This window comes from Gnatocerus cornutus, chromosome 4 (genome assembly GCF_029298725.1).
Source record: "Gnatocerus cornutus isolate USDA-ARS CGAHR chromosome 4, icGnaCorn1.1, whole genome shotgun sequence".
NCBI lineage: Eukaryota > Metazoa > Arthropoda > Insecta > Coleoptera > Tenebrionidae > Gnatocerus > Gnatocerus cornutus.
The window spans coordinates 19,200,057-19,270,842 of NC_142236.1; the positions used below are offsets into that span (position 1 = coordinate 19,200,057).

The 70,786-nt window shown below is 33.2% G+C and overlaps 8 protein-coding genes across 11 annotated transcripts in view; 5 read left to right on the forward strand and 3 right to left on the reverse strand.

Annotated features, from left to right (window-relative positions):
* The first annotated feature begins 31 nt into the window (after positions 1–31).
* On the forward strand, positions 32–4,689 carry LOC148176578 (cytochrome P450 4g1-like). The gene is made up of 9 exons (XM_088033961.1): positions 32–144; positions 187–381; positions 427–609; positions 658–727; positions 3,667–3,793; positions 3,837–4,031; positions 4,080–4,239; positions 4,291–4,470; positions 4,517–4,689. The coding sequence occupies exons 1-9, from the start codon at positions 99–101 to the stop codon at positions 4,678–4,680; spliced, it is 1,320 nt and encodes a 439-aa protein (XP_087890087.1). The 5' UTR covers positions 32–98; the 3' UTR covers positions 4,681–4,689.
* A 3,443-nt stretch (positions 4,690–8,132) lies between these two features.
* LOC148176579 (uncharacterized) lies at positions 8,133–14,231 on the reverse strand. 4 transcript variants are annotated; one of them, XR_015769901.1, is made up of 4 exons: positions 12,916–14,231; positions 12,792–12,861; positions 8,371–10,070; positions 8,133–8,324 (listed from the first exon to the last, which is right to left on the reverse strand). XR_015769901.1 is itself a non-coding variant. In XM_088033986.1 (4 exons), the coding sequence occupies exons 1-3, from the start codon at positions 13,010–13,012 to the stop codon at positions 8,821–8,823; spliced, it is 342 nt and encodes a 113-aa protein (XP_087890112.1). In that variant the 5' UTR covers positions 13,013–14,231; the 3' UTR covers positions 8,133–8,752; positions 8,801–8,820. The 4 variants fall into 4 exon arrangements, 3 of the variants coding, with proteins under 3 accessions (XP_087890112.1, XP_087890111.1, XP_087890113.1); XM_088033986.1 differs by having other exon boundaries at positions 8,133–8,752; positions 8,801–8,995; XM_088033985.1 differs by having other exon boundaries at positions 8,133–8,995.
* Positions 14,232–17,604: 3,373 nt separating this feature from the next.
* LOC148176580 (uncharacterized) lies at positions 17,605–20,024 on the reverse strand. Its single transcript, XM_088033967.1, has one exon. It carries the CDS (start codon positions 20,022–20,024, stop codon positions 19,062–19,064), a length of 963 nt encoding a protein of 320 aa, XP_087890093.1. The 3' UTR covers positions 17,605–19,061.
* A 42-nt stretch (positions 20,025–20,066) lies between these two features.
* LOC148176581 (uncharacterized) lies at positions 20,067–40,104 on the reverse strand. The gene is made up of 7 exons (XM_088033945.1): positions 39,942–40,104; positions 31,655–31,828; positions 30,256–30,321; positions 29,554–29,592; positions 25,445–29,377; positions 24,685–24,765; positions 20,067–24,449 (listed from the first exon to the last, which is right to left on the reverse strand). The coding sequence occupies exons 1-7, from the start codon at positions 39,948–39,950 to the stop codon at positions 20,067–20,069; spliced, it is 8,685 nt and encodes a 2,894-aa protein (XP_087890071.1). The 5' UTR covers positions 39,951–40,104.
* A 5,125-nt stretch (positions 40,105–45,229) lies between these two features.
* LOC148176582 (cytochrome P450 4g1-like) lies at positions 45,230–47,152 on the forward strand. Its single transcript, XM_088035143.1, has 6 exons — positions 45,230–45,401; positions 45,445–45,639; positions 46,331–46,503; positions 46,552–46,714; positions 46,763–46,942; positions 46,989–47,152. Exons 1-6 carry the CDS (start codon positions 45,230–45,232, stop codon positions 47,150–47,152), a joined length of 1,047 nt encoding a protein of 348 aa, XP_087891269.1.
* A 43-nt stretch (positions 47,153–47,195) lies between these two features.
* Positions 47,196–54,098, forward strand: LOC148176583 (cytochrome P450 4g1-like). The gene is made up of 11 exons (XM_088035144.1): positions 47,196–47,319; positions 47,368–47,616; positions 47,682–47,777; positions 52,763–52,831; positions 52,879–52,948; positions 53,010–53,136; positions 53,182–53,212; positions 53,261–53,433; positions 53,480–53,642; positions 53,691–53,870; positions 53,917–54,098. Exons 1-11 carry the CDS (start codon positions 47,196–47,198, stop codon positions 54,081–54,083), a joined length of 1,449 nt encoding a protein of 482 aa, XP_087891270.1. The 3' UTR covers positions 54,084–54,098.
* Positions 54,099–65,563: 11,465 nt separating this feature from the next.
* Positions 65,564–67,004, forward strand: LOC148176584 (uncharacterized). Its single transcript, XM_088035145.1, has 7 exons — positions 65,564–65,603; positions 65,648–65,835; positions 65,878–66,386; positions 66,433–66,532; positions 66,574–66,681; positions 66,729–66,884; positions 66,929–67,004. Exons 1-7 carry the CDS (start codon positions 65,564–65,566, stop codon positions 66,986–66,988), a joined length of 1,161 nt encoding a protein of 386 aa, XP_087891271.1. The 3' UTR covers positions 66,989–67,004.
* A 3,571-nt stretch (positions 67,005–70,575) lies between these two features.
* Positions 70,576–70,786, forward strand: part of LOC148176585 (cytochrome P450 4C1-like) — a 4,620-nt gene continuing 4,409 nt past the window's right edge. The window contains exon 1 of the mRNA XM_088035146.1: positions 70,576–70,769. Coding sequence (XP_087891272.1) covers positions 70,607–70,769 — 163 coding nt within the window. The 5' untranslated portion in view covers positions 70,576–70,606. The remainder of the gene's footprint in view (positions 70,770–70,786) is intronic.

Below are 70,786 nucleotides of genomic sequence, written 5' to 3' on the forward strand. Positions count from 1 at the left end.
ACGTCATCATAATTTTGTGTCTACTTCTTTTCGTAAACGTTCTTTGGAAACGTCGATGGCTTTATTACTATTCATGGAAGTTACCAGGACCCTTCTCAATGCCCTTGATTGGAAATCCTTTTCTTCTATTGGCCGGACAAAAAGGTAATTTACTTTTACTATTACTTAAAACAATATCATTTCCAGAACTTGTAAAAACGGGGTTAAAACTGATCGAAAACTCACCTGCAGTATTCAGAGCCTGGGCAGGACCCATAATGTTCATTTTCACTTCAAAAGCCAATCAAGTGGAATTTATCCTGAATCAATCTGTACATAAAGACGGTGTTATAACCTATAGACTTTTCGATCAATGGTGTACTTCATTATTAACAACAAATTGTAATTATAAGCTTATTTCAGACAAATTCTGATGGTAATTTTTAGTCGATAAATGGCAACCACGTAGAAAAAGCTTGAATAAAAGTTTTAACAACAAAATATTAAATTCATTCCTTGATATTCAGGTAAAAATGGCAAATAGAATGACGAAAAACATGGAACTTTACTGTGGTAAATCAACTGATTTAATACCCGCTCTTTGGAACAACACTCTGGATACAATTTTTGGTGATATTTTTTAATATTGAATGCAGTTTAGTAACTTTTTCTCCTTAGAAACGATCGGAGGTGTGGATGTGACTACAATGCCTGAAAAAAATTCAAAGTTTATTCCAATGTTTATCAGGTAATTTTTTTTAATATTATGAATTTTATTTCATTTTTTTATATAATTATTATAATAAAAGGAAAAAGGGTAACGACTACTTATGTGGGGTACTGTTTTTTGGTTTATCAGCAAAATAAGAATTTCCAAAAGTTTAGTTTCTTGCTGATAAATTTTGGAATTCAGCACAAATGTTAAACAAGTCAATTGGAATTAAACTTCCATTTTTTACTCTCTTAAGATTAAAACTGCCAAAGTTAAGGTATTTATTATAAAGCGGTGGAAATTTTTGGTTTGTCTTGTAAATAAAAATTTCTGAAAATTTTGTTTTCGTTTTAAAGTTTTAAAATTTAGCACGTTTTCTAAACAGATTATAGACAGTAAACTCCCAAATTTTACTAATTTTAGATAAAAACTCCCAAAGTTGTGGGTTTTGACAAAAAGTTGTGGAACATTTTGGTTTATCTTCAAAATAACCACTATCAAAAATTACGTTGTTTGCTGAAAAAATTTGTAATTTAGCACAGTTGTTAAACAGGTCAAAAGTAACCAAACCTCTAAATTTTACTGTTTTACGATTACGGTATTATTTACGGTATTTATTAAAGTAGTAGACATTTTTAATTTGTCGTAAAAAGTTTTTTTTATGTTTTTTATTGTTTTATGTCCTAAAATTTTAAAGTTTAGCACATTTGATGAACAGATCGTAAGCAGTACAACCCCCAAATTTTACTGTGTTTAGATGAAAATTCTCAACGTTGTGGAGTTGCCGTAAGTAGTAACACTAAGCAGATGCTAGACCGGAAGTCGCAATATCAACGGCTCGCCCGGCGATGTATGTATTTTTGGTCATTTTGACAGACATCGGTAGGAAATTTGAATTTGACATATGGCAAGAGCCGAAATTTTGAATTTGACAGTTGTTAGTAACTGTTGACAGATCACGATGGCGTTGGAAATTTGCCAGCTGGTAGATAGCGGCAGAAATTTTGAATTTGACAAATGGCGCAAAATTTGAATTGACAGATGGTTTTAAAATTGACATTTTGTAGTTTAAGATGGCGTCGTGACAGCTGAGCAAAAAGATAGACAATAATGTATTCCAGTATTCATAGAGCTGAAACCAAAGGAATTTGGGCGTGGTCATCCGTTTTGATTTCTGCGTGATTTGTTTCTCGGACAAACCGGAAACATTGATAACAGGCTAGACTAGATGCTTTTAAAATCAAGACCAAAATATAAAATGGTTCGTAAGGTATAAATATGGTGTTTGACATTTTCAGTTTCTACTTGGAGGCCTTATGAGGCTCGTGAATTGTATTAGGTACAGTTTTCTGTGGCGGGAGATTTAAAAATGGCGTCTGGTGTGGTAGGAAACTGTATTGTCGATTAAAAGATTCGATTAAAAGAATGCAAAATGTTGGTCCATAAGTTAAATTAGTACCAACTTTGGCGAAAACCCTAACTTGCTAGATACACTCAGCTCTCCGCCACTAAAATTGGAACTTTTTGTAGGTAATAAATAAGGTTTAATTATTGGTTTTAAAAGCAACATTTTCAAAAGTGCCTGTTGCAAAAAATTAATTTGTTTGAAATAAATTGGATCTCCAAAAAAGCCAATTTTTATATTTTTACATCAATTGGTGGTAAGGTGACTTTTCCCGACTGGCTTTGTGGATCAAACTGAAATTTTAATTAGAGACTAAATAAAAAAAGTTACCTGAAGTTATTACGAAAAATGAACAAATGCCCTTTACTGGACAATTCACACTGATATAACGCGTATAAATTTAGTTTCACCAGTAAACAAAACACTTTTTATAAACTCTAGGTTTATGACAACGCTTTTGAAGAAATCATTAGCAATCAATACAAAAATCTAACTCAAAATAATCCACATTCGAACACTTTGGCACTGTAAAACCTATGTACATTTCTTTACCACGACTATAAACTGACGCACAATCAGTGTCGCATTTCAAAGTTTAATAATTTTTTTCTCGAAAACGGTGACGTTTCGGAACGCGAAATCCGGCTAATATGTCAAACTGTGTTGTCTGAAATTAGGGTCAAAATCTTTGCACTTTATTCGGGTTCACCCTGTATACAACTTTTTTTTCATTACGCAGTAAGTATACTTCTTTTCAATTCATAGCGAGGCCCCCATTTTAATGTCAACTAGTATACATGAGTGACCAGTATATTGTATTATGTTAGTGAAATGCATGAAAGTTGGTACTAATTGGGATGTTTTGAAGAAGAGGGGGATATCGTGTCATACGTCAATTTGTCAAAATAGATTTGTTTACTCTAACCTACAAACTTAAATTTTTAAACTTTTCTGGCTCTTAAAAAGTGCACTGTAAGTTGAAAGTACGTATTAAAACACTAAAAAGTAAGATACCGGCCATTTCTTTAACTGGACCGATGCGTAAGCTGCCATTGAAGACTTCGCAATGATAGGTTACGTCCAGTACAAAAAGGTACCCCTAACTTATACAAAGGCAATTTGGGGCAAGATTATATCAAAATATATCAAAATTCTTCAATCCTTTAATTAAGTAAGCCTTCCTGTTTCAAAAAGTCAGCGAGATTTTATTACATCACTGTTAATAACCAACAAAGAAACCACTTATTTAAAAACCATCTCAATTTGTAAGACAATAACTTCATATTTTCGGAAGAATTCAACAGTTTTTGATGTTATTCCAACGCGAAATGTAAATGTCTCATCAATGTTTACAATTATGACGTTCCTGTCAAAATGCATGTCGGCAACTTTTGGTGTTTAAAAATGTCCCTAAAAAGTACATTCCTCGACACAGTTTTTGGGTACAGTCCCAAATTTCGGGCCAGGTTCGACCTTTGGACCTCGCTAAGAACTGAAATCTAGTATACATTAAAGCCTCGAGAAACTTAAATTTGCATTAGTCGTTTGATTTTTCTTCTTCTTGTTGTAGATTGGAAGAAGAAATGGTCAATCAGACGTTGAATCCCTTGTACCATATAGAGTGGTTTTGGAAATTAACTCCTCAATACAAAAACCTGGCAGTCCTAAAAGAACTTTACATGCAGCAGATAAGAGAAGTATGTCACTCAAACGAAGAAAGTCACTTATGTTCTTTTTTAGACAATTCGCCGTCACCAAAATTTTTCTTCTAAAGCCAAAGACGAGAACGACTTCATTAGCCGCATTGTTAATGGAGATTACTCAACGAAAGAACTCGAAGAGGAACTTGCATTTCTCTTTCTTGCAGGAAGTGAAACTTCAGCTGTTGTTGTAGGAAATGTTCTTTTAGCAATGAGCATTTATCCAGACGTTCAGGTGATGTAGTTTATTGTGGCAGCAATTAGCTCTTCATTTTGACCATAGACAAAACTTTACAATGAACAAACAAGTCTTCTTAACAAAGAATTAACTCTCGAGGACCTCAACAATTTAGACTACTTAGAACGAGTGATTAAAGAAACCATGAGAGTTCTTCCTGCAATTCCTCTTGTAGTACGCAATGTCGATACAACTTTCGAAATTGGTTAACTCATTAGATTGATCTACAGACATGTTTATCCAAATGTTATTTCAGATGGTCAAGTTTTTCCAAAAGGATGTAATATTATCATTCCAATCCAACTTATTCACAGAAGTCCAGAGTACTGGTCCGAGCCTTTAAAGTTTGATCCAAACAGGTTTTTACCTGAAGAAGTTGAAAAGAGACCACGATGCTCATATCTGCCGTTTAGTTTCGGATCTAGAAACTGCATCGGTAATAACATTACATCTAAAAAAAATCGCTGACTGTGTAGTTGCAGGTTTGAAATACGCCATGATGAATATGAAAATTCTATTATCTAAAATAATCCAAAATTTTGAAGTTCTCCCTGGACCATACAAATCGTTTATCGAAATTGAAATGGTTTATCATATTGTTCAGAAACCTGCAAATGGGGCTGACGTTTTATTAAGAAAAAGATGAAGTACCAAGAGATTAAATAAAATCGGGATGAGGATGATGATCTTGTTTATTTCAACGCCCAGTACAGTCTCAAGCAAAACTTCATATAAGTTTATTAAGGAAGATGATGGCACTAAAGATTCCATTATGTTAAAATCACCATGCACCTAGATTTTATTAACTTTTATTGCTTATTTTTTTTTCAATTTCGATAATTTTTTTTTAAATATTTTTGGTTAAAAGTAGAACATATAACACATTTCTGAATCAAGAAAATTAATATCTTGCAAATTATGAAAAAAAAAATGGGTTCCAATTTAAACTAAGAAAGTTGAGTATCGTCCAAAAGATACTAAAACATTCAGAAAAATTTTAAAATCATCAGTTTATAGTAAATTAAAAACCATTTAATTTGTTTTTTAATTTTTTTAAATCGGTTCATAAATAAAAATTCTACAACGCCTGCCGTTCTTAAAAAAATTACCCTGTATATGAAGAAAATCAGTCACAATTCGCTTGCTGTTAAGTGTTAAGCTGTTTGAATGACAAGAGACACACCTGGAGGACAACTGACACAGTGAAAATCCAAGTGGAGTGTGAAACGGCTTTTCTTTTGGTTTCCCTTGCTTGCTGATTTCCTAGTTGGTGTTTGGTGGTAACAAATATCCTAAAACGGTTCAGGAGTACTCGGCGGCAGAATGCCTCGAAATGCGTCTTATTTTTGAAGAGTGCTATCGAAATTAGTATTAGCAGCAAGAACGTACCGAGGACGTTTTCCAGATCGTGATTATTATCCGGACAACAAAACGATTCTTAGTGTTGTTTCTCGGGCTGGACACACTGATCAGTTATTAACAGATCGGCGCGAAGTTGGTGGAGCACCAAGACAAGCCAGAACTGTTGCAAATGAAGAAGCCGTTTTGGAAGCGGTTGATGAACACTCCACGCAAAGTATCTGAACTGTGGCACGCCAGTTAGAAATCGGAAAATCTTCTGTACAAAAAATTCTCGCGACAGATCACCGGCACCCGTGCCATGTCAAAGTTTGGTTAGAAGAGCTCATCTGTGTGTCCAAAATAATGGTGGTTTGTTCAAGCATTTGATTTAAACATTACATCATGTGCCTTGTTCTGTTTCTTGTTGTAATAAAAGGGTTCTTTTTAGAACCGTCATTGTGTGGTTTTTATCTGTCAAATTGACATTAGATGTCAGTTATAAAAATGTAGTGGACCAAATCAATTTTCCTTTTTAGGATTTAATTATGAAACCTAGCAACGTTAATATTATTTGTGCTTGAGCGTCTGGGATTGGTCAGTTTCGTTAAGCAATTTCTCAATTTTAATGCACATCAGGACAAAACAAATTGCATTTTTGGCGTCCTGATTGCTGTCGGCATCCGCCCTTTTTCGGCTAGGCGTGAGTTCTGGGACACCTGTATAGTTATGTTTCAATTTAATCCTACCCACCAAAATTTAAACCAAAATCCGTCTGTCAAGTGTCAGATGCGATAGTATGGATCAATCACAGACATGCAATTCAATTGCTTAATCTTCCAGTAGTCTGCTAGTTCAGCCGGACGGTATAAGTCTGGTGGGGTCTGCTAGACCCCAGTCAATTTTTAGGCCTAAAATAAAATTCAATACTGCAATTTGCTTGAAAATGATTTAAAACATTGTAAATTAGAAGATTGTATTCAGTAGATTAAAAAACATATTTAATTACAACGTGAAAATATGATAAACTTCCAAATCAATAAACATCAATTTAAAAGTGAACAAACACACAAAATGATGGATTCTATGGATTATATGCAAATATATTCACTGTATAAGTCATTATCACTTAGATAATCAATTTTCCTTTCATCATTCAAAAAAAATTCTTTTTTTGAAACGGCACTTTTTTCCGAAAACGAAAAAGTACATTTTTCATGTTCAAAGTCAATTTTTTTTTATGGTTACAATTTATAAAAAATCCACGAGTTAAAAATACGCATGTGACTCAAAAAAATAATACATTTAAAGTTAGAAAACAATATAGACAACTTTTGAAATCAGGAAGAAATAATATCGCGTCTTCAGTCTGGTGGGGTCTGAGAGGCCCGGTAAATATATTTTATTACATATTTTAGATTTTTGCACCGACAATGCCGGAATAAAAAAGATGGTAGTTAGAATGAGTCAAAATAAGCAGCTATAAGAGATTTAGTTTAGATAGTGCAACGCTTTTTTTCCACCTCTGGGTCTGTCAGACCCCAGCAGACTGCTGGAAGGTTAAGCCAGAAAAGTTTCTTCTCTCTCAAGTTATTAGCATACAGAGTGTCCGGAAAGTCGCGCACCACCGTGAAACTGTATCATCGGACAATGTCATAGATCACCAGAAAAATGTTAAAAAAAATCCATGCCTTCTATTTTTCGATTTGATGGATTGAAGAGGCAAAGTTTGATACGAAAATTAACGATTTCTGGGAAATAATTTTACGTTCAAATGAATTTGTTACCTAAAGGACATTTTGCGCAAAGACATGATGCAAAGAAAATCGGAAAAATCTTGTAAGAAATGTCTGAAAACTGTTATCAAGATTTTTGAATCAACAATGTCCATCAGTGTGGCATCGTTCACGTGAAACCATAGTTACATTACTCGGTTATGAGCCGACCTGACTAACGCCAACAATACAACAGCAACGTTACTATAGCTTTGAATACTTCTCCTAAAGGAGGAGACTTTTCAGTACCCACGAACGTACGACAGGTTCGACAGTTTGTAGGATTGGCGAGTTACTTTCGGAAGTTCATTAAGGACAAAACCCTTGACGACGTTGGCCAAGAAGGACGTACCATGGCGTTGGGGCGTTGAGCAGCAGGATGCGTTTGAACAGCTCAAGCAAAAATTGACGAATAAACCGGTGTTAGCACTCTTCAACAGTAAGGCAGACATAGAAGTGCACACAGACGCAAGCAAACTAGGTATGAGCGGAATTCTAATGCAGAAACAAGCAGACGGTGGCTAGAAACCTGTTTTCTAATTTAGTAGGGCGACAACTTAATTAGAGCAGATCTACCACAGCTACAAATTCGAGACGTTGGAGGTTGTGGAATCTCTTAAGCGTTTCAGGGTGTATATTCTTGGCCGACTTTTCAAGGTGGTAACCGATTGTGCTGCGATGAGAGCTACGACTCAGTCGAAATCCGATTAAGTCTTTGACGCATGGCGATAGGGGTGAAGCCTCAAACGATGACTAGGCGGTGATGTTGCAATTGGGGACGAAGGCGCGAGTCCTAGAGATGATTTGAATATGAGATTGTTGGTGGGTGATGACTGGTTTCACACGGTGCAACTGCAAGATCCAAAGGCGCAAAACGTCATGGCGGCACTAAAAAAAGGAGTGCCAAACAAACAACTAAAAAGCAAGTTCGTGGTAAAAAATCATCGACTCTACAGACGAACAACCTTAGGCAAAAAAAAGTGCAAACTTTTGAACATCTTTATTTTATAGAATTAGATCATCTTTTGCGTAAAAACACTGGAAAACCATCCTTTCTGAACAAGGTAAAACGCCGTCTTTACTTCGTCTAAAGACTTGTATTGTCCCGGAAGAATTTCAAAATTCCGTATTATCTTAGATAATAAAATTTTGACGATCATCATTCCATATTTAAAACCTGAAATGAAATCTTCAAGACAAATATCAAACCTTCTTAATTTTACCTAACTCCGAAACTAAACGGTATATATGAACAACGAGGTCTCTTTTGAACTTCTTCGGGTAAAAACCTGTCTGGATCAAATTTTAAAGGAACGGACCAGTACTCAGGATTTCTGTGAAGAAATTGGATTAAGATCCAAACGTTACATCCTTCGGGATAAACTTGGCCATCTAAAATAATGGTTCTAAAATCGTCTCTGTTGATTAATCCAAAAAGAAATAGAGTTTATTCCACGGTTTTATCCACGTGACGTCCAACAATCGGACCTGGAAGAAGAAGTCTCATTGTTTCTTTAATCACTCGTTTTAAGTAGTCTAAATTGTTGAGGTCCTCGAGAGTTAATTCTTCATTGAGAGACCCATCTGCTCTTCATAGAGTCTAGTCTATGGTCACAATGAAGAACTAATTGGTGTCGAAATAAACCATACAACCTGAACTTCCGGATAAATGCTCATTGCCAAAAGAACACTTCCCTCAACAATAGATGAAGTTTCACTTCCTGCAATAAAAAGAGCTGCAATTTCTTCATCCAGCTCCTTTGTTGAATAATCTCTTGCAAAAACCCGACTAATAAAATGATTTTCATCTCGCGCTTCAAAGGAAGAATTTTGATAACGACGAATTGTCTAAAAAAAAGAACATAATTGATCAAGTCTCAGGTTCTAGAGATATACTTCTCTTATCTGGCGCAAATAAAGTTCTTTTATGACTGTCAGGTCTTTGTACTTCGAGCTTAATTTCCAAATCCAGTCGACATGGTGAAGAGGATTGAGTGCCTGCTCCACAACTATACTGTTCCAATTCTTCTAACGTTTTTATGGCACACAGTCCTCATTACCGCAAAGATTATGAGGGTTCTCAAAAGTGCAAGCAACCCCATTGTAAATCATTTTCAGGTACCCGAAAGTGATCAAGAACGAATTTGGGACAGGGCCGGGTTTAGAATAAGAATTAAATCGGAATTAAAGTAAACACAATTACATGTTTGTTCTTTTTAATTAATTAGAATGAAATCAATCGCTGTCGCTTTTAGTGAGATTTTCATCGCCGCCGCTTTCTTCCAAATTAATCACAAATTTGGGAAAACTAGGCGATACATAACTGTCCTCAACTTGTTAAAGATGTTTAATACAGTTTCTCCACAAATCGGGTCCAATTTTGGCGGCTTCTGTTCGAATCATATCCACCACGTTCGAGCTTAAAGGAAACTTGTTCATCTTCCGAATCGATCTCTTCAAAGAGCTCCAAATTAATTCGATGGGGTTCAGAACACAGTAATAAGGAGGCAGTCGAAGCATTATGTAGCTTTGTTCCTATGCCCATTCGTCATTTTAAAAATTTTTTGGAACATCCAACAAATCTTTAATTTACTACTCAGTAAGAATCAAAAGTGTAAATGTAGGTATAAATCAATCATATATGTGCCTATTTAATTATGATATCATCGCCCGTAAAATGAATCACAAAAAAAATTAATCGGAAAATCAAAAATAAATTTGTTGCATATTATTACTGTTTGGTCTGCAACAGAATTGAACAGAATTTGTCGATGCAATATTTTTATGCATCCGGTCCTGTTAAAACCTTTCTGGACGGTCGAAACCGCAATTTATGAGGGGTATTGTGTGGGTTATTAGCTTTTCTAAGGGTGGTACTGCCATAAAAACGTTAGAAGAATTGGAACAGTATAGCTTCTCATATCTACGACAAATAAGTAAATTGGATAAAAAAGCTATTAGCGCACAAGTTAGATAATGAAAATGATTTAACTTACTAACGTTGACTTATGTGGCCGTTAGTACTACATGAAAAATAGTTTATCAATAGGTGTTACGATCTTATTAATGAACGATATTTTAGACCATTAGTGATCCGTTTTAACGAATGATCGATAAAAATAGTTATGACTTTTATTAGAAATTTAAAGACTAGTGGGCCAACGCACTCATGATTCTAAATAATTTTCCTACGACCCCATATGAAAGTGACGTTTTTCACACGGTTAAATGACTCCGAAAGTTGAAGTTTTCGTACATCTATTTCCGAAAGTAAAAGTCACTAGTGTGATATGAATATATCCGCACAGACCTGTCAAAACTGACAGTTATTTTGAAATACAAATGTAATTCTTGAATTTTTGTCTTAAATATCTAAACGATTCACTGTAAAACAACATGCATAATGGTAAAAATGAATTGGTTAGGTCGTTTTTGATAAGACAATTTTGACAGGTCTGTGCGGATATATTCATATCACACTAGTGATTTTTACTTTCGTAAATTGATGTACGAAAACATCAACCATCTAACAATGTGGAATACGTCACTTTTATTCATATAAAACCTCATGGTCGTAAAAAATGATATGTAGAAAAGATAAGAAATGAACTATTGTCAAGACTTATGGTTTCTTCCTGATAATGGAAGGTCGTAGGAAAAATAGTGTACACAACTCGTCGGAAAGTGTCTTTCTTGCACTCGTGTAACATCTGCACTCGGCTGGCGCCTCGTGCATCTACATTTACACTCGTGCGAAATTGCTCACTTTCCGCACTTGTTATGTAAATATCTATTTCATTCGCTAATATTACGTTTCTCTCACTTATAATATAAATAACTATTGATAAGTCGAATGTCAGTTAGACGAGATAAATCTAATTCTATTACAGCACTAGGTGAGTAATGAGGACATTACACAACGCATTTTTTTTATTACGGAAGCTATGATTCAATAGAGTTCGTTATATGTATGTATAACAAAAACTCACACGACCTCAGTCAAACGGGCGTGCGGGAAAATAGCTTTTTTCTCATTGTCCAAATAAAAAGCATTTATTTTGCTAACCGAGTTAAAGTTTAAAGACAATTTAAAAAGAAACGTGACTTTTCCGTGAAATCGTGAATTTTTTGATACATTTGAAGTTGAAAACTTGACTAAAAGATGGCGCCACATTTAAAAATTAAAATTATCGTTGATTTTTCTTTAAAAGCCAGTAATTTTGAACCTTTGAAGTTGCAAATTCGACACTCAGAAGACGCTTCATAAGAAAATAAAAATTTTATTTATTTATAATATAAAATCAGCTTTCAAATGCGCATAGAAATGGGGACACTTTTAAAAGCGCAATTTTCTCAAAAATTCAAAAAAAAATGTTTATTTTTAATTAAAAACAGTTAATTTTGCCCACGGCCTCCTCCATAAAAAGCTAGACTTTCGTCTATCCGGCCTCGCGCGTGGGAGTGATTTTGACGCTAGGGGCGCTGACATACGGTGCATGTGCAGTTGCATAACTTGGTTAAAATTTAAACTTTTAAACAAAGAAAATATTCCTTAGTCCGTGCTTTTAATCCAAATAAATGGTAAGCTCAAGTAAGTACGTAACTGATCAAAAGAACGGATGGGTGATCCCATTAAGCACTAAGATTTTAATTTTTTATTTAAGCCCAATAGATGACTCTGCCCTACTCCCGGATATCTGTCATGTGTCAAACACAAAGATTGGCCCCACGCGCGAGGCCGGATAGACGAAAGTCTAGCTTTTTATGGGGGAGGCCGTGATTTTGCCATTTGCAGTTTAAAATTGGGACCAGAGATGACGCTTCTTTTAGAAAAAAAAAAAACTTTTATTTTTCTTTATAATCCTGTAATTTTTGACGCTTAGGATTCTAAATTTACACAAAGATGGCGCCACTTTTAAGTTAAAACTTGAAAACAAAAATTAAGAAATTTTGTATTTAACTAAATTCCAGTCAATATTAAAATATTTGAAGTTCAAGATTGAACCTAAAGAAGCCATAACGTTTGAAAATTTGCGAAAAATTTTAAAATTATCGTTGATTTTTGACCAAACCGGTAACCTTTGACGGTTGAGGTTCCAAACTCTACACATAGATAGCGCCACTTTTAAAAGTCAAAATTTTTGTAAAAACAAATGTAATTTTTCCGTAATCATCTAATCTTTGACATATTTGAAGTTACAAATTTGACCCAAAGCTGGCTCAACGTTTCAAAATCCAAATTTAAGGAAAATTAAAAAATTATCCAGTAATTCTTTACGTTTAGGTTTCCAAATTCGACATAAAGTTGGCGCCTCTTTAAACATCAAAGTTTTTGAAAAAAACGTATTTGTTTCTTAAAATCATGTCATTTTTTAGACAGTATTTAAAATTCAAAACTTGACCAGTCGTTTAAAATTGCAAATTTGAGATGCAAAAATGCAAAAATTATCAATGCTTTTTCGTTAAAACCCCTTAATTTTGATCGTTTGAAGTCCTAAACTTGACAGAAATAGAGCCGCTATAAATGTCAAAGTTTTCGAAAAAAAAACGTGTCATTTTTGACATTTTTGTTCAAAACTTGCCGAAGAGTTGGCGCCACATTATAAAATCAACCAACTTAAAAATAAGTAATTAAACATTTTACCTGACGAACATGGGAATAAACTTTGAATTTGTTTCTGGCATTGTTGTCACATCCACAGCTCCGATCGTTTCTACATAAAAATAGTAACGTAATGTTAATATGTAATAATGTTTTAAAATCTTACCAAAAATTGTGTTTAGTGTTGTGGTCCAGAGAGTGAAAAGAAAATTATTTGATTTTCCACAATAATGTTCTAATTCCTTCGTCATTTTATTAGCCATTTTTACTTGAATATTAAAGAACGAATTTAGGATTTTTTGATTGAAGCTTTTATTCCAGTTTTTTCTTCGTGGTTGCCATTTATGGACTAAAAATCACAGTAAGAATGTTCACTAAAAAAATAATAATTACAGCTTTTTGTCACTATTGAACTGAAAACTTGGTCGACCAATGAATAAGTAAAAATATTGTCTTTATGTAGGCAATTAGTGAGTAAATATTCCTCATGATTGGCTTTTAATGTGATGATGAACAAATTGGGACCCAACCAGATTCTGAAGACTGAAGGATAACTTTCGACCAATTTTTGTACCGTTTCAAGAAGTCCTAGAAATGAGGAAAATTTTATATAAAAGTGAAGAAAAGTTACCTTTCTGTCCAGCCACCAGAAGAATGGGACTTCCAATGAAAGGCAATGAAAAGGGTCCTGGTAAAACCCACGAGCCATCGACGTTTCCAGAAAAAGGTTGAGAAAAAGAAGAGACACAAAAATATGGCGAATCATATCAAATTAGAATTGATTTCAGTCATTGTAAAAACACAGAAATTGGTAGTTACACAGGCATGCAACTACCCTCACTGTTGGTTGCCTAACCATTTCACCCCACCCGTTTATAGTTTACTTATTGTGTCTATAGTATGTAAATAAACCAGTCTTAAGCAGAACCTAGAGTAGTAAGTCACCCCCAATTTTCACCGACAATTCTCAACCAGAGACAAAAAAAGGTGTTGTGACGACACAGTCACACACGCGCAACCAGAAATTAAAAGAGAATTATTTGAATAAATTACAATAAAAACAAGTGTTTTGTATCGACAAGTCTACTCTATCGTTTCACGGGAATTTACACACGTAAATTTGAAATTGTACAATTAATGGCATATCAGTCAGCGTTCAGTGTTTTCGCATCTCACATTGTACCTCACATCGTAGAGATTTGATGTAAGGTTAGAATAAATAAATATAATACCATTTGTGTTGAGAAATAAGTAACATTAGATGTTGCCACGACAATACCTTATTATAAATTCTTAAAGTACAAGAAAATTTTGAAAAAAAATGCATTTCGAGTGATTAAGAATTGTTTTGAAGGCCATCATATCGTATTGTTGCAGAAACAAAATCCTACCCAATAAATAAAAAAAGTCTCAATTCGCTCTAGATCGTTTTAGATTCGCGAAATTGATGTCAAATTTAGGAAGAAATGACACTATTTTTTAAAGAATAGGGAGAATGCAAAAAATGTAACCTATATGTTTTTGTACCAAATTTTGTAGAATATTGTTCAAATAACAAAGTGGTGCAAAAATTTTTGAAAAATACATGACGGTTTTGCCAAAATTGGCTAAAGAAATTTAAATATTCAGGCGGGAGCTAAAACACTTTTTCATTGGTTTGACGTCACATTTCAGCTACACGCTCCGCCTACTGATGAAATTCCGTATGCAGAACATTTGTTTAACAGCAGCGTTGCAATTTATGGTTGTTTTTGCAAAAGAATTTATACACAATGGAAACGGGATTTCAAAAAGCCGACACACAAAATTTTAGACACGTAGATGTGCGAATGATATGGGATTTTTTATCAAGAAATCCTAACTTTGCGGCGAAAGTGTCGCGGTAACTACATCTTTCTTTAACTTGATATGTCAGTTTACAATGAATGGTTGGATTTTTATTATCCAAGAGAAATACAATTATAATTATTATGTTGATGTTTCTTATTCAACCGGTATACTTTCAAACGTTTATTCACATTTTTCCTTTGTATCATTCTCGGTCGGCGGGCGCATTTATCGCATTTACCGCATTTAACGATAATGTCTACGAATACACAGTCAGATTTATTATTTCTTTCTCTCTCTTAACATCTTTGTAGAAAAAATATGGTTTTTACATTTTGATCTATTCTGATTTGCTTGAATTTTATTTATGTACGATATATTAACCATCTATTTTTTTCTATATTCGCAAATGATTCGTATGAAGAATACGCTCTCCGTATTTGCAAGAAAATTTATAATTCAATAATTTGGTAGAAATTAAATAGGTGGTTTTTTACTATATTGGATTTTTTAAAATCAGACCAAATTAATAACAATAACTGATCCAAAGCTTTTGTTGTTTTTTTAATTTTTAATTTCTATACAATCCACTATACAGTATGTCCCCGGATTGAGTTCACAAGAGAGAAAAAAAAAGTTATTTTACATTTTACAAAAAAATGACAACGGAATAACATTTTTGCTTAATTCAAAACAGATAAATCTGCAATTGAAATTTCAACATTATTAGTTTGTACTCTTAAAATCAATTTTTTTATATTTTTATTTATTGAATTTTCTAATCGTAAGTACTTAATAGTAGGCTGTGAATTCAAAATATCAAATAGTGCATTAAAGATTAAACGAAAATTTACTCAATAATGGGTAAGTATTTAAAACTCGGATAATAAATGCAGTTGCATCCGATAAAATTCGAAACAGTCGAATTACGAGTTAGAATTATTGAACTATGTGCTGAAAGAGGTGTGGGTTAATCAAATATTGGTTTAAATTAAGGAATAAACTTTATTCTTTTGGCATTTGTTGCATAATTAAAAATAAAAAAGTTCTTTGTTAGTTTTTGGTTTTTACGATTTTAGAAACACATTCTGATAAGTTTTAATTTAAGCAAAAACTATTTATTCCGTGATTTATGCGTAAAATTAAAAATAAAGTTTTTTTCCTTTTGCAAATTCGATCCAAGGACATACTAGATAGACTACTCTATAGAATAAAAGTCGCAACTAAATTGCTAAAATTCTTCGAATAGTTTTTTCGTTAGACCAAAGGATTTTTTTATTAAAACCCCCAACACTTCAAGTCTTTGAGAAAATGTACAATTGGCAGTTGTTTCGGATATATCAAAAGTCTTCAGTTTTACCAAAAAATTCATTGTTTTTAAGTTTGTATAAAGCACTTTAATAAATAAAGTCAGTTCAGTCAATCAAAAAATGTAATACCTGCATGTATCATGAGTAATAACATAATTAATTTCAATAAATTTAAAATATTACACTTTATAGAAACATCAGACATCGAACATCTCGCGGCCGAAAAGCATTTTTTTTCTTCTTATTGTCTTAAGGAATTGTTATAAATATTTTTTCGGGTGCATTAATACTAGCACTTTTACATCCTTGCACAAAACACCACTGTTTTGACCCCATTTTCAATTATAAAGACGGCAATCGAATTCTAGTAATACAAACGCACGGCTCTGCTAAGAGCGAAGCTGAGATGTGACGTCACAAAGCTAGCCTCGCTGATAGGTATGTTTTCCAATCTCGCTCGAATCGGACTTTTAAAAACGCTTAAAAAATTATAAACAATTTTTTTGCAATTTTTCTATTAGCAACATCATATTACACGACATGAAAACTATCGATTTTCATCAAAATTTTTCAAAAATGTGCATTCTCCCCATTGTCCAAAAAATTCTGATCCGTCTCTGTTTCGATAGTTTGAACTTTACTTTTCAAAATATTGAAGTTCAAAGTTTAGTTCTCATCGACTTCTAAAATTTAAGCTTCGAAATTTCAGTGTATAGTAAAAATTAATTTTTTAAAAACTCAAAATTTTCGTTCACTTTTTCATGTGACAGATTTTCACGGCATCTTGGACTTTTTCTTTGAAATTCGGTGTAGTTAGTAACCTTGTTCCGTTTATAAACTGAGTGAACTTTCAAAATAATCGGTCTAAAAAAATCGTATATTTTAGAAAATTTAAATTTTTAAAGAACGCAAAATTTCCGTTTACTGTGTGATCTCCAAGTCTTCATTTTTAAAACTTCTGATACACTACTAATCTTTATCCGACTGAAAAATAGGCCAAAACTTTAAAATTTTGATTTAAATCTTTAAAAAATAAATTATTTAAAAAAAAATATATAATTTTTAAAGAATACAAAATCTCAATCGAGAAGTTGTGGAATGCCAGCGTTTTCCGATTTTAATTTTCGAAATTTCCCACACTTAATAAGCTTGATCTGTCTACAAAGTGGGCAAAAATTTGAAGCCACAAACCCAAATTTGCGGATTTTAGAAAATTTCAATAAAAAAATCTGAGATCTGGGTTTAGTTCAACGCATTTTTGCAACAAAAAGTAATGCCAATGATCTTATCGAATTCTAAATGAATAACAACCGGGAGAGTTCCACCCTCTTCCCTATGGCTGGTTAGCGCCTCGGACTACTGGCAAAGACCTCTTTTCTAATTGCTTCTCGGTATCTTTCTTTTTTTTTTCGATTAGGTATTCCCATGAATACTGAAAATTATCCTCATCCAGAGACATAAAATTGTGCTCATCTAGGAAATGAAGCTAATCCAGAACGAATTAAACACTACTTTCATCACTGGTCAACACACATTCTGGCGTCGTTCATCTTAATGAGAACATTTTGTTGAATCTCAGTTAGGTTATCATTTTTATTTTTATTACAATTTTATTGTCTTATACATACATTTACAGTTAATAAAATAAAAATTAAACCAAAAATAATTTGAAGAAAATTATAATTTTTTGATAGACTAAACATTACAATAGGACTAATACTAGAAACTAGCAAACCTAACATCAAATGCCAGGAAATGGAATTTTCTCTATCTTTTACTAATCAAAGCAATGGTTTTGTTCAAAATTATTGGTTGCAGAATTGATACAACTTTTGTATTAATTACACTGAAAAACCTAGTTTTCCAGAATATTAAGATCAAAACATGTTTTCATTTGATAAGAAGAACCTACTACAAAATCCTTCAATAAGCTATCAGATATATACAGAGTTATTACCATAAAATCACAAACCCGCCGAGACCGAAATGAAACCCTAAATACTCCTACAATTTAAACGGCTGCCCGTATACTTTATTGTGATCAACGATGACAGTTATCTGATGTTTTTTGACAATACTTGTCGTTACATTTTTCAGGGAACACATTTGGATTCAATTTTGATAATTTTTTTAAAGATATTTTTGGTAAAAGTAGAACATATTACACATTTCTGAATCAAGAAAATTAATATCTTCCAAATTATGGAAAAAAAATGGGTTCCAATTTAAAATAAGAAAGTTGAGTATCGCCCAAAAGATACTAAGACATTTAGAAAAATTCTAAAATCATCAGTTTATAGTAAATTAAAAACCATTTAATTTGTTTTTTAACTTTTGAAATCGGTTCATAAATAAAAATTCTACAACGCCTGCCGTTTTAAAAAATCACCCTGTATATTAAAATAGTCAACAGTACTAGGGAGGTAGCTGCAACTGAAATCTCAAAGTATTTTTTGGCGTTTTGAACTGCGAAGGTAACTTTTTCAGTTGTATCCAAAGCGACGGTAATCTTTCAGTTACACTCACAATACATAAAAAATCCTATCAAATTTGCCCTGCAGCTACACAATTTTCACAAATTATGAACTTAAATTAAATGTGGTATTCAAAATAAATGAGATATAGAATGAAAGCAATCTTTACTATAACGAAGATTAGCCACCAAAGTATTATTTACACAAGCAATTTTGCTAATGAATATGATATTTCTTTAAAAAAAACATTTTTGACACTGGCGCCATCTATTACAAGATGACAAAAATTCTCATGAATTTGGAAAAGCGCAATTATTTTATTAATTCAATGTTTTTCGACCAAAAACCTGACACAAAACTCGCACTGTAACAACTTTACAGCACTCTAGCAAAATGCCATTTTCGCCCGCTTAGGCGGCAAATAATGCTATCAAACTGTAAAATCCTAGTTACAGTAACTCGAAAGTAAAAAGCTGTTTTTGTGCAGCGCTTTAACAGTAACCGATCACGTCTTATGTTAGAAATTTGTAAAATTAAAAAACTTTGTGAAACTAAAAGTCACATATGTCACACCTGTAATTTTGTGACATAGCCATAGAGTGTCAGAGCTCGCAAAAGATTCATTACCAAATTCTGCCTAGCATTGAGTTGTGAAGATCTGCTGCAATATCGTGTCACGAATGAATCAACAATCGTTACATTTATTTTTTCGCACCCAATTTAACTAACAACTCCACCACTTTCTCGTGTCCTTTCAGGGAAGCAATCATCATCGCCGTCCAACCGTCCTTGTTCACTGCATTGAAATCTCCACCCGATTTAATCAACAATCCCACCACTTTCTCGTGTCCGATCAGAGAAGCAAACATCATCGCCGTCGAACCGTTCTTGTTTACTGCATTGATATCTCCACCCGATTTAACCAACAACTCCACCACTTTCTCATGTCCGTTCTGAGAAGCAAGCATCATCGCCGTCTTACCGTCCTTGTCCACTGTATTGACATCTCCACCCGATTTAACCAACAACCCCACCACTTTCTCGTGTCCGCTGTGAGATGCAACCATCATCGCCGTCCAACCGTTCTTGTTCACTGCATTGACATCTCCACCCAATTTAACTAACAACTCCACCACTTTCTCGTGTCCCTTCAAGGAAGCAATCATCATCGCCGTCAAACCGTCCTTGTTCACTCCACTGAAATCTCCACTCGATTTAACCAACAACTCCACCACTTTCTCATGTCCGTTCTGAGAAGCAAGCATCATCGCCGTCTTACCGTCCTTGTCCACTGAATTGACATCTCCACCCGATTTAACCAACAACCCCACCACTTTCTCGTGTCCGCTATGAGATGCAATCATCATCGCCGTCCAACCGTCCTTGTTCACGGCATTGACATCTCCACCCGATTTAACCAACAACCCCACCACTTTCTCGTGTCCGCTGTGAGATGCAAACATCATCGCCGTCCAACCGTCCTTGTCCACTGCATTGACATCTCCACCCGATTTAACCAACAACTCCACCACTTTCTCGAGTCCGTTTTGAGAAGCAATTATCATCGCCGTCCAACCGTCCTTGTTCACTGCATTGACATCTCCACCCGATTTAACCAACAACCCCACCACTTTCTCGTGTCCTTTCTGAGGAGCAACCATCATCGCCGTCCAACCGTCCTTGTCCACTGCATTTACATCTCCACCCTATTTAACCAACAACTGCACCACTTTCGCGTGTCCCTTCAGGGAAGCAATCCACATCGCCGTCCAACCGTCCTTGTTTACTGCATTGACATCTCCACCCGATTTAACCAACAACTCCACCACTTTCTCGTGTCCGTTCTGAGAAGCATTCATCATCGCCGTCCAACCGTCCTTGTTCACTGCATTGACATCTCCACCCGATTTAAACAACAACTCCACCACTTTCGCGTGTGCGTTATGAGAAGCAACAATCATCGCCGTCGAACCGTTCTTGTTCACTGCATTGACATCTCCACCCGATTTTACCAACAACTTCACCACTTTCTCGTGTCCGTTCTGAGAAGCAACAATCATCGCCGTCGAACCGTTCTTGTTCACTGCATTGACATCTCCACCCAATTTAACTAACAACTCCACCACTTTCGCGTGTCCGTTCAGAGAAGCAACCATCATCGCCGACCAACCGTCCTTGTTCACTGCATTGACATCTCCACCCAATTTAAACAACAACTCCACCACTTTCTCGTGTGCGTTATGAGAAGCAACAATCATCGCCGTCGAACCGTTCTTGTTCACTGCATTGACATCTCCACCCAATTTAACTAACAACTCCACCACTTTCGCGTGTCCGTTCTGAGAAGCATTCATCATCGCCGTCCAACCGTCCTTGTTCACTGCATTGACATCTCCACCCGATTTAAACAACAACTCCACCACTTTCGCGTGTGCGTTATGAGAAGCAACAATCATCGCCGTCGAACCGTTCTTGTTCACTGCATTGACATCTCCACCCGATTTTACCAACAACTTCACCACTTTCTCGTGTCCGTTCTGAGAAGCAACAATCATCGCCGTCGAACCGTTCTTGTTCACTGCATTGACATCTCCACCCAATTTAACTAACAACTCCACCACTTTCGCGTGTCCGTTCAGAGAAGCAACCATCATCGCCGACCAACCGTCCTTGTTCACTGCATTGACATCTCCACCCAATTTAAACAACAACTCCACCACTTTCTCGTGTCCGTTCTGAGAAGCATTCATCATCGCCGTCCAACCGTCCTTGTTCACTGCATTGACATCTCCACCCGATTTAAACAACAACTCCACCACTTTCGCGTGTCCGTTCTGAGAAGCAACCATCATCGCCGTCCAACCGTTCTTGTTCACTGCATTGACATCTCCACCCAATTTAACTAACAACTCCAGCACTTTCGCGTGTCCGTTCCTGGAAGCCTTCATAATTGCCGTTTGCCCGTTTTCATTCGCTGCATTTGCATCCCATTTTGTATCTTTAAATAATTTAAGAAACTCCGGATCTCCCAAATGTACAACATAATAAAAGCATGTGTAAACCAAATTGAGGGATTGTGATTTGAAGTAACTACTAAAGGTTTCTAAATTTTTTTGCAATATTAAAAGGAGGGCTATCAAGGATCCACTATTTTCAGCAAAGGCAATTGCATTCATTTCGAAAATATTTTCACTTGTAGTGATACTTTCTTTGTCTGGTAAGAATTTAAATATTTTGAGATATTTTAAGTTATTTTTTTTAATATTTTTTTCTTTAGTAACATCATTTACTTCCCGCATTTCTAATATAGGATATCTTTCTCCCCAGGAACAAGTTAACTGTAGTAAATTTCTATTGGCCAAGTCTTTTGCTTTAAGTTGTTCTTCGTTAAGAATAAGTTCATCGAAATTTCTGTACAAAATCGCAAGGTGAGGAAATGATATTTTCGCCAGTAATTCATCAAACAGAAAGCGCACAGCTGTGTACTTGATGTTAAATAAAACTAACTTATTAAATGGAGTTTCATAATTTTTAAACAATAAACTTGCAGCCAAATAGTCTGTGTAGAAATTCTTTATAAACTGTATTTCTCCGCAGTTTTTCTTGAAGAAACTAATGAACCGAAAATTATCATAAAATTGCGAATTTTTGTATTTGTTAAGAAATATGAAATTGCGGCAAAAATCCAACTCAAAAATTGCCATTAGTGATGTTTTTTGGTAGGTATCCATGTTGTCAGATGAAAAGTTTTCATTTTCTTGTAACAATGCGTCGTACAAGTTAGTAAGAGTAAAAGAAGTTGCTTTAGCAAAGATACTCAAGTATTTCTGGCTATCTTTTATCACGAGCTCAGTAAACATAAATAATTGCTGAATGTATCCAAAAATATCGCAACCTTTTGTAAAGTCAAAATGTTTTTTAATTTGCGCAATTGCGGTACTTATAATTTCCGGTTCTAAAATACCTTCAATTCTCTTAAGAATGTATAAATTAATTTGATCCTCATTAACCTCATCAATTGATCTAGATAACACTGAAAATAAGTCTTCAAAATTCTGTGCCACATACGACCGACATGAAATATAATGTCTTGATTCTATTTCTGAAAATTTTAAAATAAATTCTGCCATAATGCGCAAATCGTTTTCAGAAATTTCGTCCAAACCGTCCCACACACATGTAATATTCCCGGTTCGAAGTAGGTAAAGTAAGAATTGTTTATCAAAAGGGTTTAAATCTGAATGTTTGTTTACAACAAAATTTACAAATTCGTCTATTGAGAGGGTCGTACTTTGACAAAGTGTCAAAATATCTGCTGTTGAAAGGTAAAGTGCGAAAGAGTCAGAAACATTTTTTAAATGTTTCAACAAAACAGTTTTTCCATTTCCTGGCTTGTCTGATATTATGTTTATCTTGTTCTCAGATCTAAGCAGTAAATTTTCATTAGTAAACAAACTATTACAACGATACGGTGCTAAATCTGAGAGGTCACCAACGCTCTTGAGCCACTCTAATTGCCCATCAACGAATCCAAGATGATGAAACTTCTGCTTAATGTCTTTGTATTTCTTACATATCTCATCAAATTCATTTTCGGTGCAACTGTTTTTAAGCACATAGATGTTAGATATTTCCACAGGTTCTTGCAATGTGTTGTTGTAGCGTTGATATAAATACGATTTGATTTGTTCTAAATTGTTGACGTTGCTAATGACAATAAGTGATTCTTTGTCCACTTTTCGGAGATATTTGAAGTCAATGATATTCTTGGAGACCTGTCTTGTAATGTAGGATTTCGGAACCTCTTCCATAGTCAGTTGTACCTTGTATGGTTGGTGCAACATTTGGATTAATTCGTTGGTGGTAACGATGTCTTCAAAAGATGGATCTTGTCGAAAAAGTTCTTTCAAATTCATTTCTTTGTTTGTTAACTGACATTTGAAGTTTGTGACGATTTTGTAATGTAACTCTTTAAGATTGCCCAAATCAGACAGTTTACGAAAAACTAAACAATTTTGTGGTAAAGAGTTAAGACAATCTTCAGCACATAAAATAAATCCTCCAACGCTAAACAGCTCAATGATTTTACTCAAATGTGCATTTTCGTCAACAATTAAGGGACATTTTCCAATCATCCACAGTAATTTTGTGCAAATCTTATCAGTCAAATCTCCGTCACCAAAAAACATTTGAAATTTTTTTCTTATAGAGATCAGATCGTTGTCATCTACTTCAAGCTTGGCGTTTGTATACATTTGTTTCACATTTTTAAGCCAATTTTTATCAAATATAGTCACATCAAATTTAGAAATGGCTTCTTGTAATAGCCTTCCATTTTCGTTTGCAAGACCGAAAGAAATTGTGTGAATATATGAATTTAACAAACAAAGCGTAATAATTTGTTGCGTCAATTTTTTGTCCAATTTTTCGTTTTCGTTTTCATGCTCAAGCCATTTTTTTATGGCTTTCACGTATTTGATCGCAACAAGATTATCACTTGAAGACAGACTTTTCATCGAAGTTAGAATCCTTTTTTCCACTTGATCAACGTATTCTTTATAAGTACAAAAGATAATCTTTTTGAAACGCTTTTTAAATTCTTCAGACAAAGAATTCTTGTTAACAATTTTGGCTCGAAAGTAATTTCCTTTAATTTTACACTTATACAATGTAGTTGGCGTATCACACTTGACAAACTCGACATCAATTTTCTTCTCATTAACAAAAAAGTTGGTTTTACTGTTTGTCATAATTTCAAGGGTCGTCATGACAACTAATTCGCGATCATCGGCAATGGCTTGGTTTTTAGGAAGATCAAAATATTTGCCTATTTGAAGTTTGTTTAATTCATCTTGGCTGTGTGTGTTGAAGTGGTGTTGTTCAGTTTCCCAAAGAATGGTAAATTTTTCATTAATTTCATTTGCCAAAACTGCATCCAAATTTACATTTTTCATTGTTGTTGATTTACTGTCTCCGAAAGAAATATCAAAATTTTTCACTGACAAGTCAAGCGCCAATTGTAATCCTGCATTAGCAATCGTGTAATTTAAATGATCTTTATTTATCGATTTTGAACGAATCTTCTTGCTCTAAAAAAATTAATCTTCATCAGACACATGTAGTTGTATATTGTAACAAATCGATTATATTTTAAATAATTTCAATAAATTATTGATGTTAATATTAAAATTAGTGAATGCTTTTGTAAAGTCGGTATTTGCAATCGGAAAGGTCCCCATTTGTACTGGTAATATAATTACCAGATTTTCGAATGATCCCGTAAATTACGACCGCAAAATTATTAAACAAACTTAACAAACTTACCTCTTTAAATGTTGCTTTGGTTTGCTCATTACCACATTGTTGGTTCGGTGGGGCAAAAGTCTGCCGTACCGAATGGTTAACCTGCAATTAACAAAATCTGTAATTTTGGAAAATGCACTTTGAAGATGAAGAAAAATAAATATTCCTTCAATTTATAAAACATTACAACTCAATTTATTAATAGTCAAACGTGAAAAGAACATCCTTATATTAATTTATTATACAGGGGGATGAAAAAAAGACGCCCATGTTGCAGCTAATTCTTTCCTGAGCCCAAGATTAAAAACCAAAACACAATTTCGCCGTCTAAGCGGCAACATCCCTAACCTCAAATTTTAGAAAGTCATACGGCAGTGTAAGTATTTTTTTTCAATGATTACTTGTTACCAAATTTTAGCTTATGGTTAAATCTATTCAGAAATACAAAAAATAATCTTCTCCAGTAAGTTTCGTCCGAGAAATTTCGCTGAGAGCAAGTAGTAACGAAATATTTTCACAACTGAGATTGCGGATGTTGCCGCTTAGACGACGATTTGTGCTTTTTTAACTAAGATAGAAGCGTTTTTTTGTAAACGATCAAACTCATTATAACTGTTTCATTGTTAGACATCATATTTTTTACATTTGAAGATATTCTGTATCAAAAAATGACAAAAGTGTTTTAAACCACCAACATTTAACTGTACTTCCACTCATGGGGGCCATTTTTTTATTCGGTATTTTCCATAAAAAAAAAACAAATAATGTTAAATTAACTTACATTTTCTTTGTTTGGGCCTTGGCTTTTCGAAGGAACTTTTTCCAATGCACTGACGACGTCGAAATCTTCATTTTCAACTGCAATTTCCAGCAATGTTCGACCATTTAGTTTCTCATTGGAGTCATCACCGCCATTTTGAATTCCAGCAGACTGAAGTTGGTTATTAAAGTAAGCCGAATAAACTGGACTCCAACCAAAGTTATTAAGCGCCTTAATGTTGGCCCCAGCTGATAATAAAAGTTCAGATACTTCATCGTGGCCGTGGTAGGCGGAGAAGTGAAGAGGTGTTGAATTGTCTTCATCGCAAGCGTTGATGTCGCTTCCTTCACTGATCAACAGTTTGACAATTTCTGGATTACCAAATCGAGCAGCCAAATGCAGCGGTGTCCATTTGTGTTTATCGACAGAGTTGATCCCGATTCCTAACTTCGTCAGACATTCAACCGCCGTAACGTGTTCATTGCGCACTGCTACATGTAATAAAGAGTCGCCATCGACATCAGTAACTTCCGGTTCGTATTGCAGTAACACATGAAGAAGATCCTCGTGGCCGTTCATTGCAGCTAAGTATGTTAGACTCGCACCATTTACATCTCTCAAATTGACGTCAGAACCAAAGTAAAGTAACAGTTCTGCCAACTGAAAGTTATTAGTTTGGCAAGCAAAGTAGAGCCAGCTCGTTTCTTGAATTTTTATTTCGTTTTTATAGCATCTGATTCTTTCAATTTTATCTTTCCACCCATATTTAACGCAATAGTACAAAACTGTGGAAAACAAATTTTCGCCTTCATTCTTAAAGTAATTCAGTTTCCATTTCCAGTCCAAAGTAACAACTGCGGAAAGACATTCAGATTTCAGAGCAAACAAAAGACAGTCTTTTTGGAATTCTGTATTATTTGTTTTACATCGTTTTAAAAGAATGGTAAGCATTTGTTGATATTTTTCTTCAATCTGTGGTTTAAAGGAAGAGTGATCGTTTACCACAAAAGATTCGTTTACTTGATTAACCTGCACTTTCGGAAGTCTTTGTCCCCAGGAACATGCTACTTGCAAAAGATGCCGATCTTTAGCATCTTTGACAGGAAGTTCATCTTGGTACTGTTGAAGAGCAGTAAAGTTTTGTGCTACAACTGCTACAAAAGCAGGAGAACTTTGGGCCAGTAACATATCAAGTAAAAACCGAACATTTGTAAATTCCGGTTTAAAAAGAAAATCAGGGATTTCTACTTCATTTTCTGCAAAATATGAAGCCACAAAATACTCCGGGAAAGAATAGTGTGCGAAATGTGGTCTGTTGTCTTCAGTGACGTTTGTTATGAAACCAAACTCGTCGCCATCTAACTTAATCTTTTCTATAAACTTGCTGCAATCAATGCCCAACTGATCACCATACTGGTCACCAAGTAATAGTTTTAATGCGGCTGTTCGATAGTTTGACATTCTGGTGTTGATGGTTTCTTTCATAATTTTATCCTGAAATGTATTTGAAGAAACAATTTCAGCTTTTTCTTCAAATACTTTACATTTTTCTTGTACGAAATAATCATACAATATCGCGATGTTGTTTAGCTCTTTCCATTGGTCTTTCTGGTCACCGTTCTGTTTGTTTAGAAAAAGTTCTGTTAACATGTACAAATATATCGGAATTCGAAATATGTCATCTTGATCTTTGTTGTACACATTTTTTTTAATTTGATCCATTACTCCAAATATGGCATCCTGGTTAGGTCCCAGCCGGTCCTTGATGTAGTGGCGTTGCTCTTCTTCGTTCAACTGAATGATGCTTGTAGATAAAACGCTGAAGTTATTTTCAAGTGATTTTTGAAGGTGATTGCGACAAGTGATCCATTGTGCTAATGCACATTCGGTAAGTCCATTAATTACTTCCGTCATGATTTTGAAATTCTCTTTGGAAAGTTCATCAAGACCGTCCCATAAGTACACTACTTTACCCCGTTCCATTATCAGTTTGAACAAGTATTTGTCAAAAATGTCACTAACTTCCACTTTTTTTGCCACGAAATTTTCCAAACTGTTTTTCCAATCAACTTCTTTGTAATAAGTTGAACAAAAAAGTGACATATCCTTGGGTGTCATAATTATTGCAAGACTCGTGGCCATGATGTGGTTCTTCAAGCTTTGCAAAAAAACGGATTTTCCCATCCCAGGATCGCCTGTTATGATGTTTATTTTGTTCGGAATTGCGTACAATAACTTTTCTTCCAGTATTCCACTCTTGCTACAATGAGTATCTATTTGAGAAACACTTCCTTTGGTTCCGACCCATTCTAACTGTTCCTCACTCATCCGGAAATGATGAAAATTTCTTATTGCGTGATGTTTTCTACATATTTCCTGGAATTCCTTCGCCGATAATTTTGCCTTGCAAATGTATAATGTTGGTTGGTGGTTTTTGTTAGTGATAAAATCTTTCCCAAAAAAATGTACGTTGAACCGACTGGTATCCAACTTAATTATTTTATTGTCTTGTACAGCGTCTATCAAAATTAATGTATTTTTATCAACAGTTTCAAGAATGCTGACATTAACGTAGTTTCTCAAAACTGATCTTGGAATGTAAGCAAGTGGAAGTTTTTCTTGTTTTTGTCTTAACTCGTACGGCTGATCCAGCATTTTTAGCAGAATGTCTGTCGTTATTACTTCTTCAAATTCTTTGTGAAACTCAACGAGTTCATTCAAACTTTCTTTTTTTCCAGATAATAGACATTTAAAACTGTCTTTCAGCTTGTTTGAATCATCTGAATAAGTGAGGTCCGACAGTTTTTGAAAGACTCTGAACGTTTCCGTTTGAACATTTTGAGCGTTGCCTATGAGTACAAAATTTTTGTGTGGGCACATTTTGACAATCATCTCTATGTAAGGATTTTCTTTCAATAGCAAAGGACACTTGTTTGTTAACCAGAGCAGTTTAGCACGCTCGACATCAGAAAATGTTCTTTTATTAGCAACATAATTACATTTAATATAATACGTTCGTATTATTTCTTTACTTGTTTGTTCGTCTTCGAATTTGTCAATGTTTCCCCAAAGTCTTTGAACGTCGTCAAGCGATTCTTGTCGGAAAATTGTTAGAGGAAACTCCGACATTACATTTCGCAACAACGTTCTGTTTTCGTTGTTGGGACCGGAAATTACGGGACAAATAAACTGCTCAAGTAAACAAAGCGTTATTACTTCTTCCATTAGTCGTTTGTTCAATTTCAGTTTTAATTTTTGCTCATTGTCCCATTTATCGATAAACTCAACAATGCTTTTCAAGGCGACGTCTAAGTCAGGCTGGTTTTTTGGAAATAACTTTTTAAGCTGTTCAAGAACTTCATTTTTGATTCCATCAACGTTGAATTGATTGGCGCAAAGAAGAAAGTGTTGAAAAAACGTGTCATAGTTGCGAGAAATTTCAGAACTAAATAGCAAATTTTCATCTTTAACGACGTGAAATTCATAGCAAATCATTTTGCTATTTTCCAGCAATTTTGCTTTTTCTGATTGAACAAGTCTAACTTTCAAAATTTCTCCATCAACGTTGAGCTCGACAGGGTAATTATTAGGATTGTTAAAAGTGCGATTTGTCATGAGAATAAATTTGTAATTCGATGCATAGTGTTGAAGTTCTTGGAAAGATTGATAATATTTCTTAATGCTAAAATCTCCTTCGTCTGCAGTTAGAGCCTTTAAAGTGAGGATATTCTTGGCGTTTGTATGTTTAAGTTGAAGCGCGAAACCTTGCTCGTTTTCTCCGCCTTTGTCTAAACTAACTACAACATCGTCAAAGGTTCCAAATTCAGGATCATTACAAGCAACGTAAAAATCGCGAATTGAAGGATCTTCAATCATCTTCAAAATAAGATGAATCATCATATACTTTTCATATTCAAATCCAGCATTAGTCGTGCCAGTTCGTTTCGTAAATTTCTGAAATAGAATATCAAATTTGTGTTATTTGTTAAACACAATTTTATTTGATATGTAAGTTTAACGTCTTATCCTATATCCTTTATATGCTTCAGCTATAAGTTAGTATAGAAAGAGTTCGGAATAGTGCAGAATTTGAGCAGTAAAGTACTTATTACAATAAAAAGTTTTCTTACCGTTTTGTCTTGATTAGGCAGTTTGTCATTGGTGCGATCCTATAACAAAAATTAGCATATTGAACAGAGTCCGACTATTAAGGTCACTTCCAAAAAGTTTTGGAAAACTAACAAGTCCATAAAAATGTCTTTCTCAAAAGTACCTTTGGAATTCAAGTCATTTAATTATTTTGATGCGTGAATCGGTATTAAATTTTATTGAAAACGTCACTTATGTCGGTTGCATGATAAACGTGTTTTTGAGGACTAAATTAAACGTAATTTTGGCAGTTGATAGCCGCCTTTGACGGAGAATTATTTATAGACTTTCTGTATTAAGTAAAATTAATTTAACAGTTTTGAGCATCACATTGAATTTAATCAATAAATAACTAAAATGTTTTTTTAATTCTGGACCTCCTCTGAATACACACAATAGTCAACAAAAAAAATATTGTAAGAGCAGAAGTGGAATAGCGTCCAGATTCCGAAAGAAATTATAGAGTTTTATGATTCTGCATATTGTTAAGCAAAAAAAAAAAACAAAAATGTTCAAAAAAAACTTATTAACAAAAATCTCTGAGTCTTGTCCTGATGGAGCAGCAATTTTTCATTAGAAATAACTTTCCACTGTTCCAATATAAATTTCATCCAAAATTTGTTATAACTATTGTAGTAATTGAATTTAACTACGTACTTTATAAAAATAAACGAACTACTTACCTTCTGCTTTTTCCCTTTTTTGTCTCTTTTGCCACCAGGATTGCTGACTTGAGCTGGATTTTGATCCTATAATGATTTGTTTTTTAGTTTAACTTCATACGTAAATGAGGTAAGATAACGAAGGTATACATTTTGCTGCAGATTTTCATATGAAATGTGAAAAACTCATATTGTGAAATTATTATTATTGATCAAAAAAAGAAATACTACAAATTTCTATGTATACAATGTTTCAGGATCCACGCTTTGCCGAGAACCGGTCACATTAGAAAGAACCATGATGGAGTTAAAGACGAAAAACTAACAATAACGGCAAACGACAAAAAAATGGACCAATGACAAGGCGATCTGTACAATCAGCAGCAAAAGAAATGAGGTCATGAGCGGGAAATTGCATTTCAGAAACTACGACAGATAGAGAGATGTGGTTTTTGTCATCAGTCTTTTAGCATTTTGTTTCCGGATAATTTGTTCTTGGAATTTTTAAAAATCAAAAATATGATTATTCCAAAGAAAAAAAATCACGACTAAAGTTATGTACCTAATTTTCGAATTTTCGCAGATTTTTAAAGCAAACATCGATATTTGAGCAATTACGCAGAATTTCATTTCATATCGGGGCTCAAAATCCACATTTGACAATTTATCTGTTAATGAAAATTTGCTCTTTATCGACCTAGACTGCAAACAAGTTGAACAACAAACAACGAATCATTTTTGTTGTTCCTAATACTTCTGCTAATTGTCAACTTTCAACAAAGTCATTTTTACATCCGGTAATCTCTACATTTTGATACAACGTGAAAATTAGGTTTGGGATTTAAAATAGCTCGCTCGGCTGTAGTATGCAGTATGTAAGTTTTAAATAAGTGTGGAAATGACCTGCTTGGAGTATTTGTCTTTAGGGGTTTTTATGAAAGTTTGTGGTTGGAGATAATTTCTGTACTGATTTTCAGCTGTCAACTATAAGATCAAAAATGGCTGTTTATTTACTGTTTCACATCTGAGGTCATAGCAAAGTTTATTGAATCCAACCGTAAATCGTCACAAAAACCCATAAAGTCAAAAACTACGAGCTAGATAAATTCTATTTGTTTTTCATATTTATTGTCGTCTAAATTCAAATTCAAATGATTAAACGACTTTTCAAGGGATCTCTCGCCGTTGACAGCCTGGTTAGTTATTACCAGCAGATCGTCGCGGGGCTGTTGGTTTTCCAAGATTTATATAAACTGTTGAAAATGAAGAATCCATTTTAGAAGCATTTTATGAAAATGCCTATGCAATTTATCCGAACAGAGGGCGCGTTAGTTAATCATCGGACGATTTTCCGCGTGATCATTTCCACTTCCCACCAAGACAGTGTGAATAAGAAAGGTATAGATAAAACTGGTGTTACCTTGTTTAGATTGTTCGACTGCTGTTCCTTTTTTAGCAACATAATTTGTTCTTCTAGTTTCCGATTTTGTTCTTGAAGTTTCCGATATTTTTCTTCCCATTCTGATTTTCTTTCTGAGTTATCCTCTTCAGACAAATTCGACGGATGTGAACTCTGAAGAGCCTCATTACCTTTCTGTAATTACCAACATAAATCAACGTCAACTACACTTTCAAATTGATTATAAAAATACAAGTATAAGCAAATTTAATTTGAATGCTTAAGTTATATTGTTATCAGTACCACTTATCATGTAATTTAACGGCAATACAATTGAGCGGCACTCGGAAGAAAGACATTTTCGTCGACTTTTGCGCTGTCTGTTCTGACCAGAAAGCGGTTTGGACTACTTTCAAGTCGACCAGTTCAAGTTTGCACAGAAAGTAACGACGTCAAGTGCAAGATTCAGTATAGTTCAGTTTACCCTTATTTACTCATAAACTTTTTCAGTGGCGCGCTAATTATTATTATTTTAAATTGCAAAACTCAAATTTAAGTGAAAATCATAACAACTTTTCATTATACAGAGTTTTAGAACTTATGACTCATAAGGCCCGGGTTGGTGCCGATGCTCAAACAAAAATTGATCAAGTTTAAAAGTATCCGAGGATAAAATTCCTGAAAGCTTTTTCTAAAGATGAAATAAAAAATTATTCCAATTTTCTAGACAACGAGAGTGTATCTAATGTTCATCTGACCAATGAATGATAGTATTGTGTTTAGTATAATTGTGTTCAGCTTCGGAATTAACTACCGTTTTTTTGTTTTAACTCGATTATTTTTTGAGCTAAATATTTTTTTTCGAAATTTTGGTTCAGAATTGTTGTCTTTCGGTCACGAGTTCTGGGTCACCTGTAAACTTCAGTTGATAAAAAGTTGATTTCAAGAAACCGTCAAACTTACACACATCCAGATACAGGTGGTTTTGAAATACACTAGCAAACTGAACACGGTAATTGGTGAAGACAAGTAGAATGAATTGGCAAAAAATGTTGTAGGTAATAGTTATTTGGTTACCAAGGCCAAAAAGTGTATCTTTTTGTAGTGGCCGAAGCGATAGCCGAGGCAAGAAAGAAGGCGAGGGCAAAATGGCACTTTTTAGCCGTAATACACACAAGATTTTTTAGGCGATATCATTAAATTTACAAGCCAATTAATTTTTATTTATGAATTATTGATTTAATCATTTATAACAACTGAATAATTGCAAATATTTATGAATCATTCAGAAAAGTTCATATTTTCTTTATTTACATTTGCAGTTTCGGCATGGTTAGCTTCTCAATTTGTATGAATTGGGTTTGATGTGCTTTTTGATGTTGTTGCAGCAACACTGCTAGACATGTTAATTTTCAATAATTCAACACGTCTTTGTTGCACTTTACAACAGTTTGTCGATTTGATTTTACCTAAATAATTATAAAATTGGGGGTAATGTCGGTATCTTGATGTAGTATGCAAAACTATGGATAGATGGCGCCACCATAGATCGGTCAAAAATGTTTGCGACCAGAAAAAACTTACTTTTAGGCCGCTTTTGAGACCTAAAAATTCCATTTTCAGTTTAAGTCTATTTGTTTTCAAGATTAAATTGATCGAATTATTAGTCAAAATTTCCAGCTCGCCAGTGAATTAAAGAATATAATCTTAATTGCTTAGCAACAATCCAAGGTTTGTTGTTTTAGGTGGATATTTTCATCAGTGGTGTTCCAAGTAAGTGGTAAAAGGTGTTTTTTTTTAACGTTAAAAAAATTAAAAAATAGTAAATTCGATTTTTGTAGTGTATTTCAAAAACACTATGTACATATGTATAATTATACAGGGTGATTTTAAAAAACAATACCAAACAAAAACCGTTAATTGGTGACGACAAGTTAAATCAACTGACAAAAAAATGCTTTATGTGAGAGTTTTTCGTTTTCGAGACAAAATTATTTCAATATTTGTTCAAAATTTCCAGTTCGCCACAGGATTTAAGGTAATTTAAGGTAGAATAAAATCTTGATTATTGAGCAACAATAAAAGTTTTGTTAGTTTTAGGTGGACATTTAATCAGTAGTTTTTCAAGAAAGTGGTAAGATGTGTGTTTTTGTATTGGTAGAAAAAAAATAGTCAATTCAATTCCTTAAGGCTGAAAAGTTTTCTGAAACGCCTCGTAGTATTTTATTGCCAGATTAATCATAAGCTTGAAAATTAAAAAAAAAATACTAAAAACAACTTTTGTTTTATTACCACATCTTTAGATTAGTGATAAGAATCCAATACATACAATACATTTACGTGTATCGCCCACTTCATCTGATAAGAATAAGTCTGTTGAATTTTGATTTCCCCCTATTGTTGCCTCAATGTTATAGGCCGTCGGTACATAAACCTCATTTATTACCTATAAAAGGTTCCAATTTTAGTGGCGGAAGGTGTATATGAGAGCTGAGTGTATCTTGCAGGTTAGAGGTTTTTATCAAAGTTGGTACTAATTTGGCGTAGGGGGCATCAAAATAAGTTTGTTTACATGTTAATTGACGCTTTTGGTTAAATCAGGAATTTATTGAAAATACAAAGCGATTTAAGTTTCATTAGATGAAAAATGGATAATAACAGATTTCTACTACGTGATGTGGATGTTTTTTGACTAGTAAACATGTGTAATACGACCACAATTAAATATTCTGGGTAGTCAATAAATCTCTTAACCATAAACAGATGTTTTATTTACGATGGGTAAGAGGGAGAGGGAAAGAACCCTGGCGAGTCGCCCGAAGGAATAAGGGGCAGTGGGAGGTGCCCTGCGGCGTGAAGCGGACGGGACGACGTCCTGGTCGTGCTCCGAAAAGACAGACCCGGGTGGAGGTGAGAAGTGATTGGGCCTAATCAGTGTTGTGCGCGAGTGCGGGGCCTGGATGGCAGATTTCCAGGCGGCCTGGATGGCTGACTTCCAGGAAGTGTTCTGGATGGCAGATTTCCAGAATGCGCTGAGTGAGAGGGGCATGTAGTGTCTGGATGGTAGATTTCCAGACGGCCTGGATGGCTGATTTCCAGGAAGTGCTCTGGATGGTAGATTTCCAGAGGGCGCAGGGCTACATGTCGCACCTGGATGGTAGATTTCCAGGTGCTCTGGATCGTAGATTTCCAAATGGTGACTTGGATGGGGATAATTTCCAAGTTGCGTTCTGGATGGGGATAATTTCCAGAACGCGGGTGGGTACGGTGATGGTAGATTTCACCGTACTCGAAGAGAGAAAAAGATGCCAAGATGCTGCCAGGGCGTGGGTGCAGACCAGCCGTTCGTAACTCTCCAGGGTCGGAGTAAGGACATGGGTGTCCTGCCGTTGCAGAAAATGGGGTCAGTGCCAGTAATCCGAGCCGCTATCCAGCAATGGGGCAGGGGGCGAAACTCCCCCGGTAAGTTATTTCATTAATAAATGATTAAGGCCGATAAGGCAGGTGGCAATATGTTTTGTTGCGAGAATTCCGTGACTTCCCAGTTGAGCTAAGCCCGGACCTGACTAAATAAGGGTGTTCCGGAAGGGGTGAGTCAAGTAGCATTGTGTTGGTAGTTAGGAGTACCCTTTCAAAAATTGAGTACGACCCTCCGTTAGGGGTTGATTCTGATAATTAGCGTCCTTAATTAAATTTTCATTACACATGTTCCCAAACAAATCGTCTATTTTTCCGAATTTATCATTTGGGCGAACATTTGCATTCTTTTAATCAAATCTCAGTTTAGATTCGAAGCAAGTGAAACTATTGAGGTTCAATGAGCATGAAAAGATGAAGTTATCAACGTTTTGATTCTCGAAGGTTATATTTTCTTTTTTTTTCTGAACATGTTAAGCCATACACTGGACATTACTTGCACCCACTGCACCATCTCATGTTAATTACAGTTAAAAACTAGCACGGTAGGTTATGTTCTTTTACAAATCTTGTTTTTCAGCCTCTACCCATAACGAACAAAAACATTGTCGATTTTTGTCTAAATTTTGAGAAAATGATATAATTTCTTAACGTTGCTATTGTTTCTGTCATTTCGATTACTTGTAAATAAAAGTCAACTGTCAACGAAACAATGTATGCGATCTAATAAATCAAAAAATATCACTAGGAGGTACAACCCAAGTGAACAATTTGAACACATGTTGGACTTTGAACCTCACGTTCAAAATAAACAGTGTATAAATATGCAGTAAATACACGTTGAAACTAATTGTAAAAAATACGAGTTTTAGAAGCCATTCTAACTTTAATGCTTGAGTTATCTTATCGCTTATCATTTTATTTATAGGCCCTGTAAGCAATTCATTATTTGTTAAGAAGTTTGTTTACTCGGGATAAAACGCTAATTTCACAATACCAATGCTCTACAAGTGCATAAAAATAGTCCAAACTTTAGTTACATAAGTGTGGAAAAGTTTGCCCAAGTGGACCCTTTGCAACAAGTTAAAGTGATTATTTTTATTAGAAAACTTCATGCTAGATACTCTAGGCTAGGCAGCATTTAGCTCCGTTGCTTTTAAAAATGTTTAGAATGCGTGTGTTGGACAGAAGTCGAAAAGATACTTGACACCTTAAACTCAAATTAAACTCGTACTACCCTGAAAGGGTGGGGCCCAATATTCGCACATTTACACGTCAATACTAAAATCGTGTCAATTTTTTATCATATATGTACTTCAATTACAAGCGATTGATAAAAAAACCGTCTTACCTATAGTTCAGCCAAGTTAGTCTGAGCCACCATAAAATCATAAAAATTAGACGGCAACCGCAACCGGACAGTTTGCGGTATTTTGTCATTTATGACGAGATATCTGGCCTGTTTAGGGATGCTGTTCTTATCGCAGGGTGCAAATTTGAGCAAATAAACCCTCATTATGTGCACTTGAGAATCTTTTGAAGCTGTCCCGTTGCAGTAGCCCGCAAATTTTTATGCTTTTATGGTAGCTCAGACTAACTTGGCTGAACTATACTTTACAGATACGTATGATTAAGTGAATATTATCTGGTAAACAAGATTTCATTATTGACTTTTTGCTAGTTTAAAAGAAACTAACAGTTTTACGAAACGAAACCCCTCGCAGTATTTATGATGCTTTTCTGTTCAGCTATCGAGATTGGCCATATGCTCGTGTTCTTGAAAATTAACAGTAAATTGTGAAACATCTTTAATTTGTTACCAGATCTTTAGACTGATAAGTGATAAGAGGCCAATGTATGCTCGTGTATTACGACTTTATCTGATAACAAACCTGTTAAATTTTGATTTCACCATTTTTAAAAATGTTGCCTCAAGGTTGTCGCCGTACACTTTGAAATACATTTAAAAAATACGAGTAGCGAGCTATTATAATTTAATACTTAAGTTATCCCATTACAATTTATCATAATAAATATAGTTGATTTTCTGTTAAAAAAATGTATTTTTCACAATACATACCAATGCTTTTAAAAGCACATAAAAATAAGGTAAGTTCTCACCAAATTTCATAAAAAAAAAAATTTTTTGTAAAAGATAAAAATAAAAAACCAAAAACGTGGTTTTTTGAGTTTTTCATGTGAATTTTAAGGTTATGAGAAAAAACTGTAAATACAAAAGTTGTAGATCTTTTTATTACCTACAACTTTGCCATTTAACTTTTTTCCATAAGACTTGTAGTTTTGCCGGAAATCGAGATAAACCGATTTTAACCCTTAAAGACCCACCCTCTCCCACTTCCCGATCTCGAATAGACCGTAATTTATTTTTCCTTTCATTTTTGTAATATTCTCAACATTTTCCAATAGGTTTCATTCTACTACGATTTTTTTGCACTTTTTACCTTTTTTGCAGGCTTCGACACTGGTCTAATTTGTTCATAACGTAGTTCGCTTTAAACAAGTCATGGTAGCCATAGGCTGGAACCCGTGTAGTAATGAACTCATCGCGGACTCTGACTGGCTGAAAGTCATTTAGTTATGACTACTATAACCCAATGTTTCATCAATTTATTCTAGTACTCAATGAAAACAACTGTAAGATTTTATTTTGACAACTAAAAATTTACAAGTCATTAAAGTTTCTGTATTTTGAAGAAAATAACAGTGTTTTAACATGAATGACAGTAGTGATAGTAGTTCTGACGAATTTAATGATTACTCTGCTAGACATTGCAAAACCGTAATCTTAAATCTCTTGCCGAAAAAATCCAAGGTTTGTGTCTACTTTTTTGAAGTCGTAGATAAAAAAAAAATAACAAAAACGATAAATTGAACTATACTGCTGAAAATATTGAACGTGTAGAGAACTCAATTTATTTAATGCCAGTGTCTCCATCAGACGTAATGGAAATTATTTCTAAACTTAAAAATAGTAATGCATCTGGGGAAGATGGCATTTCCAAAAATCTTTTAAAAAAAATTGCATCTGCAATTGCTGAACCACTAAGCCACACTATAAATCTATCTTTGGAACAGGGACATTTTCCATTTATTTTAAAGAGAGCGATAGTTAAACCTCTTTTTAAAAAAGGCGACCACACATCAGTAGAAAATTATAGACCGATTAGTCATCTACCTAGCATCTCCAAAGTGTTTGAAATTATTGTAAACAATAACGTCATATCCTTTTTAGTAAAAAATAAAATTTTGAATAATTCTCAGCATGGTTTCATAAGAGGTAAGGGCTTGGACACTGCTATTGCTGATTACTTAAATAATATAATCGCGTACATCGATAAAAAAAACATTGGGGCTTTTCATTGACTTTTCAAAAGCTTTTGATTGTGTAGACCATTCAATTCTATTAAGTAAGCCTGATCGATATGGAATCAGAGGAAAATCTCATGAATGGTTTAAATCATATCTTAGTGACAGGACTCAAAAAGTACTACTCAACGGGTCATTATCGGAGTCAAAAACTGTAACTATTGGAGTACCACAAGGATCGCTTCTTGGCCCAACATTATTTATTATATTTGTGAATGATTTGGCACTATACCTAAAACCAAAATGTGACTTTGTCCAAATGTCATACGCTGATGATACTAATTTTATCGTAACAGGAGATGATGCGGCCGAAAAAGCAGCGAAAATCTACAACAGTTTACTGGACTGGGTCACTATGAATCGGCTGTGCATCAATAAAGATAAAACATCAATAATTCCTTTTTTTAATAAAACATTAAATCAAAATGACAATCACATTCATCTTAATGACAAACCTGTTAAATTATCTCAGGCGGTAAAGTTGCTCGGACTCACAATTGATAGTCAAATGAAATGGTCAAGCTATCTTCACAGTCTTTGTAAAAAGCTATCTACAATTTGCTATGGGCTCCGCAATGTAGTACAGCAATGTAACTTAGAGACAGTAAAAGCTTTTTATTTTGGGTGTTTTCAGAGTATTTTGCAGTACGGAATTGTACACTGGGGCCACTCTTCTGAAGCCGAGAGAGTTTTTATTGTCCAGAAATGGGCTATACGAATTCTAGCTGGTTTAAACGGTAGACAATCATGAAGACAAGCATTTAAAGATTTACAAATTATAACATTACCAAATTTATACATATATCATGTTTTATGCTATGCTTTCAAAAACATCGAGCTATTAAAAATTGGTAGAAATACATATGGTTACAATACACGTCACAAAGAGTTATTACTACCAAAGCAACATAGCACTGCCTATTTTTAAAAAGGTCTACATTATAATGCTTGTAAATTTTTTAATATCCTTCCTCAAACAATAAGAGACTCGTCTAACTTACGTCGATTCAAAATAAATGTCAAATCATTTTTGTTAGACAAGAATTCTTACTCCATAGAAGAATTTCTAAAGGTATAATCTATACACTAACTCCTGTATTGTGATGTGTCTAATTTTATCTTTACATTTTATTCAATTTTATCATTATATTTTATTTGATTTTATCTTTACATTTTGTTCCATTTTATATTTACATTGTATTCGTGTATATGTAATATTTGTTAAGTGTTCGTAAAATTGGTATTGACGTGCCAGGTTATTTACATTGTGTATGTATTTAATGGCAAATAAATTCTATTCTATTCTATTCTAAAGCATAGTGTTACACTCGCATGTCATGGCTCTTATTCACAACCTCGTAAATAAGAGGTCTCATAACATACTCGTATAATAATATACTATAACCAAAGCTTAAGTTACATAATTATGATAAAACTTGCGCAAGTCGGCTCATTGAGACAAACTTGAGTTATTAGAATAATTAGTTAACAGTGCTTAACTCACCTCAGACATTTTGGAAAAACCTTAAACTCAAATCACTCTAGAACTACCCTAAAAGGGTAGCTATTTTGCGCACATTCACACGTCAATACTAAAATCAAGTCAACGTTTCAAGACCAGTTAAAAGGGATTGATAAAAAATTGATTCGTGTCGTACCTACTTGAAGATAAGTATATCGTCGTCAAAATGGCTACAACTGTTATCTTAATTAGGAAGATATTTCGTTGCCAGTTTTTATCGGACTAAATTTACGCAAGTTTACTTTATTTCTTGTATTTCTAAACAGATCAATCTTTTAAAGTTGACCATTTACATCGCAGCTTTGAGCAATTAAAGGAAAAATTTTTGCAGGAAACGTAGCAACAGCATAGTATTTGGCGATTTATGGGCTGTTATTGGCCAACTTAAAGTGCTTCTAACTCAAAAACTGTACGGGCCTGAACATTGTGCGATACGACAATCAACTAAGATTTTGATAAAAAATTTCCCATTAAAAGGAAGTGCGAGCGTTGTGGGACACCTGTATAATCTTTGTTTGTTTTAAATAGATATTTCCATCAGTGGTGCTTTAAGTAAAAGGTTAAATGTGTTTTTTTATCATTAGAAAAAAATAAAAATGAATCAATTCGATTGCTTAAGGCTGCCACCTTGTTTAATTTTTGGTACCATTAGCTAAAATTTTATAAACACCAATCATTCAGAAAAATAACTTACAATGCCTAAAAACAGTATTTTGCATTTGTGTGTGACCTTGTGAAAATTGATAGAACTTGTTGCTGCTTAGACTAGCAATGCAATATATTTCATTTACTTTAAACCGCCATTTTCAAGATCTTAATACATTCAAAACTTGAGACTGTACAGGAATTTGACAAAATCTTATGTATTGTATTGTACTACGAAAGAACAATTTGATGACTGTGTATTGATAGCATTGGTGCTATCTCTAAATACTAGAACTAAAGATAGCCGATTAGGTTCTAATTAGTGACTGGTAGTATGTTTATATTAAAAAATTAATCGGTTAGGTCGCTTTTGACAGATCTGTGCGAATTTATTCATATCTTTATTTGTGACTTTTACCTTTGTAAATAGACTTGCCAAAACATCAATTTTTGGGGTCACTTTAACTCTGTATAGGTCGTACGAAAATTACATTTAGAATAAATAAGAAAAGAAATAGTATTGAAACTCATTGTTTGTTTGAGATGGAGGTCGTAGAAAAAATAGTGTACATGACTCGTTGGAAACGAAACGTTTCCTCGCTATCTCTTTAATAGAGAAGAATGTTAAAGCAGTTTAGCTTTATCTTGACCCACCATTAAAAAAATAAAAAATGTCAAAGTACGTAAGTTCAAGTAATGTCAATAAAAAAAGTCTTTTAAAAATGTCTTTCATTAACCTTATGCCTCCAATATCCTTTCAATATACAGGGTGTTAGGTAACGTTACGGCCATAGAAAAAAGGGTGATGGAGGCAGCCGTGAAAAGTAATGTTTCGAAATTTTTTTCGGGTTTTCTTGAACCGTTTAAGAGCTGGAAGGCTTTGAATGTGACCAATCAGGTAACAATTTGCATAAGGTTACAAAAATTTGAATCAGAGGAACATTTTTTGTTTGATGTCAAATTGACAGTTCTTATTTTTTATCAGTGGCGTACTTGTTTTATTTTTGTGGATATCACAAATCAAGTTCGTCAAAACGAAAATGTGTTGGGTACAATAAAGGAAACATTGTTGCGTTGTTTACAATTATGTGTTCAACAAGATAGTGGCCATTTTGAACATCTATTGTAGTGTTTCTTTATTGCCTGTTTTTTGAATAAAATTGCGTTATTGTTTTTCCCTTTTATTGACGCCACTGATTTAAAACTTCAAATGTGACGGGAAAGTGACAAATTATTCGTTTTGTCCGAAAGCTACTTGGATTTCTGCAAAATTGAAAAATTATTTGAAGCCATTCTATTGGTCAACATTAAAGCCTAGTAGCTTTTTAACTAAAACGAAAAAAATAAAATTAATTGCGGATTCCGAGACAGTTTGCCTTTCTTAATTTACCCATTAGGCTATGGCCGTAACGTTACCTAACACCCTGTATTTTCTGTAAGTCTGGTAAAAAAATTTTTACTTTACTTTTTTATGCATACATGTACAGGGCTAGTCACGAGAAGATTACTTCTGAAAATTATATTTCCGCAACCCAAAATACTAATATCCAAAACTACTCGATACTACCAGAGTTAGAAATCAAATGCTGAATCCACGATTGCTTTAGGGTGGACAATGTCACTTTGACATTATTTGTTAAAATTTCGTCTTCACTGTTAATTCCGCTCCATTAAAGCCCCATTAATTCGAACTACATCTATCAATCTACCCTATACTCAAATTGTAAGTGGTAGACCAATAATTTTTCTCGTTAATAAGCATAATATGTTAGGTTGAGTTGAGAAACCCGTCACAATGTCTTATTCAAATGATGAGAAAACAGACATGATTCTCATCTACATAGAGTGCCAAAAAAATGCTGTGGCTGCTGCGGACCTTTATCGAGAAAGATATCCACATCGAAATCATCCAGTCCCTCAAACTTTTAGAAAACTAGAAGTCACATTACGTCAAAATTGGCCTAAGGTGCAACGACACCGTGAAAGGATTGCTACTGGTCCAGATAATGAGATTGGGGTTTTTGAGGCAGTCGCTGAAGATCCCCATATCGGTCAAAATGCACTGGCCAGACAAATTGGCATTAGTCAATCGTCGGTAGGTCGTATTCTCCGTGCCAACAAGTTTCATCCATATCAGATGACGCTGGTACAAGAGCTAAAGCCAACCGATTTTCAGAAGAGAGTGCAGTTTTGCCATTTTATACAAAGAAAATTAAATGAATATCCTTATTTCCTCGATCAAATACTATTTAGTGATGAGGCCAGATTCAATAATAACGGACAAGTAAATCGCCACAACTGTCACTATTATGCCCAAGAAAATCCGCACTGGATTCGTGAAACACATTTTCAAAATGTATTCTCAGTTAATGTTTGGGCCGGCATTATAAATAATCACATCATTGGTCCCTACTTTTTTGATGGGTATTTTAATGGTGTAATGTATTTAAATTTTTTACAAACTCAGTTGCCTGAACTGTTGGAGGATCTTGATCTAAATACCCGAGGAAATTTGTGGCTGCAACAAGATGGGGCTCCTCCGCATTGCCATAGAATTGTCCGCGAATATTTAGATCAAAGGTTTAGAAATCGATCGATAGGTCGAGGGTCTGAGAATATGTAGCCACCTCGAAGTCCCGATTTGACACCATTAGATTTTTTTCTATGGGGGGTTATTAAGCAAAGGGTGTATGACACACCAATTTTAAATGTGGAAGATTTAAAAAACAGAATACGCCAGGAGTGCAGAGCTGTCACTCCACAAACACTGCAGCGCGTTAAACTATCTTTTTTAAACAGAATTAATACATGTCTTTTAGCCAATGGCCAACATTTTGAACAATTGTTATAGTTAATTATTACCTTTTTATGTGTGTTAGTTTGAATAAAATGTTGAACAAGTACTTGTAATTTTTAGAAATAATTCTTTCTTGACTATCAACCGCAGCATTGTAAAAAACAAGACGCGTTGGAAGCAAGGAACTGGGTTGTCCTTGAACACTCACGTAACCTCATTTTCTGTAATTGTCAAAGTGACACTGTCAAAGCGTAAGCATCGTGGATTCAGTATTTCATTTCTGATTCGGGTTGTATCAAGTGATTCAAGAAATTAGTATTTTGGGTTGCGGAAAAATCATTTTCAGAAGTAATCTTCTCGTGACTAACCCTGTATGTGAAATATGCGATATTTTAAGGGTCTACGAGCCTGCTCGAAAATTTCGTATTTGAAAAGAAGCAACTTTAACACCACCTTTGATCCAAAAATCCAAAAAGGATTACCGAGGATTTGGTAATGAGGGGATCATAAACTTTATGGCTACGGTCGCTTGACTTGCACATTTCCTGAGAAACCCAGCGGTTGGAACAATAAATTCGTGTTGAGCCAAAGATGAGAATTTCAGAATTTGAATTCTCTGGGTTTTAAGCCCGTTAAATTTTTGGTTCTAATAGGCAAAAATTTTACGGGCGTATTTTTTTTTCAATTAATGGAAAATGTATGTATAAAATCCGCAAATTTCCAGTTTCCATTATGGTAGAACGGTTTTTTTTTAATGAAAAATGTAATTTTCGTAAATATGGCCAAAATGTTTTCCTCACTGGTCACCCGGGAAATTTTAAAATTACTTATTATTTTATTATTTTTATTTGAGAAAAACGCATTTAATTTTTTTAAACCAAACCTTTTACGTGACACATGAGTTTTGGAGCCTTTTTTACTCTGTTGTTTTCTGTGATTTAAAAATTAACTCTTCATAATAATATTAATAATTCATCTCGCTAGTCAATACTTCCCTCTTTATTGCTATTGTAGAAACTGATGTAGTTGATGGCATTGTAGTTTGCCACTTGCGTCTACTGAACCCAGCCTGTCTCCCTGAGTCTAGCCGCACCATTCGTGTTGTTGCAAATCACGTAACATTTGTAGTCTTTTTGAGAAACAGTTGCTGAATTCGTTGCCATAAGCGTCGAATAACGGGTTATCTGAGGGGATTTTGCCTCATTCGAGTATCGAACTTATTTTTGAAGAATCATTGTCTACAGCGGTGTCTGATATTAGTGTTAAAATCTTTGCACAAAAGTTGGGTACATTCTGTATAAAACTCGTTTATAAAGTTATTATGATACTCACCTTTATAAAACCTGCAGCGTTTTATAAACTTAGAATCGTCCCTTAAAATGTGCCTTATGAAACTCAGTGTTTTAATATACTTTTATGTATTTGCACCTGCATTTTAATTATTTTGGTACACTTGCTTAACTAATATGATGACGTTAAGACGTAGACGAGCAAAAAAAAATTAATTAGCAACTTATTTAGCAAATTATTGTTGAAAATAAATTGAATGGTGTTATGCAACAAAAACCCAACCTTCTCAATTTTTAAAATAAATATGTATGCCTTTTCGCCTTAATCAGAGTAAAAGTGTCAGACTCATCCGGAGCAAATAGATTAAATAAGGTGCTGCATCAGTCTTATTGTAATTCTTTTCTATAAAATCAGTAAAATTGAAGTTTGAATGTTTATTATCTTTGTTTTTAGACGATCGTACCTGTTGTCTTTGTTACGTAACACTATTCAATTATAAACATGTACCACATTTTAGTTTTCTTTATTAGTTCTTAAAATGAACGAAATCAATCAGTCAATTTTATTCTGGATCATCATTACTTTGTGTCTATATAGCCTAAAACTTCTTTGGACACGGCGATGGCTTTACTATTATTCCTGGGTCCTACCGGGACCTCTTTCATTGCCTTTTATTGGAAGTCCCGTTCTTCTGTTCCCCGGAGAGAAAGGTAACTTTTAAAAGCTAAATTGCAGTAATAAGCTTTTTTCTAGGACCTCTAGAAGTGATGTTCAAATTGTCGGACCGATACCGCTCAGTCTTTAGAGTTTGGATTGGACCCCAAATGAACATCTTTACCATAAAAGCGAACGAAGCGGAGTATTTACTTAATAATTGTCTGCATAAAGAAAATATTCTAATTTATGAATACATTGACAGTTTTTTAACTTCGTTATTAACAATAACCTGTAATTTGAGCTTCTCTTAGAATAGTTTCTAATGGTAAGTTTTTAGTCCATAAATGGCAACAACGCAGAAAGAACTTAAGTCGAAGTTTTAACCAAAAAATCTTAAATTCGTACTTTGAAAATCAAGTAAAAGTGGTTAATAAAATGACGGAGGAATTGGAATTCCGGTGTGAAAAATCAAACGATTTATTTTTCCCTCTTTGGGCCACATCGCTCGATATGATTTATGGTAACAATTTTCAATATTTCGGTACAGTTTGGTTATATTTTTACTTAGAAACGATCGGAGCCGTGGATGTGGCAACACTCTCAGAAGAAAATGCAAAGTTTGTACCATTTATTGCCAGGTAAAAAGTCTTGAAAAGTAAAATCCTATATATTCTGGAATCAGTTTGGTTTCAAGTTGATAACTCTAGCTACTGTTGTTGTAGAATCGAAGAACTATTAGTCCAACGTTTACTCAATCCTCTGTATTATTTTAATTGTATTTGGAAATTGAGCTCAAAATCAAAACATCTGAATTATACAAAGAATCTTTTCAAGCTTCGGATAAGAGAAGTATGTGAGGAATACGAGGGATAATCGATCAAGTTCTTCTTTTAGGTAATACGACGTCGTCTGATATCTTCTTCTGTTTCAACAGGTTTTTATTTTCAGTCTTAAGAAGATCAATTCTTAAACTGTGTTTTAGGTGAAACTAAAGAGTACTTAAAAAATGACTTTATCGGTCGTGCCTTAAATGGAAATTACAACACAGAGGAACTTGAAGACGAAGTTCTATTTTTTTTTATTGCAGGAAGCGAAACTTCAGCTCTTGTCGTAGGAAATGTTCTTTTAGTTCTAAGCATTTATCCAGAAGTTCAGGTTTGTACAGTTTTCTTTAGTACCTATTAGCTCTGTTTTTGCGTTCAGATGAAATTGTACGAAGAACAGAAGACCATTTTGAGCGACAGAAAACTCACTCTAGAGGACCTTAACAATTTAGACTACTTGGAACGAGTTATTAAGGAAACCATGAGACTCCTTCCTCCACTTCCATTCGTAGCGCGCTACATAGACAAAACTGTATCAATCGGTAAACTGTTTAATTTTATTAACGAAGAAGAAATTCAAACTGTTTGAGATGGTCAAGTTTATCCAGAAGGAAGTGCTGCAGTTATTTCAGTCAGGGATATTCACAGAAATCCAGAATACTGGGTCGATCCTTCCAAATTTGATCCAGACAGGTTTTTGCCAGAAGAGGTTCAAAAGAGACCACGATGTGCATATTTGCCGTTTAGTTTCGGTCCTAGAAACTGCATTGGTAACGATATGAAGTGTTAAAATTTGTCTTGAAAAAGTCGTTGCAGGTTTGAAATATACGATGATGAGCACTAAAATTCTGTTGTCAAAAATAATTCACAATTTTGAAGTACTTCCAGGTCAGTACAAGTCGTTGAGTGAAATTGAGATGGTTTTTCATGTCATTGAGAAACCTAAGAATGGCTACCGGATTTTGTTGAGAAGAAGATAAATCATTCCTTAAATTGTATTATCATGTTTGAATTTAATAAATGATGGTGATGGGTAAAATTTCTTTTGTTCCAAAAACTGGAATTCTAGATGAAAAAATTGCGACCATACTAAAGGTACAATTCACACCATTGCAGAATCCCTTCGATTCGAGTTCCAGTTATGAAGGTAAAATAATAAATTTGTTGAAACGTGAAATTTTAGGATGTGTTTCAGATGCTATACGTCGCAATCGAATTCTACCTATACAATGTGAACAGCAAGAAGCCGGTTCGGAGTTAGAAAAGGATATGATGGATTCAAGACCCAATTGTTTTCAAACAGAAACAAACAACTATGGTACTGATGAAGATAAGATTTATTTATTTATTTTCACATTTACCAAACATTGTTATTCAGAACAAAGCATCCAAACTCTGGAACAATTCGAGGATACACCAATGAATCTATCGCCACCAATTAATGGTAATTAAAAAGGTTACGAATAAAATATGTAAAAGACTAATAATAAAACTATGTTGTATTTACAGATAATGTGGAATATCAGACGGTTGAAAACCATAGTAATTTCTTGTGTCATGATTCGCCTATTAGTACTAAGGTTGAAAACACCCCAGCTCGGCAACGTACTTCAAAAATGTCTGAAAAGAAGAAATGCATCAACATTCTCACAAACCGTTTAATAAAAAGAAAAAATTTCAAGGATCAGAAGAATGACGAATTAATTGCGAAAAAAAAAAATTTAGACCTAGAAGAAAAAGTTAAATTGAAACAACTAGAAATATTAAACGAACAGTTTGATCATAATGTGAAGATTTTTGAAATGGAATTAGCAATTAAGAGAAAACAGTTGGAACAAAATGATGTAAAATAAGTTGATACAATTTTAATAGATATACAGGCCTATTCACGTAACTGCACGACCTGAAATATCAAAAAATGCAACCAACAATACATTTCCAGTGTTGACTTGGGTTTTCTAAATTAAAATTTCAAAAATACAATCAAAGATGCTTTATATCAACCAGTGGTGTCATAAAGATTCGTCAATTTTTGCAAACTAAACTTAATACTTCTAGTTATCATAGTCTTCGCGAAAATGTATTCTAACGACGAAAAAACTGACATGATGATGCTGTAGCGGCTGCAGATTCATATGCACAAAGATATCCTGACCGTACTGCACACCCAACAGACAAAATTTTCCGAAAATTGGAAAAAGATTTAAGAGAAAACTGGCCCCAACAGAAACGAGTTAGAACTAGAACAGCCACAGGTATGAAGAATGAAGTTGCAGTTCTTCAAGATGTTACAGAAAATCCGCACGTCAGTCAAAATTTTGTGGCACGTCAAGTTGAAACCAGTCTGTCTTCAGTTTCAAGAATTATTTTCGCTAACAAATTTGAATCTATACCATTATATCATGTAGGTTTAAGAGCTGTAGAAAACCTGGAAGATTTAAAAGGAAAGATTACGGCAGCCTGTAGATCGGTAACACCAGAAATTTTGGAACGTGTGCGGCGATGTTTTATGAATAGAATGCAGCATTTTCAACACTTGTTACGATGATTTGTTTCCAATTTTTGTTAAATTTGTTAGTGTTACATACATTTGACTTCCAGTTTTGTTATCTTAATAAATCGTTGAACAATAAATGTCAGTGTGATGATTTTTTTTAAATGTCAAGCATCAACCATGCGATTTTATATATTTCAATTTACTAAAAGCGATGGTTGCTTTGAAAATGTATAATGGGTTGCATTTTTTGAAATTACAGGTCGTACAGTTATGTAAATAGCCCTGTATTATCATAATGTATTGTTTTTTTTATTTAACAATGTGTTATTCACCTAAAAACTGTATTGATTAGCCCTCTTCTTTTTGCATTACCACCTGCATTATCAGCGACATTTATCTCTTGTTCAACTTGTTCATTGAGTTCTATACCCTCAAAATCATGAGGTTCATTTTGGTATACTGCGATGTTGTGCAAAACAGCTGTGGCAATTATTATTGATAACGTAGTTTCAAGTTTTGTTCGCAAACCTAAGCTCAAACAAGCAAAGCGTCTTTTCCAAACACCAAAACAGCGTTCGATACAATTTCGCGTTTGAATATGAGCTGTGTTGTAATTGTGTTCCTATGGTGTAGTTGGATTTAACACAGGAGTCAGCAAAAATTCTGTGCATGCATAGGCGCTATCACTTAATAAGAAACCAGGTAAGAATTCTCTGTTTTCACTTCTGGCACATAAAAGTGATGCATTCCACATTGTACTGTCATGTGTAGATCCAGGCCATCTGGCATCTATATCCCGTAATCAAGTTAAAAAATCATATGAATAATGTATTACTGGTTACATTTAAAGTTAAAGTCTATTATAAATAGCAAACCTGAAACAGTTTAGTGTGCTTTCAATGTGTTGTTATTGCAAAATTTTATTGTAGTTGTAATTCAAATGAAACAAAAAAATGCAGACCTACGTTCCCATTATTTTATATCTCAAAGACAACTAGAATTTTTTAAATCATATAATTATTGCCCATGGTTTCTATTGCAGCAAACATTTTTTTGCCGCTAGAACTAGACTTATTCAAGGAGACTTGACTCTTATTATTATGTTATTAATGGTTAAATGTTGGAATAATTTATTGAGAAATATAGGAAGGTAACTAAGTAACGTGTTGCAAGTAAACTTTGCCAAAATCCAAAATCAAACAGTAAAACTAAATTTGTGTTTAAAAAAAATCCACAAAATCCTTCAAAGATACAAAATGGTCCACGATGAGTTTTTAATGTGATAAAAACGCGTTTGTCCTTAAATCTTCTTAAAATTGAAAATAAAAACTGGAAAATTTCTAATATATGCAGTTATTACGAAAATGATTTAAATTGCTAACTATTTTTACATAAACGTATATTTTTCATATTTCCCCTTTTTTTCTCAATAGTATTTAATTTAATTTAAAACACCTGTATAACTAATTATGCGGCCGTAATTACGTCGATTAGCATAAACTGGAAATAAGTATAAGTTTGTTTACCAAGTTATAATGGGCCCGTTTAGCATATTTCAAATTAATAAAAAAAACTGTATGTTCCGATAGCAAAAGGTAATCTAAAGGCCTCCTGAAATTTTAAAAACCATTCATCAATTAGATCCAGAGTTATACGGCTGTGAATTTTGAAAGTTCTGAATATGTCGTGTGACGTCACACCACGGTTGCTTCAGCGCGGACAGTGGGCAATTCGCATGGTTCTGGGTAAACGAAAATCATAGCACCTAAACGGCTTAAGATAATTGGTAGAAATTTTTAGAGTTAATGTTTTTTAACTTGCTTTATTTAATTATGCAAAAAAAATATTTTTATCTTAAAGTATAAGAACAAAAATAAATAAAAATACAAATACAATTTTTGTAACTTTGTAATTTTTTGTAATTTTCTTAATTTCTTATCAAAAATTCTCTAAAAAACATTAAAAAAATAGTTAATCTGTATACGGAATGGTCCAACGTGATTTTCTCAAAAACTACAAATGATGGGAATTTGAAATTTTGGGTATAAAAATATGCCTATAAAACTAATCGAGTGAGAGTATCCATATTTTGGGAATACACGCACAGTGAGGCGGCGGCGGAAAAAATTTAACATTTTATGAATTATAAAATTGCGGTATAATAAACACCGATTTTTGGATTTTCTATGTCTAAAGTTGAGAAACCGTAAATCTGTCACTAAATTTTGTCACTCAGGAATTTGTTTTTAAAATTATTTACCAAAATCTATATTTGATATATGCCATTTAGTATACCCAATACATGTATACATTGATTTATAAAATATTTTTATTTATTTCACTATAAATCCTCATTCTTTCATGATTGTCGTTTTTTTTTGACCTACAAAAAAGCTCCGGTTTCCTTCGTTTTTGGACTAATCAATTCCTGTTCTAAATAATACTATGTACAAATCGTCGAATTTAGGATGAAGATTATGGAAAAAACAGTATCATAGGAGCAAAGTTTGGAGCCTGCAAGTTCATTTCCTCAACTTTCATAAATTCGGCAGCGTGCTGATATGACATTATCACTTTTTATACAAGCTCGTCTGATCAAATACCGGTATGAAGTCATCCGAAACGGTGCTAAAAATATTGGATGCCCGATATTTCCGAGCTACAAGAAAATTATATTGCCGAAAAAAAGTGCTATTTTTGTAATGCACTATCACAGATACTTGGGCAAGTTTGAAACAAAAATGATAGAAGTATTATGTAATGTACCTATGTACTTATTTACGACTTCACCTGTGCCGTTAAGAATGACTAAAGTTTTTTCAATTGTGGCCAGACTACGTCTTTTTTGAAAAGCTTTTTGAAGCTTTGACCTATGTGTTGCATATCTGCATTTTTGACAGTCAAATATTATGTGGTAAAACGCCGGGTTTCATTATGATTTTACCACTTTTCGTTTTTAAGAACATATAATTTTCAATATCTTCTTCTGACTGCATTAAGAAAATGTGACAATAGTCTACTACCTTTATTTGAAACAAAATCACTTTGCCGCATAGCTCGTTAACAAGTTATTCTTGTTTTTTCATTTTGAAGAAGACTGATAAATTGTGTAGCAGGTGCTATTACCGATGTGTTTCTAGTTACATTGGGAAACTACATATCTTTCGTATGGCATTTTTTAAATTCACAATATAATGCAAAATACGCTAGGCTCTCGGATATTTAAAACAACAGTAATTTGGAATCAGTAATACTGAAATGTCTCAAATCTGACATCAGCATGGAGTGCGCCGAGTACCGTGGTGTGACGTCACGGCTAGCCACGCCCCGTTTCCCAAATCTACACTTTTGGGATTTTTTTTAAGGGTGAAAGAATTGCTGAAAAAATTTAATTTTTTGAGAATCGGTTATTTACGCAAAGTACTTTCAAATTATGAAATAAAAAAAAAACGCTGAACGGGCCCATTGAAATTACGTTATAAATACGGACTACATTCTGGTTTTCTTTACTAGTTCTAAAAATGAATGAAATCATTTCGTCAATTTTATTGTGGATTCTTATTTCTCTGTCTGTCTTTTGCGTAAAACTTCTTTGGACACGGCGATGGCTTTACTACTATTCATGGGTTTTACCAGGACCTCTTTCATTGCCTTTTATTGGAAGTCCCGTTCTTGTGTTCCCCGGAAATAAAGGTAACTTTGGTGTGAACTAAATTGCAGTAAAAATTTCTTTTTAAGGACCTCTTGAAGTGATATTCAAATTGTCGGACCGATATCGCTCAGTCTTCAGACTTTGGATTGGGCCCCAATTGAACATCTTTACCATAAAAGCAAACGAAGCGGAGTATTTACTTAATAATTGTCTGCATAAAGAAAATATTCTATTTTATCAATACTTTGATGATTTGGTAACTTCATTATTAACAACAAATTGTAATTTGAACTTCTCTTGAGACAATTTCTGATGGTAAGTTTTCAGTCCATAAATGGCAACCACGCAGGAAAAACTTGAATCCGAGTTTTAATCAAAAAATCTTAAATTCGTACTTTGAGAGTGAAGTGAAAGTGGCCAATAAAATGGCGAAGGAATAAGAACTTCAATGTGGAAAATCAAACGATTTATTTTTTTTTCTTTGGACCACCACGCTCGATCTGATTTTTGGTAACAATTGCCAATATTTAGGTGCAATTTAATTATTTTTTACTTAGAAACGATTGGAGCTGCAGATGTGGCTACACTCCCAGTCAAAAATGCAAAGTTTCTACCAATTATTGTTAGGTGAACAAATCCTTTATACTCAGAAATCAGTCTGAAGCTGATGACTCTACTGTTGTTGTAGGTGTGAAGAAGTATTTATCGAGCGCTTATTTAATGTTCTGTATTATTTTGATTTGTTTTGGAAAATTAGCTTGAAATCCAATAATATAACGCATGTGAAGAATCTCGCCAAACCTCAGATCAGAGAAGTATGTGTGGAATCCGAGAAGTAATCACTCAAGTTTTTCTTTCAGGTAATTCGACAACGTCAGATATCTTCTGCAGGTCTGTGTGGTGAGTTTTCTGAAGATCAATTTTTTAACTAATTTTTAGATAAAACTGAGGATTATTTAAAAAATGACTTTATCGGTCGTGTTTTGAAAGGCGATTACAATACTGAGGAACTTGAAGACGAAGTCACATTTCTCTTTGGTGCTGGAAGCGAAACTTCAGCTCTTGTCATAGCAAATGTCCTTTTAGTTCTGAGCATTTATCCAGAAGTTCAGGTTTGGACAGTTCTTTTTAGTGGTTATTTGCTCATTTTGCTTCCAGACAAAACTGTACGAAGAGCAAAAGACTGTTTTGAACGACAGAGAACTCACTCTCGAGGACCTCAACAACTTAGATTACTTGGAACGAGTTATTAAAGAAACCATAAGACTCTTGCCTCCAGTTCCATTCATATCGCGCTACGTAAACAAAACTGTATCAATAGGTAAACTGTTCAATTTGATCAACAAAGAATAGATTCGAACGATTTTAGATGGTCAAGTTTATCCAGAAGGAAGCGCTGCAGTCATTTCAGTCCGCGACATTCACAGAAATCCAGAATACTGGTCTGATCCTTCCAGATTTGATCCAGACAGATTTTTACCAGAAGAAGTTCAAAAGAGACCACGATGTGCCTATTTGCCTTTTAGTGTCGGACCTAGAAACTGCATTGGTACCAATATTAAATGTTAAAATTCGCCTTGAAGGAGTTGTTGCAGGTTTGAAATATGCGATGATGAGCACTAAAGTTTTGTTGGCAAAAATAATACAAAATTTCGAAGTTCTTCCAGGTCAGTACAAGTCGTTGGATGAAATTGAAATGGTTTTTCATGTTATTCAGAAACCTCTAAATGGTTACCGAATCTTGTTAAGAAAATGGTATTGACAAATTTGAATATAATAATAATAAATTATGGTGGTGATCATAAGCTCATTTCCTATTTTGACATTGGTTAAAAAACATAAGACTAATGAGAATTTTCTAGAAACAATTTGATGGTACAAAAATTTCTGAATTTAAACAGTATTGATCAAAAAAATCCAAAGATTTCGAATCTAAGTCATTTAGATAAAAAGGTTATTCGTCTAAAAAAGACGAAAATTTCGAATTTGATACTTAGCCATATTAAAAGAAAAGAATTCTTGTAAATCAAAAAACTTTTTAATTTGTATAATATATTCATTCAAAATGTAAGAAAAATATACACACATACAGCGCGATGCAAATAACTTAACTAGTTTAACTTTTGTATTTTCAAAAAATATAAACTAAAAATTTCATTTTGGCTACAAAACCACTTGTCACTGGAGTCCAGGTCAAGGTTAATAATGCATGCAGACTTTACACGTGTTTACTATTTTGTTATTAATAAAGCAAATGTTGGAAAAACCTGTATAATTTAATTTTTTTATTAATTGAACATTTTTTAAGATGTTTTTATGAATTTTTAAATAATATCCTCATTTTTACTTATACCGGGTGATAAAAAATAAAATCCAACATAACTAATTCAAATTCTTTTTAAGCTACTTATGTGTTCAATCTTCGATGAACAATAGTATAATTTATAATTTTTCAATAATTTAATTTTTTTTGTGAAAGTCAATGTTAACGTAAATTTAATTTTTATCTGAAATAAGTCAATGTAAAAAGATTCTATTACGACATTTCCTGTTAAGAAGTTCAATCACTAAATGAAATTGCAAGTTATAAAGGATCAAAGGCATCAACAGGAAAAGAATCAGCAAATTCTCCAAAGCCGTCAGCGACAACCAAACAATCAAACCGTCAGCAATCATCAATAGCGCATTAGCTTTAGCTTTAGATTCATCAATTTTTAGAGTCACTGGTTAGTTATTAATTATTATTATGTATATATTTGAGTAAATTTAGAAAAATAGAGCGTATTAATAATCAAGTGGTTACGCTGTCACTCTGCCCAACCACAGAAGTAGATAATTAAATACATGCCCTTCATGGTATAATGAAATCTAAGGTATGATATTGCGCATCTACGGAGTGGGGAGTGACGTCACTCGGAGAGTACTTAGGCTGCATCGTTAGTTCGGATGTAAGGCACGTGTTTGTCTTATTGGAATCTGTATTTATCCTGTTACCAGCTTTTCACGATTTTCAAATTTTCTGTATTATATCTTTAAGTTAATTCGTTAATAAAATAATAATACTCCCTCTGTCCGGAAATAAGTGTCCGATTTTGATTTTTCTTTTGAATTAAAGTTTTGTTAAGAAAGATTTGAAGACAGCTATCACTGTCAGTTACATCCATATTTAATGTGACAGTACGTGCAGTTTTGCTAGTTGTTGAGTTTTTCTATCCGTAATAAATAATTAATTTGTTCGTCATTTGAACTGAAAAATTGAAACACCGGTTTGAAGAAAATATGGAAACTGCAAACGAAAATTTAAGGAATTTGACGAAGAAAGAGCCTAATTTGTCTAAACACAACCAATAAGGTGTGTATCAGTACCTTTTACAAGAAAACAAAAAGGTTGTTCTGAAGTACATTTTAATCAAGAATCCTAAAAATTCAATTGTTCAATGATTTTCTATTAGCAGTGTGTTTATAAGTCGGGAAACTATGCTGAAAAGAATATCAAATTTTTTAGATTTCCCAAAGACAGTGTGACAAGACAATTGTGGGTGATTTCGTGTTGTCGGTTTGATTTTTGAATTTAGAAAATGCCAGAATATGTTCAAAACATTTCTGTGCCGAGGACTATGAGAGAAACTTAATATATGAACTGTAAAATTATTTACCAAAGAAGGGAAGAAAGTTAAAAGACGAAGCTGTTCCTTCTTTATTTCTTTCTAAAGGAAAATCACGCAAACCTTCAACAGCACGGGAAGAAAAAGCGTGCAAAAGAGATCAAGCCAAATTTGTGAAAAACATAATTGAAACGGAGTAAGTTGGTAACTCATCGCTAATAATTTTCTTACATTACTTTAATTTTTTTTTATTTATGCAAAATATGAGGCCATTATTTGCTGAAAATTAGTAATTAATCAAACAATTTTTCTTTGGTTGTATTCTTTATTGATTTTTCAGTTTTCTTTAATCAAATTTTTATAGGGAACCTAAGATCGACAATAACACGACGGCAACGTTTATTGACAATGTGCCTTCAACTTTAAAATCTATCGGGTAAATTAACACTTTCACCTAATAAGGAAAATCAGTTTTTTTTCAGAAATCATTTTTGTGTTTGCATGTTTTTGCATGTTGTCAAATAATCAAATAAACTTTACTTTTTGTTTCAATAGCGTAAACACAGACTTCGAAAATGACTTGACAGCAAAAGTAGATTTACTTAAAAGCGAAAATGAATAACTTTAAAAAAAAATTTAGAATGAATAAATTCAATTCAGTTTTAAAAGAAAGAAGAGATAAGATAAAAAAGAAGAGGAAATTTGTGAAAATTATTAATTAATTTTGAATTAAGTTTGTTTTTGTAGCTTCTGATTTCTTTTTTCTAACTTGATAACACTTTTTTCGAAACTTAATTTATTGTTTTTTTTATCTTTGAAATGAGGGTAAAGAAGTACAGCATGGCTTCAAAATTTCTACAGATTAAAAGGAGTATGATATGTTATGTTGACAATTTTAATTTTAAAAATACGTAATTTGAAATTTTTTTCGCATTATGGTTTTGAGGAGTTGCAAACAATACCATAATTACATCAAAACAAAAATATTTTATTTCTATATCTGAAAAAATAACACCCTTGATTAGTCATTCCATTATTCTAAACTGACATATCTACGCTCGTATGCTTAATAATATGTTTAGAACCTCATTTCAAGAAAATATTCACAAGCGACAATTATTTAGACTGTCCTGATTCATAAATCTATAAACCTTCACTTGTTTTAACTGCCTTCATTCAGCATTAAAATGGAAAACGAATTTTAAATTGTTCCTTAATTAAATCGATGTTATGTAAAACATTGTTTTTAATAATATTATTTAATAACACGAATATAACACTTTTTTTCCTGCTTTTATTAAGCACCGTACAGTGGCAATTCTTCCAACTGCTACTCTCCGAGTGACGTCACTGCGCGAGCTGGACGCGTTCGGGTTGCCTGAGTATCATATCTTAGAAATCTTTATATCATGCATGCCCTTTAAGGGTCTACGCTACGCTATACCCGGTATATGGCTTACGATTTTTCGTTTTTGAAGCGCATTTTGGACTTTGAAAAATCGCTCGACCTCTATATGTATGCGTCTCAGGTAGAGCTATGGAGGTGACATCTTCGAATTTTGAAAAAATGAAAAATTTGACTTTAATTAATTAAAAACTGAAATTCCCATTTTTCGTTTTTAAGGAATATAAAGCAACCTACGAAGTTAAAAAAAATACCAACATGTGGAGAATTAAAACCTCTATGGAGGTGACATTTTTGTTTTTGTCATTATGCTATAATTTTGAAGTTATTAATAAAAAAACAAATCAAAAATAGGCAACCAACAGTACAACTAACGCAAATTATCTTATTTAAATCTCATGATTTACGACCGCTCACTAGGGGGTCACTGACGTTCCGCCCAATTGTAATAAACTGCTGTCGGGTAAAAGTAGGTAAAGACCCAACTGATCGCTCTCGGCAACAAACATCGAAGGTACTTGTAGCAAGTGTATTGAGAAATAATATTTTTAAACTGTAATATAATTCACTGTTTTCCACATCACCCTTGGGGTACACAGAGACGGCGCGTTTTTTTTTAAATGCTCTCCCCAATAGGCCTACTGCACTCTTTTGACTCTAACTATAAAACTACTTTATTTTAGAAATGACAATCCGGACATTTGAACGAACATAATTTATAAGTCTTTCTTTAAAATTGTTTTTTAAAAATTTATATACAAAAGTATGATCACTATTAAAATTCAATGCTGCCGCATAACATCTCCCTTGGTAAGACCCGGCAAGAGAAAAGTTAATTCGTTTCCCACCTACAAATTTATTAACGACAGAATTGAAACATTCCACTATGTTATTAGCCACGTCGTAATGTAAACTAACTGACAAATTCGCGACTCTATTTAATGCAGGTAAAAATATATCGTAGAGAGAACTATTTTTAAAATTATTATACTCAATCAAATTTGTGGTATTTCCAACTTTATTACAAAAATAAGTTGCGCATTCACTGTGATCACCGAATATATGAGCAGGTCCATTATGAATGTCTCGTTTTAAATTTTCGATTTTTTCTGAGAATGGCAAATTTTCATTTTTTCTTTATCTAATCGCACTTACTACAGCTGTTCTAAATTTAAGTATATTTGTTCGCAAAAATTTTCTAACTTGAAGGACTGTTCTGGGAATTTTTGAAATTTTGCGCAATTTTGTACAATAATTTCTTAAAACATGATTTCTACACTCAATTTTTTGAATAAAATATGTTGGTCCATATGGTCCATATACTTGAATTTTCTTATACACACTACTGTCTCCATCACCGATAATAAATTTAAATCTTAAATTATGCATCTGAACAGACTTTTTAAAAGCCTCTAAAATAACACCTGCCTCCATTGATGTGGATGATTTTTTCCAATTTGCAAAACATTTATGGCGGGGCACTGATTTCTTATCAGTCTTGAATCGTTTACAAAACTTGCATAATTTATTTTTAACAGCCACATATAAAATGTTTTTGGTTCTCGCACCGATTACACATCCAACTCCCGATAAAGCATTATAATTAGACTTATAAGAACGCTTGGACCATGCTCCATCAACAATTACAGTAATAAAAGGTACTCCATCAGCATCAATATCACCTAATTCCACCGCTAATTTACTTTCTTCTTGTCCAGCAGATAGCATTTCATCAATAGCCAATGTTTGCGTTTTTTCAAAAACTGTTCTTTCCGTGTTAACGTATTTTTTAGAACTCATTTGTGGAATATCTAAAGCGGCACAAAATTCAGTTAATTGCGCATGACCCCCACCTACAGCAACATTTCCGCAAACAATAGATTCATTAATTTCACATCTAGCATTTTCTGGTTCTGAACTGAAAGTATCTACAATTCTACACATGTTACACTTATACGTAAATATACTTTTTAAACCTATTCGTTTTTCCGCAATTATATCAAAGTTCTGAAAATTGCAATTAAATTGATCGTGTTTTAAATTTTTTATAGTATTAAACAAATGATTTATATCTACAATTCTACGACCACTGAGAGAAAAATTTGTATTATTGGAAACATTTTCTATTTCAAAGACATCGTCCGATAACTCTGACTCAAAACCGCTATTTACATTTTCACTTTTGGAACTCTTTCTAACATTTTTCCATAACCGCTTCGCAATTTGCTTTCTACTTTTTCGTTTAACTGATGTGCTTACATGATTTATTGAACCGTTCGCCATTGTAAAATAAAAAAATAGTTTTTTGCATAATAACATTAAACGACAATTTTGCTTTTCCTGTGTGGTTCTGACTTAAAAAATATTAACCAATATAGAAACTATGATAATTTAAAATGTTAAAATTGTTAAAAATGAATTAGGGAACTATTTTTATTGATTATCGGGATGTATTATTATGAAGAATAATTTTTAAATCACAGAAAACAACAAAGTAAAAAAGGCCCAAAAACTCATGTGTCAGGTAAAAGGTTTGGTTAAAAAAAATTAAATGCGTTTTTCTCAAATAAAAATAATAAAATAATAAGTAATTTTAAACTTTTCCCGGCGACCAGTGAGGAAAAATTTCGGACTACATTTACGAAAATTACATTTTTCAATTAAAAAACATTCTGCCATTACGTACTATGGAAACTGGAAATTTGCGGATTTTATACATACATTTTCCATTAAGGGGATATCAAACAAATTTCAGTATAGGGCAAATTCAATGTATTTTTCCAAACACGATTACTCGAAAACTATTTGAGTAAATTGCTTTCTGTTTTTTGCATATGAATCTGTTCAACGTGCACTATGTTGAATGCTATATATAATTTTTGTAAAATGATTCTTTAATGACTTTTTGATTAATTAAATACGTAAACTTGGCTGAAAGCAAAATAATTTTTAGCATTCCACATGCGTAGATTAATTTTACATAATGTCGACTAAACAGATTTTTTTTAAAGTTAATAGTTTTTGAGAAATCGTGTTTGGAAAATTTCATATTCGAAACATGTTATCCTTGTTTAGCAGTAGCATCTCTTTTCTCTGTACCAGAGAGGTCTGGTAGGTAGAAATGCGGGTACCATAAATCAATTTTGTAGCTGAAGGGATAGTTTACAACTGAAACTTTTCCATAAACACACAAAATCTTAAATTTGCTTGAAACAAAATTTTTCTCTTTTATATATTCAAACTGAACGTAGCTTTGAGGATAATCATTTCAAAATTTTGAACTTTATATCTGATGAATTAGGATTTTAAATTGTTTTAGAATAGTTTTAGGTGATAAATATTTGTCTTTATCTTTATTTTTTAAGGGGATCTCGAACAAATTTGAATATAAGGCAAATTCAATGTATTTTTCCAAACACGATTACTCGAAAACTATTTGAGTAAATTGGTTTCTGTTTTTTGCATATAAATCTGTTCAACGTGCATTATGTTAAATGCTATATACAATTTTTGTAAAGTGAATATTTAATGACTTTTTGATTAATTAAATACGAAAACTTGGCTGAAAGCGAAATAATTTTTAGCATTCCACATGCGTAAACTTTTCAAAATTCACACATACGTATTTTGAGAACAACCAGACAGTAATATAACGTCTTGTTGTCAAAATTATGACTGGGGTGGTGTAAAGTCTGAAAAAATTTTCGTAATTTAAAGGTTTTAAAAAATAGATCAATCACTAAAGCAACAGAATATAATTATTATACATATATAATTTAATTATTTATAATTATGTTCACTATTTTTTGTTACATTCACAAAAATCTTGGACAAAATTCGAAGATCCCAGTGCATCCATTAATTCTTCAATTTTTGCAATTACACAAATCCCACCTTTTCGGGAAAAATTTAATTTATTTATGAAGATAAACATTAAATAATAATAATGAGATATTGTAATTATTAAGTTTCACGGGTGTAATTTGTAAAATATCGGACTCTACTATCAAAGTATTTAAGATTTACTGGCATGGGCAATAATAATTTGGCCATCAGTGCAGTCAAAACTATTAGCTATTGTCCTGACCGCAAGATGATGGTAATAATAGTCTAAACCACTCGGGCTGGGATTTTAAGAAGTAGTTTTTATTTATGGTTTTATTACCGTAGTAAGCGGACTGACCATGGGTAACTCACTAAAAGAGTGCCGTCTACAAATAATGAGGGTTGAAGGGAGATGCTGCATTTAACGTTTGGATGTTTAAAATGTTTCATATAATTTTTCCTTTACGCAGAATTTTGAAGCAGAATTTACCGTTACAGTTTGTTAGATATCCCCTTAATTGAAAAAAAAAATTACGCCCGTAAAATTTTTACCCACAAGAACTAGAAATTTCACGGGCTCAAAACGCAGAGAAACTCAAATCCGGATATTTTAACTCATCTTTGGCCCAACATGAATTTATTGTTCCAACCGCTGGGTTTCTTAGGAAATGTGCAGGTCAAGCGACCGTTTCCATAAAGTTTATGATCCCCTCATTACCAAATCCTCGGTAATCCCTTTTGGCAGCTGTCAATCAAAGGTGTTGTTAAAGTTGCATACTTTTCAAACAGAAATTTTCGGGCAGGCTCGTAGACCCTTAAGGCGAGTGCCAAGACTCGTCGCTGGTCAGAATTCGAGCTGAGCTGTCACATCGGGAAGGTTGTCAAGCGGTACCTCTGTTTACAACACCCCTTACTGTGCTATCGTAAAGTGATTGTAAAATGATAAATGCTTATTTTGCCTCTGTCTGGTAGAAATACTTCTTCATGGGTAAAATAAAATGAATCAAAAAAATGTATTTTAATATTGTAAGTACATTAGTACGTTGTTCAAAAATTAATTTAACTAGTCAAATAATAAATAGATTAAAGCATTATTTAATATTAGAATGCCAAACAGAAATTTTCTAAAAAAAACTAAACTTATCTGTTTTATGTTTAATTTTATTTGTTTTCAAATAGATACGTATTTGGTATGAAGGTATACTCAAAAGATATAAAATACATAGTATAATAATGTGCATAATATGTACATGTTAGTAAGTATTTATAAGAAAAGTGGTATTTACATAATAGGTACTTATTTACAATATTGACAATTAACTAATACATAGGTAATACAAACTCAATGACGGCGGATCGGAATAGACAATCTTTGTTTCCTAGAGTCAATTAATTCCAGCAACATGTGATCAAAATAAAACTTAATCAATTTTGGTTCCATTTTTTTTTCCAAAAAGTTGTGTCTTCATAAATATATTCATATTTCATATCACTTTCTTGTCCAAACCAAACACCCAGAATACACATTTTTTTTCGTGTTATTCTTAACTGCCCTTGGATTTGGTAATACCAATTATGATTTGAATTTACAATGTATGTTCCATTTTTTTTCTAGTTACCAGAAGTCAACCTTTTTATTCTCCCAAAAAAAATTTATATTGTTCTCAAAGGAACAAGATTTAGTGGGTTTTTCAGTAAAAGTTGAACCGGCCGGCGGCAAAATGAAAGAAATTGTCATCACCTAGTAAAACTCCGGTCAGTTTCTTAGATAAACTCTAATCCAATATTGCAAACATCAGGTAAATTGCATCCGGTCAGGTCGCTCCATAGAGTCATACCATTCAAAACAATTTTGTTTCATTCAACATTTTTTATTCATTGATGAACTTTTAAATTCTAGTGAAATAAGAAAAAAATAAACATAAATAATAAAATATGTAATAAGAAAAATAATAATAAATTACTATTTTATTAAATTTCATTTTCTAAATTTTACGTCCAACACCGTGAAATAGTCGAGAAATTAATTCGTGTGTCATTGAAAGACTTTAGTTGAAAACATGACTATAAATTAAATGAATTTTCATACTACATAGTTGTTTCTATAATTCCATACATCAAGCATTATGAAACTTCGATGTGCTTGTACTTATTAGCACTTCTAATTGTAACCATTTTATTATCCTCTGTGCGAAACAAGCAGGTAAAAATTTTAGAAGAAATCCCTTGATTTACAACTTCCAAAGCTGGTCAAGAAACCGCAAATGAGGGTTCGGTTATAAATCACCCTACTCGTAAATTATCTGCAAAGCTCAGAGCTTCGATTGAAAAATTTTTAGTTTATCTCACTCATAACTAGACCAATTTTAATGATATCGATTTAAATTTAGCGGGAAAGTGATTTTGAAAGTATTCTTTACTAATTCTAAGTTTAAAAATTCACAAAAATCGGACATAAACTTCTATTCGTAAAACTACCCCTAAATTATCGAATTTTCAAGTCCTTTAACTTTTAAATTAAATGTTTTTTCCAATGTTTGATTCTTAGTTTTAGAAGAAAATATGAATACAAGCAGTTGAGAATAAGAACGAAACTGATACATGAAAAAATAAGCGAAATATTTAGACGATACTTTACATGGGATTCTCCATAAGAAAAATGTCTTGGCACTCGCCTTAACAAGTGTTCGAAGTGACCACCACCAACTTCAATACAAAGCCTTACTCTTCTTAATAAATTGTTCCTGGCATTTACGAACAATTGTTGTGTTACTTCAGCCATCGCCTGTTGAATCCTATGTCGCTAAATGTCAACATTTTCTACTGGCACACGGCAAACACAGTTTTAAACGTGACTTCACAAAAAATCGAAAGGCGTGCTAAGATATTGGACCTTCGCCTCCTATCCAGCGATTTGGATATTGTTCATTTAAAAATTCTCTAAGCAAAATGGATTGGTGCTTCATCATGCTGATACCAGTGATTTGCCAACGTATCTAACGGCATATTATCTAACAAGTCCGGTAAATTTTCTTGTAAAAAATTAACAATAAATATTTGCATTCAAACGAGGCGGAAATTTGAAAGGTCCAATCTCAAATTTATTTTTTTTGTTAGGCAACCGATAATACAATTTAATTATACAGGGTCTGGCAACACTTGTGTCTACCCTTAAAATCGTCTTTAATTTTAAAGATAAAATTTTGAAATTTTGCATACTCTCAATAGTTGACAAAGCTCTAGAAGCCGACGCAAAAATTTGTTTTAATCACTTATAGTTTTGGCGTCGCGACGCCTTAAAAATATATTTTTTAGCTAATTGTGAAGGTTTGTGAAATCAACCCCTAATTTAATTTTTTTTCAATTTAAATGTGTTAAAAATATGTCAGTTGATATTTTAGATGTAATGTAAATTGTATTCAAAATGTAAGGAAAAAATGCTGTTTTATCAAGTTAGTTTCCAATTTCATTACGTCAAAATTGGGAACTACGATTACACCGGTCTGTCAACATCTTGTGTCACAAATGATATTTATCCTTTGGTTCGTTTTAGATGGTAACAAAAGTCTTATGTGGTCGAATTGTCGCTTTGTCGATGTTAATTAACGATTTCTGGTGTCTATAAACTGCAACATGCCCGAGTTAATCAAAATTCACCTTCATATGAGTGAATGAAGTGACTTGTGAAATTTTGGTGTAAACGTAGTTTGTCACTGCACCGTCAAAATGTTGAAAACTAACTTGATAAAACTGCGTCTTTTTCGCAAATTTTAAGCACAATTTGCATTAAATTTAAAACAAAAACTCAAATATTTGTGTCACAGTTATGATGAAAAAAATTTGAATTCGAGAATATTTCGGCAAAAACTCAAAAATCGCTAAAATTATACTATTATAAACCGTGATAAAAAAAAATTGCGTTAGTTTCTGCAGCTTTGTCAACTATGAACGTATGCAAATTCTCAAGATTTTATCTTTAAAATTAAAGACGATTTTAGGGGTGGACACAAGTGTTGCCGGACCCTGTATTTACCAAAGCGTCACCAAGAATTCCAGCCCATAGATTTATAATACATCGGTTCTGGTAATTATTTACAAAGACGACATGCGGATTTTCGTTACTCCAGCAAGTTTGGACCGGTGTTTTGGAGATTGAAACTTTCGCCGTCTTTTGGTGCTTTTTTCAAATATTTTCCTTGTGCGCATGTCAATGTTTTTGGTGGAAATTGTAAGTTATTGTTATTACAATAGTTTGTTTTATTTTCGAAACCCCGTGACAGATCTAATTACTACGGATCGATTAATAATTATCTTCCCATTATTGGTTACCATAACAACAATTGTAATTGTAATGACAATTTCGAATTATCGATAACTACTAAAACATTCATTCGGTTGTGGGGAAAGATGATTGTCGCCCCAACAGTTGTCCCGTTCTCCAAAGAAGGTATGGCTCCAACAACAACACAAATTTAATCTCTCTGGTTCCAGATGACCATCTCTGGCTTCTTCGTCTTATTTATCTCGATGCGTTCCAAAATGTCTTCATGAAAATCTCAACAGGAATTGTCACCATCATCATGGCCATGTTGGTGATTGTTCAAACATTCTTATTTTTGCAAAAGTTTGATTTCTGGTACTTTATCAAGTACCTGCCAGTTTACGGATGCTTTCTTTTCGTAAGTACCATTCGAAATGATCTCTTTCTATTCAGTTTTTAGATTATTGTTTCTATTGCTACGATTCCGCTGTTTGCAACACTGTACCAAAACATAGTTGGCAATCTTGAATACTGGGACATCAGCACAGTCAGTGTTGCCACCCGAAAACGAATTCTCTTGGAAGCACTTTATTTCAACACTTACACTCTGACGAACACAATTTTGACCATTTTCTGCGGATTTGCTTTCATGCTGCCGGTAGACGGAGACGCTGATATTTTTTTTCCTTTCGCCATCTTTGAGGAGTTTTATCCACAGTGGGAGCCAGTTATAACCTGGACGCTCAGAATGGGATTTATTCCGATCGCTTTAATGACTCCGGTTCTCTTTTACATGACCAACTACTTTCTGAGTGTGCTTCGTTTTCAATTCTATTTACTCATCGATCTTTTGAAGAGAATTGATGACGGGTTCGACGGTGACGAAATGTTGTTTTATCAGAAGGAGTACCAAGAAACTGTTGGGCGAAAATTGAGAATTGCTGTTGATAGACACGTCTATCTTTATCTGTACGTGTTGCAACTTTATTGTACTTCTTCTTTTATTGTTTTTTAGTATCGTTGTAAATATCGTGCGGAAACTTAACCCACTGATCGTTTTATACAGCGTCACCGGCGCCATCTTGGGGATCAGTATCTTAGTTTTTGTATACACTGTAAGTAGCACCTTATCAAACTTCTTAACCCTTTTGTAAAGTATCCAGGAACCTTCGAAGGACGATATGCCAGGATCTACTCTGTGATCGCAACAGCCACTCTAATTTTTGTTCATATTATTTTGACAGGACAAATGGTGGAAGATGTCGTAAGAGTTTAGTGCTTTTTACCTATTCATTTTAATTACATTTGTAGTCAAACGAGCTGAGTTTACTGCTTTCTACGATAAATTGGTACAACTGGAGTGCCGAAAATAAAAAGAATTACTTTATGTTTCTATTGAATACTCAGAAGACTCTTGAACTGACCTTTTCAAGGACCATGACGATAAATTATGATCTAGGCGTTGCAGTGAGTAGTTGATTTAACAAAATCAAACTAATTGGGTTTTGTAGATTGTCAAATCGATATACTCGATGGTTTCTGTGATGAGCCAGGTTCAGTTCTCAGACTGAAGAAAAGATGTTGGAGCGCATTACTAATAGAAATTGGAAAACAAAGAGATTCTTTAGTAATGAATTATTTATGAGATAATATTTTTATTTAATCAGTCCGACACTATTCAAAAACTTATCAAAATTGGGAAATTTTAAATTATCCACTCAAGAGAATCAAATGGTGGTGACATTTGATCTTTTTTTGAAAGCATTGGTTTAAAACTCGACCTTATGGATGAGCGGCAAAGACAACATAATTGGACATTAATTAAATATCAGAATCGTACTCAAAATATATTTTTTTGTAATCCAGCTTCATTTCGCTATTTTTACTTTTTTTATTTTCGTTCTTCTTTAGTCGATTTTTGGCCCTTTTCTACTAAACTTTCCTCATTATCTCGACGTTCAACGGCATTTTTAACTTTGGCACTTTTTACCATTCTGATTTTTATATATTCTTTATTGTATTAATAGTTTTTTTCTCCGATTTTAATTTTTTTATTTTATTCTGTTTTTTTATGGCATTTTTAAACAGTGCCATTCACAAATAATTGAGTATTGACACTGTTCGAAAAACCATCAGTAAGTAGACTGAGAACTATGAGGCTCCATCGTCATGTGAATGTCGAGGTTCTCTTGGACAACACGAATCTGATCAGAAGCTTAAGAAAACCAAACTTTACTTTACTTTATTACATAGTGTGTTCATTAGATAATTTAAGTTAGATACAAGTTACTCAATGTTCTATTTATGAATAGATGGTAGTCACCCTGGAAGAGAGGAATAATAAAAAAAAGATTTTATTTGAATTTTATTTTTACCTGCGTTGTCAAATCTCCCAATTAAAATATCGAGTTAAAAATCTGAAATTTTAAATTTCCCACTCGAAATTTTGAAGTTTACATTGATTTAGTTTTTTAATCAGTGTGTAAAAAATCTTGTAATAAAAAATGTCTTTTTTTTTCAAACGTCATAAAAGTGACACATTGTCTAGCTCGATTGTCAGGGTATAAGTTTCACTTATATGCTTAAGAACACAGCACTTTATATGCTTGAGCTCCAACGTAAGAAATGTTTCCATTGCACTATGATTCTGCATGAAAATATATTTTTTAAAGTAAAATAGAGCAATTTTCTATCGTTTGCAAAAAAATCAGAGCAAATATGGCTTTGTGTGCTTCGCCTCACTACATTTACCAGACACACGAACAGGCTCAGCACACAAAGCTTCATTTTTACTCTTAATGACAAAATATTCTATTTTTTAGAAACAATTTTATTATTATAAATAAAATTTACAGAAACTAATGGTCGGTTGAACCACACAACATCAATTTCGCTCGAGTCGTAAACGTCCTTTTCCAGAACTCGAATTTAATACGAATTTCTAGTTAGTTTTTTAACAAACATGTTGAGTAATCAAGGCGATTAATAACACTGGTCTGCAAAAAAGACCTTCTATTTATTACGAATATTTATTATAGATTTGATACTCCTGAATAAAGATATTACACGGTGTCCCAGAATAAAAAAAATCACCAAAAGACAATTTTATCTCCTAAATATAACATTATTCTGAATTATAGTAACTATAGTTATTATATTAACCTGAATTGGGGCCCGACCAGTTGAAGACCTTTATACTATTACAGGACAACTACTCACCATAGAGCAAAGGAGGGTGCCGACAGCAATACAGATGATAAATTTCAAAACAAAAATTGATTAAGTTTAATAGTATTCGAGAAATGATAAAAAATTAACAACCAATCCCGGTAGTTTGTTCTAGAGATGCAGTAAAATATCCTAGGAAACGAAAGTATATTAAAACACCAAGTTTCAGAAGACAAAATTTATGACACAGATCCAAGTTTATGAATCGAGCGGTTTTATAAAAGATGAGTTATGAACTATTTTTTTTACTATTTTTTCTAATTTGCTTTTGTAACAGAGCTATTTTTGCATTCGTTTTCAATACTACAATATCCCATTTCTACACAAAATGTTTAAAATACAATTTAGGAAAATAATCATACGTGATAGCAAAAAAATAAAAGTAAATCTATAATAGCACCCTAAATCCTTCATATTTATCATAATTTGAAAGTTTTTTATTGAAAAACAGAAGAATTTGAGGGTTTTACTGTTTTGGATCTTTTTATTAATTGTGCTTAATTTCAAAAATTGGAGGCAAAAAAACAAAAATCTCTGTAAAAACAATGCCGTAACTTTGACAGTTTTATTCTAAGATCAATAAAATGTTCAGATTTTTTTTACTTGTTTAACAACTGTGTTACATTAAAAAAAATTCAACAAAAAAGATTTGAAGGTGTACCAAAAAAGTAAAATTTTGGAGTTTTGCTGTCAACGATCTGTGTAATAAATGTGCTAAATTTTAAAATTTTTGGACAAAATACAAAATTTTCAGAAATTTTTATTTTCAGACATGTTTTTTAGCAATTTTAATTCTACAACAGTAAAATTCAGAACTTTCAATACTTTTGATTTCTTTTAACAACGGTGCTAAATTTCAAAATTTTGGGCAAAAAAATTAGAATTTTTAAAAAATTTTGTTTTCAAGACGAACCAAAAATGCCCACCTCTTTACTGGGTCCGCCAACTCCCAAAATTGGGTAAATTTTTGAAAATTTGCATACGCCTATAGTTGACAAACCTCTCGAAGCTGACGCAAAAAAAAATGTTTTTTATCACCGATAGTTTTGGCGACGCGACGCTCTAAAAATATAATTTTTAGCTAATTGTAAAGGTTTGTAGAACCAATCGCTAATTTATATTTTTTTCAATATAAATGTGTTAAAATTGTATCAGTTGTCACTTCAGATTGAATTCAAATTGTATTCAAAATGTGCGGAAAAAATGCTGTTTTATCAAGTTAATTTCCAATACGTCAAAATTGAGAACTACGTTTACATCCAACTGTCAACATTTTATGTCACAAATGTCTTCTATTCTTTGGTTCGTTTTAGATTGTAATAAAAGTCTTCTCTTGAAGAAATTTGCAAATGCATTTTCACAGATTTTGTTTCTTGTTGAAAAAAATTTTTTTTAAAGATCAATTAAAAAATTTCTCCACTTTCATTTAATTTCCACAAGTTTGAGAATTTTTATCAAAAAACAGTAGAATTTGGAAGTTTTACTGTTTACGATATGTTTATTAAATGTGCTCAATTTCAAAATTTTGGGACAGAAAACAAAATGTCCACCATTCTCTATACACCGTAACTTTGACAATCTTAATCCTAAAACAGTAGAAATTGGAAGTTTTATTACTTTTAACTTATTGAACAACTGTGCTAAATTCCAAAATTTTTATCATAAAAGACAATTTTTTGAAACTTTTATTTTGAAAGAAAACCAAAGACTTCACAATTTTGGGAGTAATTTTATTTCTTTTCAGTTTACAGTTTAGTTTTATTGTTTTGATAAATTCACGGAATAGTACCTACATTATGTTTAATTATTAGTCTCATTAAAATTGATATAAACAAATTAAGTATATTTATTTACAGATACAAATAAAAAGTTATATAATTTTGTTTACCTTGGTTTTCTTGTGTATAAATATCACCTCTTACCTCTTGTTTATTTAATTTCGTGTTTTGCAATAACTTGAAATGAAGTCTGATTTGTTATACGTCGTCATAATTTTATGTCTACTCCTTTTCGCCAACGTTCTTTGGAAACGCCGATGGCTCTATTACTATTCATGGAAGTTACCAGGTCCCTTCTCATTGCCCTTGATTGGAAATCCTATTCTTCTATTGGCCGGACAAAAAGGTAATTTACTTTTACTA

Excerpts from the sequence above, each read along its gene's own strand:
- LOC148176580 (XM_088033967.1), bottom strand. The coding sequence starts at position 20,024 with ATGATGGTTGCTCCTCAGAAAGGACACGAGAAAGTGGTGGGGTTGTTG.
- LOC148176583 (XM_088035144.1), top strand. The coding sequence starts at position 47,196 with ATGGTGATGGGTAAAATTTCTTTTGTTCCAAAAACTGGAATTCTAGAT. Across the intron at positions 53,434-53,479 it reads GCATTTATCCAGAAGTTCAG|ACAAAACTGTACGAAGAGCA; the intron begins GTTTGGACAGTT and ends TTTTGCTTCCAG. Across the intron at positions 53,643-53,690 it reads AAACAAAACTGTATCAATAG|ATGGTCAAGTTTATCCAGAA; the intron begins GTAAACTGTTCA and ends GAACGATTTTAG.
- LOC148176584 (XM_088035145.1), top strand. The coding sequence starts at position 65,564 with ATGATTGTCGCCCCAACAGTTGTCCCGTTCTCCAAAGAAG. Across the intron at positions 65,604-65,647 it reads TGTCCCGTTCTCCAAAGAAG|ATGACCATCTCTGGCTTCTT; the intron begins GTATGGCTCCAA and ends CTCTGGTTCCAG. Across the intron at positions 66,387-66,432 it reads AGACACGTCTATCTTTATCT|TATCGTTGTAAATATCGTGC; the intron begins GTACGTGTTGCA and ends ATTGTTTTTTAG.
- LOC148176578 (XM_088033961.1), top strand. The coding sequence starts at position 99 with ATGCCCTTGATTGGAAATCCTTTTCTTCTATTGGCCGGACAAAAAG. Across the intron at positions 728-3,666 it reads TTTATTCCAATGTTTATCAG|ATTGGAAGAAGAAATGGTCA; the intron begins GTAATTTTTTTT and ends TTCTTGTTGTAG. Across the intron at positions 4,032-4,079 it reads GCATTTATCCAGACGTTCAG|ACAAAACTTTACAATGAACA; the intron begins GTGATGTAGTTT and ends TTTTGACCATAG.
- LOC148176582 (XM_088035143.1), top strand. The coding sequence starts at position 45,230 with ATGAACGAAATCAATCAGTCAATTTTATTCTGGATCATCATTACTTTG. Across the intron at positions 45,640-46,330 it reads TTCGTTATTAACAATAACCT|GTGAAACTAAAGAGTACTTA; the intron begins GTAATTTGAGCT and ends ACTGTGTTTTAG. Across the intron at positions 46,504-46,551 it reads GCATTTATCCAGAAGTTCAG|ATGAAATTGTACGAAGAACA; the intron begins GTTTGTACAGTT and ends TTTTGCGTTCAG.
- LOC148176581 (XM_088033945.1), bottom strand. Across the intron at positions 29,593-30,255 it reads AAAAAGGGAAAAAGCAGAAG|GATCGCACCAATGACAAACT; the intron begins GTAAGTAGTTCG and ends TTTTTGTTATAG. Across the intron at positions 24,450-24,684 it reads CCAAAGCAACATTTAAAGAG|AGCAAGAAGATTCGTTCAAA; the intron begins GTAAGTTTGTTA and ends TAATTTTTTTAG.
- LOC148176579 (XM_088033986.1), bottom strand. The coding sequence starts at position 13,012 with ATGGCTAATAAAATGACGAAGGAATTAGAACATTATTGTGGAAAATCA. Across the intron at positions 12,862-12,915 it reads AACACTAAACACAATTTTTG|AAACGATCGGAGCTGTGGAT; the intron begins GTAAGATTTTAA and ends ATTTTTATGTAG. Across the intron at positions 8,996-12,791 it reads TTTATTCCCATGTTCGTCAG|ACAATTCGTCGTTATCAAAA; the intron begins GTAAAATGTTTA and ends TCTTTTTTTTAG.